This window comes from Vicia villosa, unplaced genomic scaffold (genome assembly GCF_029867415.1).
Source record: "Vicia villosa cultivar HV-30 ecotype Madison, WI unplaced genomic scaffold, Vvil1.0 ctg.002778F_1_1, whole genome shotgun sequence".
Lineage (NCBI taxonomy): Eukaryota > Viridiplantae > Streptophyta > Magnoliopsida > Fabales > Fabaceae > Vicia > Vicia villosa.
Window position 1 is genome coordinate 174,195 of NW_026706028.1, and position 72,089 is coordinate 246,283.

A 72,089-nucleotide genomic window follows, 5' to 3' on the forward strand; every position below is an offset into this window, starting at 1 on the left:
TGAGAAGATGACCGTTGGGTGCATTTAATGCTTTGCGTGTTCCGTACAGCATTGCATTTAATGTTTCACGCTTTTGTCAACTACCTCGAGCCTTGTTCACGCTGTGTATACTGACGTTGCCTTTAATAGCTTCCAACGTTCCTTTTGTCAGTCAGCGTAGCCTGCCACCTGTACTTTCTTCTGATCTGATGTTTGTGAATATAATATTTGAATGTCATCAGAGTCAAACAGCTTGGTGCATAGCATCTTCTTGTCTTCTGACCTTGAAGTGCTTCTAAGCGTGATACCATGAGAACTTCAGTGCTTCTGACCTCAAGTTCTTCTGATGCTTTCATAGACCCATGTTCTGATTCTGCCTTGACCATCTTCTGATGTCTTGCCAGACCATGTTCTGATGTTGCATGCTGAACCTTCTGAGACAAAGCTTCTGAGCGCTGATTTGTGCATACTCTTTATATATTTCCTGAAATGGAAATTGCAATGTATTAGAGTACCACATTATCTCACACAAAATTCATATCCTTGTTATCATCAAAACTAAGAATATTGATCAGAACAAATCTTGTTCTAACAATCTCCCCCTTTTTGATGATGACAAAAACATATATAAATGATATGAATTTGCGATCAGAAAGAGCAGACGGCTAAAGACAAATTACACAGCTATAGCATAAGCATGTGAATATGTCTCCCCCTGAGATTAACAATCTCCCCCTGAGATGAATAATCTCCCCCTGAAATAAATACTCGAAGAACTTTAATAATAAAAGACTTCCCTGATTATTTCGGTAGAGACGATCACATAAGCTTTTGTCTTCTTATAATTCATAGCTTCTGACTTCCGCTTCCATTGGACAGCTTCAGAACTTGAATTTCTTTAGATCCCTAGAACACTCACAGCTTCTGATTCCTGCTTCCATTTAGGACAGCTTCAGAACTTGAATTTCTTTGATCTTCAGAACATTCACAGCTTCTGATTCCTGCTTCCATTTAGGACAACTTCAGAACTTGATTTTCTTTGATCTTCAGAACATTCACAGCTTCTGATTCATGCTTCCATTTAGGACAGCTTCAGAACTTGAGTTTTCTGGATCTTTAGAACATTCACAGCTTCTGATTTCTGCTTCCCTCGGATAGCTTCAGAGCTTTGAATTTCTTCTTACATCACTTCATGCTAGATTGTATCAGAACATTGTTGAATGTACCAGAGCATCATCAGAGCATCTCTACATCCTGAAATGTTACAGAACAAAACTAAACGACAAAAGTCAGCATGAATGAGTTAGAACATAAAATGTGTATCAGAACACAAAATATGTATCAGAGCCATATAAGCCATATAGAATATATCAGATCCAATAGACAATGTATCAGAGCAAATATACAATGATTTGGATCATATTCTATTATCAGAATTTCTGATCATTCTTCCTTCTTGCTTTTGATTCTGAAGCTTCCTAGCACTCAGCTTGCTTCAAGAATCCAAGAGCTATTTTTGATCATTCTTCCTTCTTGCTTTTGATTCTGAAGCTTCCTAGCACTCAGCTTGCTTCAAGAATCCAAGAGCTTGATTCATTTTGTTGCTTCTTGTGTTGATCTTGAATCTTTAATTCCTGCAACAACACAACTTAAAAACATAGAACTTTGCAAGTTCTGTTAGTAAAGCAACTGATTAACTCAAATCATTTATCACATATTTCTCCCCCTTTTTGTCATATCATCAAAAACATAAAAGATTCAGATAAAAACAAAAAGAAACACACGGAAGAAAAAGATGATTTTCATTTAAGTTCAAACAGACAAGTACAGAAGTACATGAAAAGAAGGAAGACAAGATGCACAAAAACAGATGCAGCAAAAGCAAAAAAGCAAGAAACAACATAGACTCAATCTAAGACGGCCCTAGCCTTGACAGGATCTTAGCCAACATCTCTTGAACCACATTGTTGTATCCATCTTGCCTCTCCATGAAAGCTCTAAACTCAGCATTGACTGAGCTTTGCTCATCCTGTTTCTTCTGAATATCTTCCAGAGTCCTTGCAAGACGAGAAGATTCATCAGAAGAAGCTTCGCCGCTTCTAACCACAGGAATAGCATTGTGATCTGTAACTTCCATAGATAGATCATTTGCAGGGATTTCCTCAACAGGAACTGATTCAGCAACATGATCTTCTACATCTGCTTCTTGCATAGAAGCATCTTCATATTCTGCAGCTGGAATCTCAGAATCTCCATTCTCAAGTGCCTGAAGAATGGCAGTTAGATTCCTGGGGGCAGAAGGACCTTCAACTTCTGGTGGGTCAACAACTTCTGGAATGACCAAGCTTGGGTCTTCCTTAGAAGGGTTTTCCCTCAGAAAGTCAAAGAGGGTCTTGAAATCCCCGAGCAGAACTGGATATTGAGGTATCCAGACAACAATCTCCCTGCAAGGGTTAGCTTCCATTGCAGCAGCAAGTCTTGCTACATCCAATTCATCCAAAAAGGGCTTCTCTTCCAAAAGATGTCTTCCTCTAAGACGAACAAACCAGAAGTCTTCATAGCTTCTCAGAATTCCAAGAGGCCGTGGGGCAGCTTCTATACAGGCTTCCTGAAGTTCTAAAAACAGAGCATCTGATTCTCTGCGTAAGATCCTCCAGAAGTTCCGCATAGCAACATCATTCAAGCCAGAACTTTCAGCAATTCTGAGAGTATCAAAGATACTTCTGAGATTCCTCTTTACTTTTTCAAAAATTTCACCAATAGGGTAGATGGGTTGGGATTTTAATTGGATTTTTGAAAAGGAAGGGTTGGGGATGAAGTACGGTTGAGGTTCTCTATTCAACCTAAAAGAAGATTCTGCTTCAGTATCAGAATCTAACACTACCACTTCAGCTTCAGGACGAGGCTTGGGAGTGTAGTTGCAATCACGGAGCAGCTGTTCATGTGATGCAGAGGTTGGAAGAATAGAGTCACTATGGTTATTTAGAGAGGTAGAAGGAATAGGTTCAAAGGTGGCATGGGGAGGAGGTTGAGAGATGGAGATATTTGTGTGAGGTGGAAAGAGAGTTTGAAGGGGTGGTATATCCAGAACAGGATTGATGGTGGGTGGAGGAGAAGGAATGGTTACAGGAGAAGATGGAGGTGTAAGAACATGGACAGTTATAGGTGATTCTGATGTGTCTTTTTCTGGTTCAGGGATAGGGGCAACCGCTATTGGTGCAACTTCTGAAATACCAGCAGGAGTAGAATCAGGTTCAGAAATACATATACCTTTGGATGCTTTCTGAAGGGCTTTGACCACAGCCTCAGTCTTCTTCTGCTTCTTACTCTTCGGCTCTTCAACAATTTTTGTTTTGCCACTAGAGATTTCTTTCCTTCTGACGCTCGCCAGAACTTCCTGTTGATTCACAGCCTCTTGAACAACATTTTCTTCATCAGATTCTTGAAGAATCAACTTCCTTTTTCTGGTTTTCTTCTTCTCAACAACTTCAACAATCTCAGCATTGTTATTTGACTTCTTCTTCTTTTTCTCAGCTTCCTTCTTATTCTTCTCAAAGTCAACAGAAACAGCCTTAACAACCTTTGCAATGACTTCTTCAGGGACCACTTCTTTCTCAGTGGTAGCAGCAGGATGATCAAACTTTCTTTTGGTCCTTTCTTCCTTCTTGCGATTTACTATAATTGGAGCACCTTTCTCTTGATCTTTAAGACTTTTATCCTCTTTTTGTGACTTCAGATACCTAGTTCTGACTTCTGGTACCTCACTATTGAAGAAGGTTTCAAATTCAGTTAGAACTGGTTCTCTTCTGATTCTTGTTCCAGCAAGAGGTTGGGGAGTCTTAGTGATGGCCTTAATCACTTTCATCTTCTTTAGAGTGAAGGCATTCAGACAGGCCCCAGTTGTGACAGCAAGGTCTTTGATAATACCTTCAGATTCCAGGTTCTCAACAATCTTGGAATGAACCAGAAGATTTGAGATAATTCTACCAAACGGAATGATGGTACAACTATTTTCTCTGAAGGCATTTCTGGACTCCTTCACGGCCTTCCACCTATGGTTGAAGATAATGCAAATAGCATCAACCTTCTTCTTAGTGGCAATGCAATACAGAATGTATTTTTGCTCATTGTTGATGAAGTCAGAAGCATGTGTCCCTTTCCTGTGATACCCAAGAAGAATCTTGGTCCAGATTTTGTAGAGATCTCTCAAGTCCTTGACATTCTTCGTTTCATTTATGTCTGGGTAGAGAGTAGATAAAACATCTTTCCAATTTACCCTTTTATCGATTTCAAAAGCTCCCTCAGCGTTTCTCAGATCAAACATCATCCTTAGGATGTTCTCAGTCACTACCACAAACTTTCCATGGACGAAGGACAAGATTGATTTAGGGGCGACAACTGCATGTACCCAGAATTCCTTGACAAGATCTGGGTAGACTGGTCCACAGAACTCAGCAAACAACGAGGTCCATCCTTGAAAAATTATATCTTCTTTGAGATGAAATTCGTTTTCTTCAATGTTATCAAAATCAACCATGAGTTCACATAGAACTTCTAATTTATCCTTAGGAATGGAGCACGCAACAACTGGAGTGAGTTCCTGATTAACTTCATCTTGAATATAGAGAAGAGTAGATGAACCAACATTTTGAGAAGAAGAAGCAGCCATTGAAGCAGCCATTTTGGTTAGGGTTTTAGAAACGACTAAGAAGATTTCAAAAGAAAGTATGCAAGAAGAAAGAGCGACACGGAGCGAAAAAGATATATGAGATGGTTTGAAAAGAATATATAGAGACGGATTAAAAAAAATGCAATAAGATTAGAAAAAAAAACAGTTACGGAATCAAGAGAGATCAATTTTCATTAATTGATAAGTGACGTTAGGTGAGAGAACGTGGTAAATGAAATGATTTAACACAGTTACCTAGGTCGGTGTCTTTTCAACTGCACGCTTTGTACTAACCGTACATACACGTGTTCACCATCAGATAATAGATGACAGCTGTAATTTTCCTGAATGGACTGTACGCCTTCTGATTCTGATCACTGCTTCTGATTGTCTTTCTTTAGAAATGATCTGGTTCTGATAGGATCATCTTTCTTCCCAAGAATCACATCTTCTGAATGAGCTGAGGCAAGTCTAGGTGATCTTCTGATAGTTGGTTCTTCAGAAATCCTAAGATTCTCTAAAGATGCAGCAACTTGATCTTCTGATCCATTGCTTCTGAGACTGCCAGCTTCTGCAGCTTTGCTTCTTGGTTCTACTGCTTCTGATATATCAATATCAAAATCTGCAAAATTCTCAAACTGCTTTGGTTTTTCAAGACCAAGCTTATCATCAAACCTGATATTGATTGATTCTTCTACAATCAATGTTTCAGTATTGTATACTCTGTAGCCTTTAGAGCGTTCAGAATATCCAAGAAGGAAACATTTTTGTGCTTTGGAATCAAACTTACCAGGATGATCTTTAGTATTCAGAATAAAACATACACATCCAAAAGGATGGAAATATGAAATGTTGGGCTTTCCGTTCTTCCACAATTCATAAGGAGTCTTATTTAGAATAGGTCTGATAGAGATTCTATTCTGAATATAGCATGCAGTGTTAATTGCTTCTGCCCAGAAATGCTTAGCCATATTGGTTTCATTGATCATGGTTCTGGCCATTTCTTGTAGAGTCCTATTCTTTCGCTCTACAACTCCATTTTGCTGTGGAGTTCTAGGACAAGAGAAATCATGGCCAATACCATTTTCTTTGAAGAACTCCTCAAAGAATCTGTTCTCAAATTCGCCACCATGATCACTTCTGACCTTTATGATTTTGCACTCCTTCTCAGATTGGATCTGAGTGCAGAATTCAAAGAACACTGAATGAGACTCATCCTTGTGTTTCAAGAACTTTACCCATGTCCAGCGGCTATAATCATCAACGATGACTAATCCATATTTCTTCCCTCTGACAGATGCTGTTTTGACTGGGCCAAACAGATCAATGTGCAAGAGTTCTAACGACCTTGAGGTAGAAAAAACATTCTTAGACTTGAATGCAAGTCTGGAGAACTTGCCCTTCTGACATGCTTCACAAAGAGCATCTGATTTGTATTTCAGATATGGGAGTCCTCTGACTAGATTTAGTTTGTTAATCTGAGAAATCTTTCTCAAACTAACATGTCCTAATCTTCTGTGCCAAACCCATTGCTCTTCAGAAACAGACATAAGACTAGTCACCTTCTGCTTCTCAAGATCAGAAAGATCAATCTTATAAATGTTGTTCTTCCTCTTGCCTGTAAATAGGATTGAGCCATCCTTCTGACTTACAGCCTTGCAAGACTTTTGATTAAAGATTATGTCATAACCATTGTCACTTAATTGACTTATGGACAATAAGTTATACGTTAATCCTTCTACAAGAAGTACATTAGTTATGGAAGGAGAGTTACCAAGACTTATGGTTCCAGAGCCAATGATTTTGCCCTTCTGATCTCCTCCAAACTTGACTTCTCCACCTGGTTTAAGCACCAGGTCTTGGAATGTAGACCTTCTTCCCGTCATGTGTCGCGAGCACCCAGAGTCCAGGTACCATGACATTTTGCTTTCTGTCCTCTTTGCCGCCAAGGATATCTGCAACAGAAATTATCTTCTCCCTAGGTACCCACAATTTCTTGGGTCCTTTCTTGTTAGTTCTCCTCAAGTTCTTATTGAACTTGGGTTTAGCAAAATATTTAACAGGAGGAACAGCATGATACTTCTTATTCTGAGTTCCATGATATTTCTTAGGTTGTGTCACATGCTTCTTGGTGTGTGTTATGTGAAAACTTTGTGCATGTGATGTGTGCTTAATATCATGGGAGTGGCCAAATTTAAATTGGTTATACAGAGGCTTGTATGATATTTTCATATCATCCACAGATTCAAGCTTGTATGGGATTTCACCCTCATAACCAATGCCAACTCTCTTGTTCCCAGACACAGCATATATCATAGAAGCTAGCTGACTTCTGCCAATACTTCTAGATAAGAACTTCCTGAAACTTAAATCATATTCTTTCAGAATATGATTCAGACTGGGAGTGGATTTTTCTGAATCAGAAGGAGATCCAACATTATTGGATAATTTTAAAACTTTTTCTTTTAATTCAGAATTTTCCAACTCAAGCTTCTTAGTTTCAAATTCAAATTGCTTTTTCAGCTTTTTGTATTTGATACTAAGATGAGCTTTTAATTCAAGAAGCTCTGTTAGACTGGAAACTAACTCTTCTCTAGATAGTTCAGAAAATACCTCTTCAGAATCTGATTCTGATGTAGATTCTGATCCATCATCTTCTGTCGCTATCAACGCAAAGTTTGCCTGCTCTCCTTCAGAGTCTGATCCCGATTCTGATTCAGAATCATCCCATGTTGCCATAAGACCTTTCTTCTTATGAAACTTCTTCTTGGGACTCTCCTTCTGAAGTTTCGGACACTCATTCTTGTAATGTCCAGGCTCATTGCACTCATAGCAGACAGCCTTCTTATTGTCAGATCTTCTATCACCAGAAAATTCTCCTCGTTCAAATTTCTTTGAACTTCTGAAGCCTCTGAACTTCCTTTGCTTGCTCTTCCAGAGTTGGTTCACTCTTCTGGAGATCATGGACAGTTCATCTTCTTCTTCAGATTCTGATTCTTCAGGATCTTCTTCTCTAGCCTGAAACGCGTTAGTGCATTTTTTAATATTAGATTTTAATGCAATATACTTACCTTTCTTCTGAGGCTCGTTTGCGTCCAGCTCAATTTCATGGCTTCTCAAGTCACTGATCAGCTCTTCCAAAGAAACTTCATTCAGATTCTTCGCAATCTTGAATGCAGTCACCATTGGGCCCCATCTTCTGGGCAAACTTCTGATGATCTTCTTTACATGATCAGCCTTGGTGTAACCTTTGTCTAGAACTCTCAATCCAGCAGTCAGAGTTTGAAATCTTGAAAACATCTTTTCAATGTCTTCATCATCCTCCATCTTGAAGGCTTCATATTTCTGGATTAGAGCAAGAGCTTTAGTCTCCTTGACTTGAGCATTTCCCTCATGGGTCATTTTCAATGACTCATATATATCATGGGCAGTTTCCCTGTTAGATATCTTCTCATACTCATCATGAGAGATAGCATTCAGCAAAACAGTCCTACATTTATGATGATTCTTGAAATCTTTCTTTTGATCATCAGTCATTTCGCTTCTCGTGAGCCTTACACCAGTAGCTTTATCAGGATGTTTGTAACCATCCAACAGAAGATCCCATAGATCAGCATCTAGACCAAGAAAGTAACTTTCCAGTTTATCTTTCCAGTATTCAAAGTTTTCACCATCAAATACTGGTGGTCTAGTATAACCATTGTTACCATTGTATTGCTCAGCAGAGCCAGATGTAGATGCAGCTGGATTTGTTGGAATTTCACCAGCCATCTTTTACTGAAGCGTTTTTCTCTTCCTGAATCTTTTCTAAACACGGTTAAGTGCTTGCACCTTAGAACCGGCGCTCTGATACCAATTGAAGGATAGAAAAACACTTAGAAAGGGGGGGTTTGAATAAGTGTAGTCTTAAAAACTTGAACGATAAAAATAAATTGCACAGTTATTTTTATCCTGGTTCGTTGTTAACTAAACTACTCCAGTCCACCCCCGCGGAGTGATTTACCTCACCTGAGGATTTAATCCACTAATCGCAACAGATTACAATGGTTTTCCACTTAGTCCACGACTAAGTCTTCTAGAGTATCCTGATCACAACCTGATCACTCTAGGAACAAATGCTTAGACACAAGCTAAGACTTTCTTAGAGTATCCTGACCACCACGTGATCACTCTAATTACAACTGCTTAGACACAAGCTAAGACTTCCTAGAGTATCCTGATCAACACTTGATCACTCTAGTTACTTACAAATTAATGTAATCAAATAAGAGTTTTACAATGCTTCTTAAAAGCTATAATCACCACAGTGATATTTCTCTTAACGTTTACGCTTAATCTCACTAATATATTACAACAGCAATGTAGTGAGCTTTGATGAAGATGAAGTTTCTGAGCTTTGAATTGAACAGCGTTTCAGCAAGTTAATATTCACAGAATTTGGTTCAGAGTTGTTTCAGAGTTGGTTCTTTCAAAATCGTCAACCTTGCTTCTCATCAGAACTTCATATTTATAGGCGTTTGAGAAGATGACCGTTGGGTGCATTTAATGCTTTGCGTGTTCCGTACAGCATTGCATTTAATGTTTCACGCTTTTGTCAACTACCTCGAGCCTTGTTCACGCTGTGTCTACTGACGTTGCCTTTAATAGCTTCCAACGTTCCTTTTGTCAGTCAGCATAGCCTGCCACCTGTACTTTCTTCTGATCTGATGTTTGTGAATATAATATTTGAATGTCATCAGAGTCAAACACCTTGGTGCATAGCATCTTCTTGTCTTCTGACCTTGAAGTGCTTCTGAGCGTGATACCATGAGAACTTCAGTGCTTCTGACCTCAAGTTCTTCTGATGCTTTCATAGACCCATGTTCTGATTCTGCCTTGACCATCTTCTGATGTCTTGCCAGACCATGTTCTGATGTTGCATGCTGAACCTTCTGAGACAAAGCTTCTGAGCGCTGATTTGTGCATACTCTTTATATATTTCCTGAAATGGAAATTGCAATGTATTAGAGTACCACATTATCTCACACAAAATTCATATCCTTGTTATCATCAAAACTAAGAATATTGATCAGAACAAATCTTGTTCTAACACTAACGATTCAATTTTAATCTTTGGCATACACGCAGTTTTATATGTACTGGAATTTAAAATGCGGAAATGTAAATTGCGGAAAGTAAATCTACGCTATTACATCGATTTTGCGGGAAATGTAAACTACGCTATTTACATGAATTTGACATACTATACACTTGATCTATGAATTTAAATTGCAAGAAAATAAAAGAAATATTTTTGGATTTTTTGATGATTGATTTTAATTAGAATTAATGCATGATTAATTTAATTAAAATGAGAAAAAGATGGAAATAAAATTTAAACCTAAAAATTAAGTTTAAAATATGTTCAAAATGCTTATTAATTAATTTTAAAACAAAACTAATTTTTTTGGAATTTTTGAAATTGATTTTGAAATTATTAAGTTAAATAATCATATAATTATATAAATAATTACACTAATAATTAAAACTTAAAGAGAAAATTATTCTACATATGTACAAAATTAGCCTATAATATATAAACTATATTTAATATAAAGAACAATTTTTTTATGATTTTTTGATTGGTTAAAATAATTAAAAGATAAATATATACATATTATCTAATTAATTATACATAATATTTAAATTATGAAGAAAAATAAAATATTTTTATATCAGAAAATAAAGTATTATTTTATCAACTTAAAAATACTTTTTTGTGTATTTTTTGATTTTTAGAACTATTTTAAAATAATTTTATAAAGAAAATTAAATAAAAAAAAAATATATATAAACAATGATCTGGTGTGGTTATTAAATGAAGTCCATGATGGGGGTGCGCGTTTTGATGCGTTGGATTGATAGATGGATGGATCTGATGGTCACCAGCATGAGGGATCATAACACGTGACACACCTGCAAAACACTGAATCCAAGGTTAATTTAAAAAAACACGCGCGCGCCCTCCAGCCTATCAGAGGACGCCACGCATCATCTTCTTCATCAGGATGGATCTTTTACACCTTTCATTTGCAGGTGGTGTAAAAACTTCAACCTATTACACCTGTTGAGAATAGCGAATACAAGCAAACAACAATATAAATTTGGCGCGATGCCATGGTTCAGTTCGTTTTGTTCATACGAGTTTAATGGTACCATTTATAACTTGTAATTTTGCATGGATCGAAAAGCCCTAATTTTGAAAGCAAGAACCCTAAAATGGTGGTTCCTCGTATAGGTGTCCAAACTTCAATTAAGTTTCCAGAAATGATCAGAACCTCAAACTAAACTTAAATATGAGTCTACATCTTGCTAAACATGCATGTGTGATGAGATTTTTGTAAGTTTTAGTTCGAGCAAACCGTGAGGTATAGGTACGTGAGGGTCAGGGAACGTGTTTGAGTAATTAATTCGTATTGAAACAAGCTAGAAATTAAAATTCGAATTTTAAATTTCTTTGAAAAATTCAAGTTGATACAAGGTTGATACAAGCAAGACTTGGACTCTGAATTCGTGTCCCCTCTATTACTGAAGTGTGATACTTCATTTATAGGCAAAGATATGCTTAAAAACTAAGCTAGAAGCATTAAGTGCTTTTGTTGAATTTTGGAATTTTTTAATATATGTAGCTTTGAATTCAAGCCACCATAGCTTGATTTTTCCACACCTCTTCTGCTGTACTTCTCTTGGGGCAGAGTATTGAATGATTTTTGATGAGTCATGCTTAGAAACAAAGCTACATATTATCCTACCATTTTCCTTTTTTAATTTAATCTTATATGTGATAAAATTAAATCAAAAAAAGAACAAAAATGTTATGGGCTTTGTCTTGGTCGTGTGAGGCCCTTCACATTATGGGAAACATGTTTGGACCATGGAGATTGGGTCTCATTTGGAAAAAAAACATTTTCGATCAATGTTGATTTCATGCATTTTCCCAAAAAATGGTCAACTTCAACAAGGCATAAATCCCTCAATTTTTATCATATGAAGGAGATCTTGTACTTTTTGGAAACCTCAAAGAGTCCTCTAACCAATGTCTTTGGGTTCATATCAAAATTACTTTTCATGCTCCTTGTGTATCCTTTTGAAAAAAGTGACTTTTTGTTGATTTTGAAAATGACCTGTAATGTCTTTGTCCATATTTTTCAAATGGTGAATCTAATGACCATGGGACCAATTGCATTTGAAATATAATTTAATTTCCTTCAAAATGAGCTTTGGTTTGAATTTTTTTGATGAAGGATGAGAGAGTTATGACCAGTCAAAGTTCAGTTGACTTTTTAGGAGAAAACCCTAATTTTGAAACTTAGGGTTTTGTTGATTTTTGATCTTTCCTTGATGAATTATGATCAACCAATGATAAAATGATGAATCCTTTAACAAAATATGGATGTTGACAAAAAATTTCATTTTTGACTGTCTGTTGACTTTTTTGGTCAAACGGGTCGTCTGTTGACTGTTTGAGCTGCTGACTGTGCGTCTGAGCGAATTGAGGTTTGAAAATTTGTATGATGGTACTTTGAGATATATGGAGGTCCATGAAATCCATTTGAGGTCTCAAAAACTTGTTCTCCTGAAAAAACAAGAAACCCTAGTTAGGGACTGTTTGTGTAGGAGACAGTTAAGCGTACCTGATTTTTGTGCAGTGCTTAGTCTCTGCTAATCATGTGATATTTAGAAGACTTCTAGGACAAAAATCTTGGAATTTTGAAATGCAAAAGTTTGATTTGATTGATGGTACAAAACACGGAGAATTGCACTGTCAGCGGTTTGACTGTCAACTGACTGTTTAGGCATGTAGCAGTTAGAGTGAAAATTCAACAGTCAAAGTTAATATTTTTGTTTTTTTTTTATTATGTTAATGGTGAAAATTTATTTACATGACTTGTTATAAAAACACAGACGTAATAAATAAATAATGTGTACTGTATGCGAGCAAAATTACCGATAATAACCCTAAAAATCATTTAATGCACAGAAAAATAAATATTTAACTGGAAGAAAACACACAAAATATTATCTGGATAATTAAGCAACAATATGACAAATAGTACGACATTTAATACTGACAGTACAGACATTACATAATTTAATGAACAGTACAATGAGTAAACGGTACGTTATTAAGAAATAAAAGATACGACAAACTTTAAGAATGACGATTAATAACCCAAGCTACAAATAATAACATGTAGATGATTGGGAGTGTCAACATCCCAGGTCCACATTTTTCAGGACTATGCAGACAGAAGAAGAACATGATTACCACCACGACGGTGATGACCATAAGAAAACACGTTTCCATCCGCTTCGCCATTTTTGCCGGGGAAGAAGAGAGAATGAATATGAAGTAGAAATTTGAGAGATGAGTTAGAATTTGATGTGAGATTTTATGAAAAAAATGAGAGGTATTTATAGAATGAAAAGAAAGATAGAGACGTTGGGGAATGAAGTGATTCCGTACAAAAGGTAAATTTGAGTGGAAGTAGGATTTGAAAGAAAGTGTATGGTAGGGTTTGAAAAAAAGAGAGATGTATAGAATAAAGTTAGGATTTGATTTTTGAAAGAAAGAGATTTGAAAAGAAAGGAAAAGATTTTGAAAATAATGGAATATAGTACAAAAATTAGTGGGAAACAAAAGATAATAATAATTTACTTGTTACCAATACAGTCTGAATCCCCGAACTATGCGCCTGCAAAAGATTTAACTTTGTACCAATTGCGTCAGTACTATTTATCTATAAATAAATATCAAATAAATAGCGTGTGTGAAGTAATAAACAGTAATTGGCGTTTGCGTAAGAATAAATCCAACAGCGAGCCAAAATACCGTATAAGAAAAATTCTAAAAACCAAGTATTCATAAATCAGGATATGAAAATCCAAGATTATATGAAACTCTTAATTTTTAGATTGAAGTTTTCTTGAAAAAAGATGCGGGAAAATTTTGGGTATAACAGTTGCCCCTATTCAATCTTCTTAAACCTGAAGAGATTGTTTGAAATCTGAAGGTAGAAGATGATTGAATATTTTAGATGCCCTCAAAATTTGCACTTACCTCCACCGGACGTGATGTTGGAAATTGCATTTGAATGTTGTATGAGAAATGTTGTTGGCAGATTGAAACATTACCTGAGATGGGCCTTCAGATGCCATCTGGTAAATGTGTTGATGGTTTGTTCACCAGAATGAATCCATTGATTATATCTTGATGAAGGATTTGAAAACCTCTGCGTTGACTGTTTCGGAACCGTCCAAGGTTACCGCTTTAAGTCTAGGAGGATGATCGTTACGGAACTGTCCAAAGTTTTTCCGCTTTAGATTTTGAAAGTTGATCGTTGTGGAACCGTCTGAGGTATCAACTTTAGATCTTCGATGGTAGATCGTTCTGGAACCGTCTGAGGTATCAGCTTTAGATCTTCGATGGTAGATCGTTCTGGAACCGTCTGAGGTATCAGCTTTAGATCTTCGATGGTAGATCGTTCTGGAACCGTCTGAGGTATCAGCTTTAGATCTTCGATGGTAGATCGTTCTGGAACCGTCTGAGGTATCAGCTTTAGATCTTCGATGGTAGATCGTTCTGGAACCGTCTGAGGTATCAGCTTTAGATCTTCGATGGTAGATCGTTCTGGAACCTTCTGAGGTATCAGCTTTAGATCTTCGATGGTAGATTGTTCTGGAACTGTCTGAGGTATCAGCTTTAGATCTGTGTTGGTATGTTTTTGAGTTGATAGGTGATTCGTAAGGAGAGATCTCTTCAGAATGAATCTTCGGCTTGATTATATCTGCGAGGACTGCTTATCTGAATAGAGTTCAAGGGGAACACTGCATGTGATTGAGAACATTTTTGCTGAAGACATCCGTCTTCCTGGAAAAATCAAGTTAGTGATATGCAATGTTTATGATGTATGTAATGTATGAGATTCTCGAACTAAAGGAGAAATATGCATGTTATGTATGCGTTTGTTATGAAACATTATATGTTATGTATGAATATGTGTATGATGTATGATGTATGATGTACGATGTATGATGTATGATGATGTATGACTTATGCAGTCTTGAGCATATCAAGCTTCTGGTTGGGAAAATAAATGAAGGCATTGTGATCGTTGATGATTTTTTGTCGTCTTGTTTGAATACCCTCGGCTGGGGACCTTCTTTGATCTTTGACTACCGCTCGGGGATGAAAGGTAATTTGAAAATTTTGACTTTGATGCCCTTTTAAAATGGGAATGAGGAAGATGCATAATCCTCTGATGCACTATTTGACCAAGTCCTGGTGTGTAGATCACACCTTTTGGGGATAGCAATCTGGAATAACCCTGTTGGGGAATAATATTTCTCGAATCACTTTGTTGGAGAGAAAAATCTCATTGAGAAATTTGCTGAGAAATGCATCTCTGTTGGGGATTTTTCTTCTAATGCTGGTTTCGGGATGATGTCCAAATGATCGGGACATTACCTGAATGCTATTCCTGTTTTTCCTGGTAAACATCAATCATATTCAAATGCACATGTTCATTCAAAATTATCATTAGGACGTTTACGTATTCAAAACAGAAAAAGTGAAAATGTTGATTTTGAGCATAAGATGCATTGATTTTTGAAAAAGAGCCATGATAGGTTGATTAGTAAAAGGAGACAAAAATCCTAGTAGTAGGAAATTGTCATAAAGATTTGGAAAATATTTATAAAGTGAAATAGCTATGTGAAAACAATCCAGTCAAGTTTCAATTCTGCTATTGCCAATCTGTCTTCGAGCATCTCATCCCTCACTTGTTGGAAGAAAGTAATTGGACTGATCGATGTCTTTGATGTGTTGAATCTTGAAGGTGAGTAGGCCGCTGAGCGGAACATAGTTGTATGCTTTATTCCCTAACTTTTGCCTAGGCTTCCTTTTCAGGTTTTCAGCCAACCGGGATAGCATTATTTAGTCTCTAACTTTTGCCTGGATCGCCCTATCGGGTTTTCAATCCACCGAGACGCTCATTTTTTGCCTAAGTTTCCCTTTCAGGTTTTCAACTTAGCGAGCTTTTCTTTAAGCGAAGTACTTTTTGACTATGTCCGCATTCACAGGGTGTGGGAAATCCTCGCCATCCATGGTGGTAAGCAACATGGCTCCGCGGGAGAATATTTTCTTGATTATAAACGGTCCCTCATAAGTGGGAGTCCACTTGCCCCTGGGGTCACCTTGTGGTAGGATGATGCGTTTGACAACCAAACCACCGGTTTGGTATGCCTGACTCTTGACTTTCTTGTTGAAGGCTTTGATCATACGCTTTTGGTACAACTGACCATGACAAATAGCTGCGAGTCTCTTCTCATCAATCAAGTTTATCTGGTCCAATCGAGTCTGAATCCAATCGTCTTCATCTAGATCGGCTTCTTTCATAATCCTTAGGGAAGGGATCTGAATTTCAATTCGAAGAACTGCCTCCATACCGTAGACTAAGGAGAATGGAGTTGCCCCTGTTGAAGTACGCGCAGATGTGCGATAACCATGAAGAGCAAAAGGTAACATCTCATGCCAGTCTTTGTAGGTTACTGTCATCTTTTGTATGATTTTCTTGATGTTTTTATTGGCAGCTTCCACCGCGCCATTCATCTTTGGTCGATATGGAGAAGAATTATGATGTTTGATCTGGAACTGTGTGCAGAGTTCAGTAATCATTCTGTTGTTTAAATTTGTGCCATTGTCTGTGATGATCCTTTCAGGGATGCCGTACCGACAAATGAGATTGTGCTTGATAAATCGGGCCACAACATTTTTGGTGACTGAAGCAAACGAAGCTGCTTCTACCCATTTTGTGAAGTAATCGATAGCGACTAGGATAAAGCGATGTCCGTTGGAGGCAGTATGCTTGATTTCTCCAATCATATCAATACCCCACATTGCAAAAGGCCAAGGAGCCGTCAGGACGTTTAACGGGACTGGAGGTACATGTACTATGTCAGCATATATCTGGCATTTGTGACAGGTTCTGGAGTGATGATGGCAGTCTGTCTCCATGGTAGACCAGTAATAACCCGCGCTTAGGATCTTTTTAGCCATTGTATGTCCACTTGAATGAGTACCAAAGGCACCATCATGTATGTCTTCCATAATCTGTTCTGCTTCCTTCTTGTTTACACAACGAAGTAAAGTCGAGTCATGGTTGCGTTTGTATAGGGTTCCATTACTTAGGAAGAATTTGGCAGTAAATCTTCTTAGAAACTTTCTGTCGTTAATGGATGCCCCTTCAGGGTATTCCTGAGCTTCGAGATACCTTTTTACTTCATGGAACCATGGTTTTTCTTCCGTTCCTTTGGCATCGATCTTATTGCAATAGGCCGGTTCATCTTGTCTGTAAATGGTGATCATTGGCGCCTCGTTGTCCCACCTGACTTTGAACATGGATGACATAGTAGCTAAGGCATCAGCTAGTTGATTTTCTTCTCGTGGGATGTGTTCAAAAGTGATTTCTTCGAAATAAGGAATCAAACTTAGCACATATTCTTTGTAAGGAATTAGATTCAGGTGCTTTGTGTCCCATTCCTCTTTGACTTGATAAATCACAAGCGCCGAGTCTCCGTAGACCTCCAGGAATTTGATTCTTAGATCGATTGCAGCTTTGAGACCTAGAATACATGCTTCGTACTCAGCTATATTGTTAGTGCAGTTGAAACATAATCTGGCAGTGAATGGCGTATGACCTCCTGCAGGAGAAATGATCACAGCTCCAATGCCATTGCCAAGCACATTAGAGGCTCCATCAAACACCATAGTCCATCGGGATCCTGGCTCGGGTCCTTCTTCCGGTCCTGGTTGTTCGTAGTCAGTGACTAGCATAATATCTTCATCTGGGAAGTCAAAGTTCAATGTTTGATAATCATCCACTGCTTGATGAGCTAGATGATCAGCTACCACACTTCCTTTGATTGCTTTTTGTGAAGTGTACTGGATGTCATACTCTGTTAAGATCATTTGCCATCTTGCTATTCTTCCAGAGAGAGCAGGTTTTTCGAACACATACTTGATAGGATCCATTTTGGAGATTAGGAAAGTGGTATGATTTAGCATATACTGTCTTAGTCGGCGAGCCGCCCATGCTAAGGCACAACAAGTTTTCTCGAGCAGTGAGTATCTTGTTTCAAAATCGGTAAACTTTTTGCTAAGATAGTAGATTGCATGCTCCTTTCGGCCAGACTCGTCATGTTGCCCCAGTACACACCCCATTGAATCTTCTAACACTGTTAGGTACATTATCAGAGGTCTTCCTTCCACAGGTGGTAACAAGATTGGCGGTTTTTGGAGATATTCTTTGATCTTATCAAAGGCTAATTGGCATTTGTCATTCCACCTTTCCACTTGATCTTTTTTCAACAGTTTGAAGATCGGCACACAAGTAGTAGTCATATGGGCAATAAATCGGGCGATGTAATTCAGACGTCCCAAGAATCCTCTGACTTGTTTCTCGGTACGGGGTATAGGCATTTCTTGAATGGCTTTGACCTTGGCAGGATCAACCTCAATACCTTTGCTGTTGACGATGAAACCTAAAAGTTTACCGGATCTTACTCCAAAGGTACACTTGTTCGGACTTAGTCGCAACCTGTACTTCTTGAGTCTGTCAAACAGCTTGTGCAGATGACCCAGATGTTCTTCTTCGGTGTTGGACTTTGCAATCATATCATCGACATACACCTCTATCTCCTGATGAATCATATCATGGAACAGGGCTACCATTGCACGCTGATAGGTTGCTCCTGCATTCTTTAAACCAAAGGGCATTACTTTGTAACAAAAGGTTCCCCAGGGTGTTGTAAAGGTTGTTTTTTCCATGTCTTCGGGTGCCATCTTGATTTGATTGTACCCTGAGAATCCATCCATGAAGGAGAATACCTTGCATTGTGCGGTATTGTCAACCAGTACATCGATGTGAGGTAAAGGGAAATCATCTTTGGGGCTTGCCCGGTTCAGATCTCTGTAGTCTATACACATTCTGACTTTCCCGTCTTTTTTAGGCACAGGCACTATGTTAGCTATCCACGGAGGATAACTCACAACTTTCAGAAAGCCAGCATTGAATTGTTTCTCAACCTCGTCTTTGATCTTCTTTGACATATCGGGCCTATTCCTCCGCAATTTCTGCTTAACTGGAGTGCTACCTTCTTTGATTGGCAGGCGATGAACCACAATATCCGTGTCAAGGCCAGGCATATCTTCATAGGACCAAGCGAATATTTCAACGTAGTCTTGTAACATTTGAATCAGTCTTTGCTTGACACTGTTTTCTAGATCAGCCCCTATCTTGACTTCTTTCTTTTCTTCGTCGCTGCCCAAATTGATAACCTCAATTGGTTCTTCATGCGGCTGTATAGTCTTTTCTTCTTGTTCTAGCAGCCTTGCAAGCTCTCTTGGTACCTCACAATCTTCCTCACTTTCGTCCTCAGTTTGGTAGATCGTATTTTCAAAGTCATGACGTGCAATAGCAGAATCGTTATCGACTGGATCCAAAGTGAATGTGAATCTGCATTTATTTATGTGGGTGTGTGTAAGAAAACATAGCTATTTGAAAAAATGAATAAAGCAAAGAAAGAAAAAGGATCACAAAATTTGAATATGCAAACGTCCCATGATTTTATTGAATGAACATGATCATTATATGACAAACCCTTATAAAAAGGACCAGTGTGCTTCAGGCAAGGCACACGACTTTCAAGTTCATGGTTCGATAGTACAGGAACCATTTTTATCTTTGAACAGTATAAACAACGAAAACAAGAAATTGCATTTACTCCTGATCAAAGGAGATCACATCCTCAGCTTCCCAGTTGTTCAATCCATTGTTGTGAGCAGGGAATATCCAGCTGTTCCAGTTGCAGTTGTCTTCTTCATCTTTCACAACATTGATTTCATTGGTGGGGAAATGAGCTGGTGACCTTTCGGGATAAGTAATATACTCTGCTGGATACGAGAGCACAGGCTGAGGTATCTCTGTTGGCTGAGCGAGATGCTCGATAAGATCGTCCCATCCAGTTGGAATGATGTCTTTAAGGGAGACTTGTGCATTCTGGTGAGTTGTGTACTCTGACAGAAAATAACCCTCGTTATTTGGTATTTCCCTGGCTTTTTCAAGAGTGAAATTGTCGTCGTAATGTTCATCCCATCCAGTTGGGACAATGTCTTCAATGGCGACTTGTGAGCTCGGAGGAGCGGAATATTTCACCATAAAGTCATATTTGCCACTTGGCTCTCCTAGCGTATCCCAAACTTCTTTAGGTGGATTTTGATATTGCTCAGTGATGGAACTTGTGAAACTTTTGCCATTTTCAAATTGATCACCCCATCCAGTTGGGGTAATGTCTTCCATAACAATAAAAGAACTCTGAGGTGCGGTATATTGAAAATTATACCCGCCGCTTGGTTCTCCCAAAGTATCCCAAACTCCCATGGGAAGGGGTGGAACTTCATCTGGATATGGCTGAATGATATGGTTCAAGAACACTCCATCGTCTTCAATAGCATTTACTCCTTGGCTGATGAAGTGTGACATTAATCCTCCAGAACAAGGACTTTGATCGTTCTTTTGATTTCCATTAGCATAGCCCAGGCCTAACTTGTCGGACTTGTAAGGTACATCTAGGAGCTGTCCCCATACTGTGCAACCACCTTTTTCGATCACAGCTTTGGCATCTTTGAGAGAAGCCATAGTTGGAGTTATTTTTGTAGCAGGAGTAGTAGAAATGTGCTTGGCAGTAGAGACATCTGGAGAGACCACCTCAAAAGATTGGCAGGGAGTTTCGATGAATTCGTCATCCAACTCAACATACTTGGAATTGCTCACGTGACTAACCACATATTCCTCTTCGCCATAAACTGTGATAATCTTTCCTTTTACTGGATACTTCAACTTCTGATGTAGGGTAGAAGTTACAGCATTTGCCCCATGTATCCAAGGGCGTCCTAGTAAACAGGAATATGCTGGGTGAATTTCCATTACGTAAAAGGTAGAATCAAAGATCTGAGAGCCCACTCTGATTGGGAGATTCACCTTTCCGTACACTGTTCTTGTTGACCCGTCGAAGGCTCTTACCACAACATCGCTTGGTTGTAACACAATTCCTTCGAAGTCAAGCTTTTCCAGTACTGTTTTTGGTAACACGTTCAAAGAAGAAACATTATCTACCAGCACATGAGATAGAGTGGTGCCATTACATTCAATAGAGATGTGTAGGGCTTTATTGTGATTCTTTCCAGCAGGGGTTAGATCAACATTAGAGAAACCGAGGCCATTATTTACTGTTAGACTGGGAACACAATTTTCAAATTGATCGATTGAAATCTCTTGTGGTACATGTGCAGCTTTCAGGAACTTCATCAGGGCCTTGGCATGAGCTTCTGAATACTTTAGCAGAGACAACATTGAGATTTTTGAAGCAGTGTGCCCCAGTTGTTCGACAATATTGTAATCACTCTTGCAGATGATTTTCAATATTTCCTCCATTTCTTGCTTTGATGGATCCTCAACAGTGACTTCCACCGGTATTTGAACTGGTTCAACTTGTGGCTCTTTGCCTCGAGCGTTGACATCTTGATTAGGAACTGGGACCTGGACTGGATTAGTAGCAACATTTGGAGAAATTTCTGGTGAAAAGATCCTTCCACTTCTCGTAATCTTACTGGTACCCACAATATTATCAACAGTTGGAGTAGTAAAATTCAAGGCTTCTTCGGTCAAGGTATCCTGTTTAACTCCATGGACATAAACATTAGTGTCGTAACTCCACGGGACAGTTTTGTCTGAGGAGTATGGAAATGGAGTCGGACTGGTAATGATTACCAATGCCACTTTGGGTGTAGCGGATATTTTGAAAGGAGCTTTGGTAGGGATTTTCAATGGTATGTTGGAAACCACTGAGACATCCTCTATTCTCATGCCGTTTGAAAAGACTTCACATAAAACGTCCATGGAAGGTAGCCTCTCAAACATAATGATACGGCGATCCATCCACTTTTGAATTCCCATTCTCAGATTTTCACAACCATTGGGTAGGTGTGTGCAATAAAAGCAATCAGGGTCACAACCTGGAAAGTAACCAGATTGGATTAGCTTTCCTTTGACTTCAAGGAGCGGAGTTGACAATTCTCTCACATCATAGATGTATACAGTGTCTATGATAGCATTGATGGTCTTGTCGTGCTTCGGCATAGGTGTCGTGATGACATTTGGAGTCTCTGGAGGATCAAACTCAATTTCCCCAGCATCTATCATGTCTTGTATTTTATTTTTCAGGGCCCAACAGTGATCTGCGTCATGTCCTGGACAGTTGGAGTGATACGCACATGTTGCATCGGGGCGATAACTCGGAGAGGAAGTGTTGACATTCTTTGGAGGGTCTTTCAATGTGATCAGATCTGCTTTTAACAAATGCTGCAATGCTTGAGAGATTGGCATATTGATTCTGGTGAAATTTCTTCTTGGCGCATCTGGTCGACGCGTATATTTTGGCGGTTGGTCTTTTTGAGGCGCAGATGCGGAGATCAGAACTGCCCCTACAGATTGGTGATGCTCATTCTTGCAAACTTTCTGACTTTGCATTGTATTGACCTCATTCCTCCCACTGATGGGCCTTTTTGTAGTACCAGAGGAAAAGCCTATTTGAATTTTTCCACTTTGAATGCCGCTTTCGACACATTCTCCAGTCAATATCAGGTCAGTGAAACCTGATGATAAGCTTCCCAGCAAATGGCTATAGAAAGGGCCAGTTAAAGTGCCCATGAACATGTCGACCAGCTCGCGATCAGATAAGGGTGGTTAAACCCTTCCAGCCAGATCTCTCCACTTTTGTGCATATCCTTTGAAACTTTCTTTTGGTGCCATGGACATGCCCCTTAGTTGAGTACGGGTAGGTGCAAGGTCAGCATTGTATTGATACTGTTTGTAAAAAGCAGCAGCTAACTCTTCCCAGGTATGAACTTTTGTACTTTCCAGTTGGTAGTACCACTCGAGTTGTGTACCCGACAGACTTTCTCGAAAGAAGTGAATCCACAATTTGTTATCTGGTGTATGAGGTTGTATCTTCCTTACATAGGACCTCAGATGTAGTTTTGGACAAGAAACTCCATCATACTTTGCAAAGACAGGAACTTTGAACTTTGGAGGGATAACAACAACTGAGACGAGTCCCAGATCATCGAAATCTAAACCAGGTATTTTTTGTATCTCCATAGCTTTCATGCGTTCTTCCAACTGCTGGTATTTGTCATCATCCTGTTCGTCTCTAGAATGATAATCTTCTTCATTAGAAGAGAGGGAGGGTTTGGCAGAACCCTGGTTGCTGTGATTGTCTCCTTGTTCACCATCACCGACTATTTCAGGGATCGGTGGCTTTTTGGACTTTTTGACTGGGATTTTGATCTTCCATTTCAGGTGACTCAAGCCTACAGATCCTTTGGGCTTCTTTTTCTTCTTGATCATCAGGGCTTTCAGTTCTTGTTGCCCCTTTGCTAGTTCCAGAATTGCTACTTGAACTTGGGCGTTCTGTGCTTCGAGATTCTTGATGCTTGTCTCAGATTCCATCTCTTCTAACTGAAATAAACAGCGAGGAGATGAGAAATCCGTCATGTGAACCTGTTATGCAATGTTTATGAATGAAATGCATATGCAATGTTTTCAAGGATCTTAGAATTTAGATTTGTTAAAATAAAGGAGAAACAAACATTTATTAGTTAAACAATTTATTTCTTTTTTTTTCTTTTTCTTTTGCCTCATTCGGGCTTACAAAACAGAAATAAATAAAGAAAATGAAGGATCCCTCAAGTCTCCCATGGACGCTTTCTCTTTGCACCCAGGAATGTGTTGATCTGCTGTTCTTCTTGGAGTTGTCCGGTGAGCTCCAATAATCTCCTCTCATAGTCTTGACAGTGTGCTTTGAAGGTGTCTCTTTCCTCTTTTAGTTGAACCCAAGATTTCTGCAACTCTTCCAGGTCAGTTGGCATATCTGGATGTAGAATAACTTGAGGTTCATCTCCTTCGTCTTCTGGCTCGATAGTCACAGGTAGAATAGCGGGATATGGCATGATGAATTTCTGAGCATGAGTACGCACCCATCTGAGGTAAGGTTCCTTAGGAATAGAATTCCATTGCCCCAAAGTTTTGCTTTCTATTCTATAGACACTGCCCCACGCATGTATGAACCTTCGTCGATATCTATGGGAATCATCCTCGTAATCAAACACAATGCCACAGATAATTATGTCATGAGGACCGTTTCTCCGTGCATATCCGAATTGGCGTAAAGCTAAAGAGGGATTGTAAGTGATGCCTCCCTTGATGCCAAGGAGTGGCACATTAGGGTACTCTCCACAATGGTCAATGATAGTAATGTCTCTCTGAAAGAAGTTGTTCCACCGGATATCTGAATGAGACAGAGACATAATCCTGCGAGACCATTGCATTCTTTGTTCATTTCTCAACACTGATCGGGGAAGATGAAATGTAAACCATCTAGCCAGTAGTGGTATACAGCACATAAGAGTTCCTCGTTTCTTCATGGTACGAGTGTGTAGAGAATGTAGAATGTCTCCCAGCAAGGTCGGTACCCGGGTTACGGGTTAAGAAAAGGTTGATAATGTGCACACTTATGAACTGGTCGGGATTAGGGAATAAAACTAACCCATAGATCAAAAGAGCCATAACCTCCTCAAAAGATGGATAACTTTTGTTTTCTAGTAGTAATCGAGACTTTTCCATTAAGAACTTAGCAAGCAAACCCTGGATTCCACTCTTTGTTTCCCAATTGGACTCGATTTCTGACTTTCGCAAATGTAAGGCAGCAGCAATGATTTCAGGTTTTGGAATCCTTTCTAAACCAGTGAAAGGTAATTGATCTCGAACAGGTAATCCAATTAGTTCAGAAAACTCTTCCAAGGTGGGTACTAACTGGTAATCAGGAAAGGTAAAGCAATGATGTTCGGGATCAAAGAACTGGAACAGTACCCGTATCATGTCTTCTTCAAATTTTGAGGTAACCAAATGGAGTAGGTGACCGTGCTTTTCGGTGAATTGAGCATTCCTGGGAAACTCTGATATTAAGTCTTTTAGTTCAGATGGCACCGTTGAGATGTTGATTCGGATGTAATCTCTGGTGGCGGGAGCCATTATCTGCAATAACAAAACAAAGGTAAACTCTTTGATCCTTGAAATGATTAGTGAGAAAATGATATGCTTATGATGCTTATGATGTTATGATGTCAAACATGTGGCAAACACAAACAAATCATACAATAGCCTTAGGTTTAAAGGCTTGCATGAAGTTCATAGGTGATACCCTCCCCACTGAAGTTGAGTTGGTTAAAACCTGTCCTAGAATAGTATTCGGGTTCTATGATCCTTGGAGACAACATCTCAATACGGCGCTCGGACGGCCGATCAAAAATATTCCTCGAGGATAACTAACTTCGATCAATTTCAAAGCTAGCCACTTAATAGGCCACAAGTCAAGTTCAACTAAAAAGGTTCTAAGACAAATTAGTGTTTAATGACATTTCGGAAGCCTAATATACTCCTTGATCGTTTTTCAAGGGACATCAGTATAAACCAAAGTATCGTACTAACGGTGACTACCAGATTAACCGTATCGGTACATGCTGTACAGTTTCCTTGGTCTATTGTCACATACTTAAGGTATCTCGAGATTCGGGTTAGAATCTTTCACACAAGCAAATACCCAAACAAACCTTTGAAAAATAGAGCAATCAAATCAAGCAATTTAAAACATCGAAGTGATTTAAACTCTAAAGGTAACCCCTTTTGAAAACATTTTGTTTTTTAGAAAGTAAGCCCCCCAGCAGAGTCGCCAGTTCTGTTATGCCCTCGGTTTTTTACCATACCTCTCGCGGAGAGATACGCGAACTGACTCTTTTCTTTCTGCTTTTGTGTTTTTGAAAATCAGAGAGTCGCCACCGACTTTTATTTTATCCAATTAAGGAAAGATTTATAAAAGAAACAGAAAAAGACCTTTAAGAAATTCTGGGTAAGGGGGTAGGTTATACAAAGGGAAGGTATTAGCACCCTTTGTATCCATGGTTATCCATGGGCTCTTTAATTTGCTTAGCTCACTTCTTTTGAATCACTTTTCTATTGCCTTGAAATGCTTGTATGTGGTTTCAAATACCTTTGTAAATTGACTTTGTAATGATCCTTGTGCGGATGTATACAAAGTGTTTTTATCTTTCAAAAGATGTTTTTGAAAAAAGAACGTTAACTTCGTAATGATCCTCGTTTGGATATATACAAAGTATTGTCTTTTTGAAAGTTTTATTTTGAAAAACAATGATATATGAGAGATTTGTTTGTTTTGATCTGAGCAAGCAAATTAGGAGGTCTACCCTAAGTTATAAGGTCTTTTCCTATTTCCTTTAAAAAACTATCCTTTTACCGGATGTAAACGAAAGTTCGATTTTGCATTTGAAACAGTAGAATTTGACTTTGATCTTTGAAAAGAGTAAAAGAGGGATTACCCTAAGAGGTGCAAGTGTAATTTTGTTTTGATTCAGATATTTTATCTTTTGAAGTTAGTGATCTAACGATTCAATTTTAATCTTTGGCATACACGCAGTTTTATATGTACTGGAATTTAAAATGCGGAAATGTAAAATGCGGAAAGTAAATCTACTCTATTACATCGATTTTGCGGGAAATGTAAACTACGCTATTTACATGAATTTGACAACCTATACACTTGATCTATGAATTTAAATTGCAAGAAAATAAAAGAAATATTTTTGGATTTTTTGATGATTGATTTTAATTAGAATTAATGCATGATTAATTTAATTAAAATGAGAAAAAGATGGAAATAAAATTTAAACCTAAAAATTAAGTTTAAAATATGTTCAAAATGCTTATTAATTAATTTTAAAACAAAACTATTTTTTTTGGAATTTTTGAAATTGATTTTGAAATTATTAAGTTAAATAATCATATAATTATATAAATAATTACACTAATAATTAAAACGTAAAGAGAAAATTATTCTACATATGTACAAAATTAGCCTATAATATATAAACTATATTTAATATAAAGAACAATTTTTTTATGATTTTTTGATTGGTTAAAATAATTAAAAGATAAATATATACATATTATCTAATTAATTATACAAAATATTTAAATTATGAAGAAAAATAAAATATTTTTATATCAGAAAATAAAGTATTATTTTATCAACTTAAAAATATTTTTTTTGTGTATTTTTTGATTTTTAGAACTATTTTAAAATAATTTTATAAAGAAAATTAAATAAAAATAGAAAATATATAAACAATGATCTGGTGTGGTTATTAAATGAAGTCCATGATGGGGGTGCGCGTTTTGATGCGTTGGATTGATAGATGGATGGATCTGATGGTCACCAGCATGAGGGATCATAACAGGTGACACACCTGCAAAACACTGAATCCAAGGTTAATTTAAAAAAACACGTGCGCTCCCTCCAGCCAATCAGAGGACGCCACGCATCATCTTCTTCATCAGGATGGATCTTTTACACCTTTCATTTGCAGGTGGTGTAAAAACTCCAACCTATTACACCTGTTGAGAATAGCGAATACAAGCAAACAACAATATAAATTTGGCGCGATGCCATGGTTCAGTTCGTTTTGTTCATACGAGTTTAATGGTACCATTTATAACTTGTAATTTTGCATGGATCGTAAAGCCCTAATTTTGAAAGCAAGAACCCTAAAATGGTGGTTCCTCGTATAGGTGTCCAAACTTCAATTAAGTTTCCAGAAATGATCAGAACCTCAAACTAAACTTAAAAATGAGTCTACATCTTGCTAAACATGCATGTGTGATGAGATTTTTGTAAGTTTTAGTTCGAGCAAACCGTGAGGTATAGGTACGTGTTCTTGATGATTCAAGGCTTGAAATTGATCTGGTTATGTTTAGTGAGGGTCAGGGAACGTGTTTGAGTAATTAATTTGTATTGAAACAAGCTAGAAATTAAAATTCGAATTTTAAATTTCTTTGAAAAATTCAAGTTGATACAAGGTTGATACAAGCAAGACTTGGACTCTGAATTCGTGTCCCCTCTATTACTGAAGTGTGATACTTCATTTATAGGCAAAGATATGCTTAAAAACTAAGCTAGAAGCATTAAGTACTTTTGTTGAATTTTGGAATTTTTTAATATATGTAGCTTTGAATTCAAGCCACCATAGCTTGATTTTTCCACACCTCTTCTGCTGTACTTCTCTTGGGGCAGAGTATTGAATGATTTTTGATGAGTCATGCTTAGAAACAAAGCTACATATTATCCTTCCATTTTCCTTTTTTAATTTAATCTTATATGTGATAAAATTAAATCAAAAAAAGAACAAAAATGTTATGGGCTTTGTCTTGGTCGTGTGAGGCCCTTCACATTATGGGAAACATGTTTGGACCATGGAGATTGGGTCTCATTTGGAAAAAAAACATTTTCGATCAATGTTGATTTCATGCATTTTCCCAAAAAATGGTCAACTTCAACAAGGCATAAATCCCTCAATTTTTATCATATGAAGGAGATCTTGTACTTTTTGGAAACCTCAAAGAGTCCTCTAACCAATTTCTTTGGTATCATATAAGAATGATTTTTCATGCTCCTTGTGTATCCTTTTGAAAAAAGTGACTTTTTGTTGACTTTGAAAATGACCTGTAATGTCTTTGTCCATATTTTTCAAATGGTGAATCTAATGACCATGGGACCAATTGCATTTGAAAGATAGTTGAATTTCCTTCAAAATGAGCTTTGGTTTGAATTTTTTTGATGAAGGATGAGAGAGTTATGACCAGTCAAAGTTCAGTTAACTTTTTAGGAGAAAACCCTAATTTTGAAACTTAGGGTTTTGCTGATTTTTGATCTTTCCTTGATGAATTATGATCAACCAATGATCAAATGATGAATACTTTGACAAAATATGGATGTTTACAAAAAATTTCATTTTTGACTGTCTGTTGACTTTTTTGGTCAAACGGGTCGTCTGTTGACTGTTTGAGCTGCTGACTGTGCGTCTGAGCGAATTGAGGTTTGAAAATTTGTATGATGGTACTTTGAGATATATGGAGGTCCATGAAATCCATTTGAGGTCTCAAAAACTTGTTCTCCTGAAAAAAACAAGAAACCCTAGTTAGGGACTGTTTGTGTAGGAGACAATTAAGCGTACCTGATTTTTGTGCAGTGCTTAGTCTCTGCTAATCATGTGATATTCAGAAGACTTCTAGGAAAAAAATCTTGGAATTTTGAAATGCAAAAGTTTGATTTGATTGATGGTACAAAACACGGAGAATTGCACTGTCAGCGGTTTGACTGTCAACTGACTGTTTAGGCATGTAGCAGTTAGAGTGAAAATTCAACAGTCAAAGTTAATATTTTTGTTGTTTTTTGATTATGTCAATGGTGAAAATTTATATACATGACTTGTTAGAAAAACACAGACGTAATAAATAAATAATATGTACTGTATGCGAGCAAAATTACCGATAATAACCCTAAAAATCATTTAATGCACAGAAAAATAAATATTTAACTGGTAGAAAACACACAAAATATTATCTGGATAATTAAGCAACAATATGACAAATAGTACGACATTTAATACTGACAGTACAGACATTACATAATTTAATGAACAGTACAATGAGTAAACGGTACGTTATTAAGAAATAAAAGATACGACAAACTTTAAGAATGACGATTAATAACCCAAGCTACAAATAATAACATGTAGATGATTGGGAGTGTCAACATCCCAGGTCCACATTTTTCAGGACTATGCAGACAGAAGAAGAACATGATTACCACCACGACGGTGATGACCATAAGAAAACACGTTTCCATCCGCTTCGCCATTTTTGCCGGGGAAGAAGAGAGAATGAATATGAAGTAGAAATTTGAGAGATGAGTTAGAATTTGATGTGAGATTTTATGAAAAAAATGAGAGGTATTTATAGAATGAAAAGAAAGATAGAGACGTTGGGGAATGAAGTGATTCCGTACAAAAGGTAAATTTGAGTGGAAGTAGGATTTGAAAGAAAGTGTATGGTAGAGTTTGAAAAAAAGAGAGATGTATAGAATAAAGTTAGGATTTGATATTTGAAAGAAAGAGATTTGAAAAGAAAGGAAAAGATTTTGAAAATATTGGAATATAGTACAAAAATTAGTGGGAAACAAAAGATAATAATAATTTACTTGTTACCAGTACAGTCTGAATCCCCGAACTATGCGCCTGCAAAAGATTTAACTCTGTACCAATTGCGTCAGTACTATTTATCTGTAAATAAATATCAAATAAATAGCGTGTGTGATGTAATAAACAGTAATTGGCGTTTGCGTAAGAATAAATCCAACAGCGAGCCAAAATACCGTATAAGAAAAATTCTAAAAACCAAGTATTCATAAATCAGGATATGAAAATCCAAGATTATATGAAACTCTTAATTTTTAGATTGAAGTTTTCTTGAAAAAAGATGCGGGCAAATTTTGGGGTATAACACATACCTTTAGTGATTATCTCATGAGCAATTTTTGAAGCTCGTGACTTTGGGTTTCCACTGACCTTTCATCTACAATCTGATACTTCACGTAGCTTCTAAAATCATTCTTTTGTTCTCTAGCTTCTTCGATGTCATACTTGTTTTTCAAATTCTCTTAAACATATTTTGAAGTATCGCAATTACTATAATAGTCATACAGATCATTTGCAATTTCATTCAGAATGTTATAATCATTCTTTCTACAAGGTGATTTCTTTTCTAAGTTGTAAATTGTTCGCTTTAATCTGTGCAACAGATTCAACTTCAACACAATTACGTATTCCTTTTGAATCCTCAGATTTCTTACTGTTAGTTTGTTCGGTTGATCCAAAAGGAGCAACAAAATGTCCTCAGTCAAAATGTTAGCTATCCTTTTCAATATTAAGAAGAAAAATCATCATTTGTTGCCAACATTTGAAATGACATCTCTCAAACATGAACAATTTGTCAAAGAAAGTATCCGCAAAGGTACCAATAATTTCTTCAGTAGCCATGGCAATTCGAAATGTCTTAAAATTGTTGGATCACTGTTATAAAAATTTTGCCACCGAAGAAATTACCGGGTCGAGTCGCGGACTAGGTCGCTCTCTTTAAGAAGTTTCACGGTACTGCCCAAAATTATGCAAAGCAGTCGAACTACCGCGCCGCCTCCAGGATAAAATAGCCCAGTTCTATACTGTACGATTACTATTTGCACGATTGTGTACCATGGGGCTTCTGTATTCAGGTTGGCTATGCATAGTGTTGCATTGCATGTAAGAATTTCATGACACTTACCGCATAGGACCTGGATGTAGCATTTATATTTGACCTATAAATAAACATGGTAACATGGGATATTACTAAGTTGATCATGTATGTCAAATCTCAAACAAATTAATTAGTCAACACTAATAAGTAGTTCCCGTATTATGACTAAACTAAAGGAATGGTAAGAGTACACTTTTTCTTAGAATAAGTTAAAGTTCATTTTGATAAATTGATTTGAACTGTAGTCTTATTATTTGTGTATCTGCGCTATTAATCTATTGAACCTTTTCTTTTTACTTGGTTTGGCAGTGGAATCACACTTACAAAATTAGTTAGAGTTCTGGTTCTTTGCTTCTCAACATCAAAAAAATTTGAGGTTTGTGATATATCACCCTTGGCCTCAACACTTCATTGTCTATGCTAAGAATCCAAGCTGGTGAATCAGTTGATGCTAAGTATTGAATTGCACCAGTCTTCAATTTCTCGCATCCCAATGTCTTTTTCCGTGGTTTATTCAATGCTACAAATTGTAGTTTGAGACTTGACGTATGTTCAACAATTTGTCACATCAAATATAAATTGATGTTGAATACTTGTGTGATTTTTCTTGCATTGATTAGGTTAGGAACTTGGGACTATAACTCCCTTTTGTTAATGGGCTTTATTTTGATACAACTACTATTCTTGTACTTTAATGGTTTGTTGGTTTTGAGAAATTATTTTATGTTTTTGAAGGATAATGTACTTAAGCATGACCTGTTTATTTTACTTCGTTCTATTCACTGACATGGCATACTTGTAGAATTCAAAGAAACTATTGCAAGCATTAACAGTTACAAAGCTCACCATTTTCAACAAAACTTCAGTACTTGTATTGAATTTTGTTTTTCAAAGATCGGGTATTTTCATGTTGAATTAAACGTCTATGATTCTTGGCTCTTTTTGGGTGTATAAGTTTGTTGTAAATTAACTCTTTTTGGGTGTATAAGTTTAAAGTGGGAAAGCAAAAGCACGTGATATAGCATTTACTTGACAACTTTGAAATGCATTCAAATCATCTTAGATTTTCATTTACAGTCTTTGATGAGTATGAACTTAATGTATGTTTTATGTGCTTACATTTTAAGAAAATAAGTGAAATGCTTTTCCAAAATTAATCAATTATTTTTCAATTGTTAAACACATGTAACAAAGAATTAACCATATACAAATGTTATGTTTATTTTTACCTATTCTAAGGTATTGAAATAAGGTACACTTCATTTCTTTGCCTAATAATAAAGTGGAGTTGCAAAATTGATTTAATCTATCGTATGATGAATCAAATTTTTTTTAGTTTAACAATATGTTTTACTTTTACCTGATCTTCACTCATCTTGTGAAAGCCAAAAATTGAAGACTAAATCATTATATTGCATTATCAAGAAAAGTAGTGCGAATATGACGGGTATAATGACTTGTAACATGTATTGCAAACACGGAGAACTAATGAAAAACTATTGGTGTATTATTTGCTTTTGAATATTTAACACATTAACTGTTTGATAACTCTCTTAAATGATTAGTGGATATTACACACAAAATTAGCACATAATACAACATAATAAAATGTTTAATCTTACGGGTCACTATCAACACAATGCCTATTTTATTTTATTTTATTTTATTTTAATCAACAATGACTTTTATTTGAAAAGTAAAATCTTTATTTACAAACTAGTGTCTTACCCGTGCGTTCGCACGGGTACCCGTCGTTTCCGCGCATTTGAGTTTAAAAAAATCAGAAATGTTAGGAAAAAATTATAAATTAGATTAGAGGTTATCATAAAGAAAAATGGTGTGTGGAAAATAGAAGTTATTTTTAAAGTGTTGGGCCTAAATGTCTGTAAGAATATGTTGGGCCTAATTTGATAAGTCAATTTAATAATATTTTACGGCATCGCACGCGTACCCGTCGTTTTCGCGCATTTGGACTGAGGCAAATAAAAAGTATTAGTAAAAGATTATATTTTGGTTAAAATTGAAAAAGTTATAAATTAGTAGGGTATGAATAGGGTACTATAGTACCCGTTCCCATATATGCATTTTAAAAAATTCACGTACTGAAACCCATATCCGCGTGGACATCAACGTTTGAGCCTGGACACGTGTCCTATGGATTAAAATATATAGCTTCTATATCTGCTAAGTCAAACACGCATTTGGATTGAGGATAATAAAAGTTATTAGTAAAAGACTAAATTTTGGTTAAAATGGGTAAAGTTATGAAATTACTAATATTAAAAAAAATTGAATATTGAAAAATAAAATCATTAAGAAAAGAAAGATAATTAAACTATAATTAGACTGATAAATGATATATTTTAGAAAAATTAAAATACAATCAAAATTTGTCAATAACTCCGTGTTCCCGTCAACATTTATTATTTTGATCAGTAACTTCGTGTTCCCGTTAATATTCAAAATTTGTTCCCGTTAATTTTTAAAATTTGGATCATTAACTGAATGTTTTCGATAATATTCACAATTTTGATGATTAACTTTGTGCTCCCGTTAATATTTAATATTTTAATCAATAACTCCGTGCTCCCGTTAATATTCAATATTTGGATCAGTAACTCCGTGTTCCCAGTGATATTCAATGTTTTGATTAATAAACTTCATTTCTCGTTAATATTCAATATTTTAACCAATAACTTCATGTTCCCCTTGATATTTAATTTTTTGATCAGTAACTTCGTGTTCTCGTTGATATTTAATATTTTGTTCAGTAACTTCGTGTTCCAAAATTCCATATTTTGATCAGTAACTTCATGTTATCACTAATATTTATTATTTTGATCACTAACTTCGTGTTTCCGTTAATATTTCAAATTTGTTCCTGTTAATATTCAATAGTTTGATTAATAACGTCATGTTTTCGTTATTATTCAATATTTTTAGCAGTAACTCCATGTTCCCGTTAATATTATATATTTTGCTCTGTAATTTAATACTCACGTTAATATTCAATATTTTGATTACTAACTTCATGTTCTCGTTAATATTCAATATTTTGATTAATAACTTCATGCTCTCGTTAATATTCAATATAGTTTGATCAATATCCCGTTAATATTCAATATTTTGATAAATAACTTCGTGTTCTCGTTAATATTTCAAATTTGTTCTCGTTAATGTTCAAAAAAATTATCAGTAACTTAATGTTTATGTTAATATTCAAAAAATCATCAGTAACTTCGTGTTCCCTTTAATATTCAAATTTTGTTAACAGTTAGAATAATATATTCATTGTTATTATCTTTAAAATGCAACAAATATTTTTTCTATTATATTACTATTATTATTATAGATTTTTTATCATAAAATATTTTATTAATGCTTTTTGTTATTTTATAACTAAAATATAATTATTTCTTATCATACTACTAATATGGCTCTATATTTATTCCAAAAATTATTTTCGATTACTATATCTTCTTGTATTAAAAAAATAAAATATTTTTATATAAATTATAATCTTTATTATAATTATATAATAATCAAAATTTTAATATAACTATATAATAGTCACAATCCTTAATACAACTATATATTATTATTATATATTTATATTAATCATTTTAATTAATACGAAATTATATTAATTTATTTATTTTTTATTATTTTTAAAACAACCATATATGTTTGTAGCAAATATTTATCAAATAAGTATAACTATATTCACGGTATAAAGTAATATGGGTGTTAGGTCTAGAAAATAGTGGAGGAGATTTACATTAATAAATATTTATGACTCTTAATATAACATAAATAATATTTGTGACTCTTAATATAACATATTCAATTAAATAAATACTTAAAGAATATTAAAAGACATAAACAAAAATTTAAATTAATATTTATGATGATTAATTTAATTGATTGTAACTGATTTATATTTATTTTATTTTATGATTCAATTAATGGATAAGATTAATTTTCGTTCTAATGAATTTTCATTACCAATTAAAGAATTTTAATAGAGTTTTTTAACATAAAGTAATTTTATTGTTAGTGTTTTGTATTTTTTAATTAATTATTAATATACAAATTAAAGCCTATAAAAATATTTTTCGAATTACTAAATAACTATATTAATAGTTAACTAATATATACTCATGGTCATTATCTTTAAAATGAAACAAATATTTTTTCTATTATATTATTATTATTATATATTTTTTATCATAAAATATTTTATCAATGCTTTTTGTTAATATAATTATTTGTTATTATTGCAAAATAATTAACACCTTCGATAAAATTAATAGAATGGCTCTATATTTATTGAAAAAATATTTTCTACCACTATAAATATTTTAGAAAAGGATATTTTGAATATTAACTTTAGATAATTTTGTTTAAAATAACAACTTGCCATTTTAGAAATGGGGAAAGTTGTATTGTAATCCAATAGTGGCAACCCTTTTAACTCTATTTATTCATTTGTATTAATATTTCTTGTGATCGGTGATGCATTCATCTATTGTCTTATATATGTATCAGCATTTTTGTCATCCTAACTTATTGTTTTGTTGGATGACCGATTGAATTTGCAGCTGGTAACTAACATGGAACAATGGTTGACTTCACTTCAGAAAATTTGAAGCATAAAAACCACATCATGTGTGTTTGTGAACATCGATTTCAATCAATGGCTGCGCCAGGGAAGAATTTCTACTGCGTTTCAAAACACACACAGCTTCATCTTTTATAACTAAGGACCTTTCTGACCAACTTTTTTAAGTAAAGAAGGCAAAAATAATTCATTATGCATCCAATGTAATTTTTTGTACATAGATTTCACTTCTCTTATTGTAAAAGCCCAATTTGCACTGCAAATTTTGGAGCTAGAACATATAACCATATGGACACATACTACTACAATAAAAAGAATTTTATTAAATACTTAAAAGTTAATTTGCCTTTAAAAGTTTGATATTTAATCATAGTGCTGTCTGGATGGTAAATGAGATATACATGTTTTTCACCCATGTTCTCAATATCTCCATGGACAAATTTTGTTCTTCAACCTGCATGATGACAGTAAAACTCAATTAAACACTATAATAATAGATTTGTAAATAAGCAGTGCACAATTAAACTCAAACTATTAAACTAACACCAACTTTGAGAACATAAGGATGGACTATCAAGAACCTTCAAGGAAGAAGAGTGAAAGGGCAATAGTGATCCAAGCACCTTCAAGGAAGTTGATGAGTGAGGCAGAGAAATAGAGTACTGACATAAGACTATAACCAAATACATGAAATTTTTCCAAAATAGTGGAGTTACCTGCAGCATTTCTGAGGCGTTTGGTATCTCAAAAACCAATTGTAACAGCCAGCCAAAGAATACCGATGCAACAGGCTGCTGCAAAGCGTTCCATTCGCTCACCCATATCAAACCATATGTATCAAAGAAAGATAAAAATATAATTAGAACACATATAGAAGTTAAAATATATTAATAAAACTGGAATTTATGTAGTTAACATTACTATCAGTTCTGCTTGATGTAGCTGTTGGAGAATTTGGAAGAAGGCCGCACATTACAGCCTCGGCAGATTTCCGGTTAACATACCATGCTTGAATAACCTAATTGAGATGAATAATGAGGTAAGAGTAAGATTGAATGAGAAGTATATAATATATTGAAAAGTTAAAGTAAGCAAAAGAGTTACACTGCCAATTAGATTAACGTCGCGATCAGTGGGTGATCCTTACAATTCAAACCAGATAAACTAATCAAGTGGATTGAAGCTGCGAGCAAGACAAATGTATAATAATAATTAGTGGGGATGTTATGATGGTATGGAATATGAATTAGAATAAGAATAGTAGTATATACTCTCTAAAGGTAACTCCAGTAGGGTCATTTCATTGTGGTTGAATATAAATGGCAGCATAAACCAAAGTTGAAAGAGCTACACATTTCAAAGTTTCAAACCCCCCATTATGTGTATAAAACCTATGTTATAACTCTATCGGGAAGTGTTCCTGAAATAAAAGAAGACTTGAAGAGAGATTTTCTCCCTGCGTTGGTTTTGGAATGAGGCATATGGCCAGTTGTTCAGGTTGTGAATTTTTGTTATGTGTCGGTGAGGTATCAACTCCTTTTTGTATTTTATAAGTCTCAAACTCTACCATAGAGAATACATAAGATAGAATCATCACTACTAAAGCTATAATAAAAAATACTCTTGCTCCTTTGTACTCATCTATCTATATTGAAAACCAGTACTGAAGCTAAAGAATTCATTTAGAACTACAAAAAGAAACAGAACAATATATTGGTTGCTCCCCTAACTATCAAAACATAATCCATGACAAACTTTTAACCAACCTAATCAGTTCCCCATCCCTATAACTATCGTTCCCTCACATTCAGCTTTCAGCTCCCACTCCAACTAACTTCAAATTAACACATAACACAAATTCAAAACAGAATCTCCAGCTCAGCATAACCTCTCTAACAACCCTCAATCTCAATCATTTACGATTTGTACTAATCAAACACATAAACTTTCCTTTGTAACATCATTTGTAACCAAATCCTCTCTAACAGTTGATCTAGATCCATTACCTGGAGCTGATCCTACTATCCTATCACTCATGCTGACAATTGAACTGATATCATTGACAACAGCGGTTAATGTTTCAGCTTTTAAACGTATTGAGTAAACCACCAAATTAGTCCCAGTTTGTAGGACGCTCTCAAATCAGTCCCTGAGATTATGAATACTTTAAAAAGGTCTTTGAATCTATTATAGTGTCAAGTTTAAACAAACCTTACTCCATCGATTGAGACCTTCGTGTTTGGTTTGTTCTTCAAATCTCAATTTTGCCCAAACAAAACCACATAAACACAATTCATCAATGCAGTGTAGATACAATATAATTCAAATACGAAAAACGTTCACACAAAATTTATGTAGTCGTAGTCTCACATACCTCAGCAACTTTAAGAGCACATTCATTTTTGCGGATTTGCTTCTTCTGTTCCTCATTTATCTTTTGAATTTGTGGTGAATACAGTACTTAAGTTACATCATCCCTAAAACGATTATTGAACCTAAAATATTTGAAGCCGTCTTTTCAACGGTATCATTTCATCAAAATTTGAGCTAGAGGAAGAGGCAGCAGCATAAGCATGTTTTGCTGCTACTGATGCAACCATTGCAGGTTTGCGAACAACTACACTCAATCCGATCCCTTTCTTTGACATAACTGGAGAAGGTGGCTCTGAATCCAGCTGACTTTGATCTGAAATCATAAACCTACACAGTATTTCTACCCAGAATTCTTTTTAAATTTTAGTCCCATATCAAATTAAATTTTAGTCCCTAATCAAATCTACATAACAGAAGTGTGGTTAAATTAAAGTACAATCCTTTGTTGTTCCCATCCTTTGATCAGTTTCTGCTTCTGTTGTAACAAAAATCGATTGATTGCTTTAAGTAACTTGGATTCAACATCTGCAGGAAAAAAACAGATTAGCGGGCATTATTTAAAAGAGAATGAAAAGAAACATATATGTCACAGATGTGCCGAACATGTTACCTTCATCATCGAAGATTACTTGATTAATGATGATGTTGTGTGTGTCAATCTCAAACTTTGTGAGTTCTTGAACCAATATTTCGGTTTCATAAAGCGAGAGAAATTCGGAAATGCAAACACAGACAAAGGTTTTCAAGCATTTCCTCCTTCATTATTTGCATCTCATGTTGGTGGTTAGTTTCATTAGCTTTAAAGCATGCAACCCCGTCTTCTAACTCTCGGAACTGCTTTTCTCCTGAATCAAGCTGCCATTCCAATTTTGCCACATTTTCATGTGCCATTTCAAGATGCCCTTACAATTAATGAGTCTCAAATGACCTATTCTCAAGTTCATTTCTTAATCTTGCAATATCATCATTTGATATCTTGAGGTGTTCATTAGCTACCTCTAATTGTTCCTCCGAATTTGCAATCTTGGTGCAATAATCTGAAACATGAGTCTCCAACTCAGTTGTTTGATTTTGCAACTCCTGTACCTGTCCATTTTTATATTTAAGTTCATCCTTATTCAGTTCTAATTCTTTCATCACATTATCAAGTTGATTCACAATTTTCTCAATTTGATTCTTCAACTTGATAGTCTCTTCTTCAGACAGTTGAGGTTTTAAATTGGAAACTCTTAGCTCTTCATCATTTTTTATAAACTTCTTAAGCAACTCATCATAACTTCTATTTTCTCTGTCTCCAAGAAAATGGCTTTATCTTTCCATATCAGTAGTGTCTGCTTTCAGCTTACCTTTAGAGGGTTCCTCATCATCGGTATTCACCGGCGTGCCCTGGTTACGGATTACAGACTTGGTAAAAGATTCAGGTTCTGAATCCAAAGAGGGTAACGAAGGTGATCCAGATCCTTCCTTCCCAGAAACGTCAGAGCTAACCCCACCCGAGCTAGGAGAGAAATCCAAATTGACAGATTGAATACCAGAATCTGGCTTTACCTTCTTCAAATATGGTGTAAAATATGGAGTCAACACTGATCTCTCTTGGTAAAGACCTTCACCAAAATCGCCAGAGCCCTCCATCTGAGATTCCTAGGATAGAAAAAATCTATGATAAGCATTCGTTGGAGAAAAAATAAATAAAAAACTCTAAAATGAAATATTTTTCCATTCAAAACATCAAACAATCAACATAGGAAGATTCATTCAACTCAAATAAATAGAAGTAGCATGAACAAAAGATTGGCTCGCAAAACCATTCAGTGAGACAATGACTAACATGATCATGCTTTATCTCATCATTTACCAAGATATGAAGAGAATCTAAAATAGTTTCATAAAATAAAACAGTTAATACAAACATGAGGTGTGTCGCATAGTTAATACGAACAACATCGTGAGCAGAGAACCAAAACGAATTCCCCGATCGGTTATTATATAGTCAAATAGCTATTGATCATTTATGTTAAAGGCAAAAAGGAATATTCACAATATTAAATGCAACCAAAAAAGGCATGTACCTCTTCTTCTCTAAACAACTTATTTTCTGTCTCCAATTGCTTGACAACTCTCTCAAGCTCATTAGTATAAGCCTGTAAATTACACCACCCATCAAATTTATTAAAACCCTAAAAGTGAAGAAAAATCTTAACTTGAATCAAGTTTGTTCTCAATAACAACAAAACACCGAGACCCAAATTCCAAGATTCAAAGAAAAGAAACTAACCTGTTTGTGTTATGTGGATCTGGCTGCAGACTCACGGTTCTTGAAGAGCTTGAGTCGTTGACGGCGCGTGCTTCTTGTCCCTTGGAAAATCAACAGTCTTAACTTGGACGGCAAAACTATTACACATGTCAAATTGAAGGTTAGTTGTGTTGCACATAGTAAAGAATAGGTGGAAAATGAAAGATATAGAAGTCCATAGGAATACATCAAATTGCTTTTAAATATCAATTTTATTGCTTTCTAATTTCTACCTCATCCAAACAACAAACCTTATAGATGCCATCAGAAGGAATCCCAAATCCCAAATGCTCTCCATCAGATTGAATATAGATGCCACCGTTGCCCGAGATGTCCTCCACCTCAATAGAAAGTACACTACGATACAAACATCATTCCAAATGAAACAAATAATTGAATAGTAAATATAATATAACCCAAAATAACTGAGATTGCTATCACAGTAGCATAATAGTGAACAAAGGTGTGCTCTGCAAAATAGAAGAAAAAACCAAATCAATATTATAGATTCTCCAAGCAGAATACAGAAATCAAAATTAACAAAATATATTGTCATATGATATGTGAGTTTCTGTTTACCTCCTTGAGCTTGAACTATTATCTCATTGATCCAAAACAGAGGATAGATCATCCACATAAAAGGAGTGTGATTATGAAATTACCACACCAAAATTAAATAAGTTATTTGATTGTGTCAAATAAAATTGTAAAAACAATGCATGAATCACAGAAGTACATACCTTGAGGGTTTCACAATCCCACAAACATTTTTGAGAATCTAAATCTCCCTTTTCTTCGTCGATGCAAAGATGAAACAATCCCAAAATGCTCTACCATGCAAAGAAACAAATAAATAACCCTCTCAAATTTAACTAAAAATTTCATAAATCTAATGGTTTTGTTTGAAAAAAAAAAGAAGTACCTTGAAAGTATTGACGCTGACATTAAGAAGAGTAGGAAGCGCTTTACTTCCAACATACTCATCTCCTTCCACTGACAAATTCTCATAACGAACTTCAATTTTTGGAATTTCAATCCCCACTCTGTATATTGTATTGCATTAAAATCACAAATGTAAATCCAATCATCATGATGAATGCCTTTTTCCTATTAGGCAATTTATTTATTGGCTTTCCCTGTTCAGGGGGAAACGTCAAAATCTACTATTATAAAACAAAATTTATACACTCAAATGTATGTATTATAGGAGAAAATAGAAGGAACACAGTATCACAGATTTAGATAACTTACATTCACAGTTAATGCTTTCTGAGACCTGATGATTGGTCGGTGTTTCCCGATCAGAAAAATCAAAACCGACTGGAAGGTCTCTGGTATCATGATTTAACGCATTGACATATATTTCTCAGCAACAGCATAAGCCGATGTTGTCATTCCAGAAAGCTGATACCTTTAATTCACTACATTACCCGTGCGTTCGCAAATTAGTAACAAAAGAAAACAAACCCAAAATTGCTAAAAAAAACCTAAGCAAAATTATGGAGGGTGAGGGTTTGGAGAGAGGTGAGAAGAAATCGATACTGAGATAGGAGTTATCTGAAACAAAGCAGAAATGGCAGATCGAAAACAACAGGAAAGGAAATCACCTGAGATGCGTTAGGTCATGCAATGACGGTAGAAGATTAATCGAACAACCATGTGCCGTGAGTTATTGTTGTTGCAGTTCAGGTCATGATTCTTCTGTCTCGTGAAACAGATGAGCGACGACGACAAAATCATCAATTACATAACCCTTCAACCAACAATCGGCGCCCTTTCATCTGAGAAAGAGGTTGCACCACCGTTCACGATCGAGAGTGGATGAGAGTTTTGTATGAAGATTGAGAGGAAGAAGAAACAAATCGATATAAAGAGAGACCGCGTTTTGGAATTGGAATAGAAACAGTTCGGTAGAAAAAAGAGAACGTGTGAAACCGTTTTTGGAATTGGAATAGGGATAGATACGTGAATGAAACCGTTTTTGGAATTGGAATAACAATAGATACGTGAATCAAAGATTGAGAGAATAGAAAATTGACAGTGATGTTGTAGATTAACCATAGAAGAGTTGCTGACGTGGATAGCCTAAGAAAGTCCCAAATGGTAGACTTTTCTTATATGATAGATATCAAAATTTTCTTTTTTTTTCTCCATCTCATTGGCCCCTTTTTTTCTTTTCATTTTACATAGTTATTTTATACAGTTGAATTTTATGATAATTGTTCATTTTACAATTAAATATCTCAAACCTCTATTGTTGTTGGCCGTCAATTATTTAATTCAATACTTGACTCTATTTTGCTATTGTGTTTTTGACCTATCTTAAACATTTTTTATGGATATTATTTTAACTTAGAACCTAATTTTCATACTACTTATATCTAATTAGTAAAAAAAAAATTGAAAGGTTAATTTTCATTTTATATATACAATTTGGTCAAACTTCTTTACTTCACATTTTTTTGCATGTTCAAAAAATACTACACCACAATTAATGCACCCGGGCGACAGCACGGGTCTCTGACTAGTTCAAATATGATATAAATACCATCTTAGTATCTGGTTTGACCAGTCGTAGTAATTTCTCAAACCAAGAGAAATTTCAATATTTCTCCAAAGAGAATTTAATAATGGTCATTTGACCAATCACAATAATTTCTCAAACAAAGAGAAATTCAAATAATTCTCTAAAGAGAATCCAAGAAAAATTTATACTTGAAAATTTCTCAACTCAAACGAGGAGAAATTAACATTATTCTCTAAGGAGAATTCAAGAAAATACTCGGAAAATTCAACGAGTAGAAAGAAAGGAGGAAAAGTTGGTGCATCGACAATTCGAAAGACGCAGAGTTAAGAGAGTGAGGAAGAAGAAGCTCAAAATAAATTTTTGGTGTGTTTTGAAATGAAACAACTGACTTCCTTATATAATGAAGTAGATTAGCCAAAATTTCTAATCTTAAACTTTTTCAATTCATCTCTATATTTTAGAATAATGACATAATTTTCTAACAGTTCGCTTCACCCTATTTTCTGTTAGGGCAAATATATTTGACTATTATGCTTACGCACAACACTAGATACCGACTTACCGGCCTTTGGCCAACTAGCTTCGATGATCCTTTTCTACCGGAATTTAAGGGGAACAAAATGTAGATTTAGAACTATTAAAAGGTCGCTATTGCAACCAGGTTATCATAACACTTTAATTTATAATTTAATTTAATTTTATTGTTTTACTAGTTTTTATTATTATTTATATTTTATTTCTGGTGAGTTAGAGGGTCGGATGCCTTTTTAGTATGACCAATGGTAATTTTTGAACTATCAATAGTTAAAACGATACTTTATCCGGAGAGATGAGAGATAAAGTAGGGTATGTTAATAATAAGGTTTTTTCTTCACCCACCTCCTAACCTTCTTGCCCACCCCTGGTGAATTTACAACATTACCCCTTGTTTCGGAAGTTCATTTCCGAAACGGTACTTTTTTTGAAAAAAAGGTGTTTTCAGAAATGAACTTCCGAAAACGTGTTTTTTTTTTAATATAAAATATTGGTTTCGGAGATGCATCTCCGAAATAAAGTTACATTTTCAGAAAATGTGGTGTTTCGGAAGTTCATCTCCGAACGCACCCCCCTTGGAGAATTCGGAAATGAACCTCCGAAAATATGTCTGGACAGAATAAAATGAAAAACAACAACAATTCGCTTTATTTAATCGGGTGAAGATTACAACGATAATAATACATAAAATTAAAGTTACATATTGTTGAACACGGGTAGGTGGGGATGAGAGAGTGGTGGGGAGAAAAAAAGGCTTCCAAATTTCAAAAGGTGTACTACTGTAAGTAACAAATGACGGAGGAGGTGTAACCGGGGCCGGAACATATGACGGAGGAGGTGGATGTCCGGAGGAAGAAGAACCGGATGTACGTCCACCGCGAGACAAAGGAGCCAATCAATGTAAGCTATAATTTATCATTATCATCAGGGGACGTCATTACAAAAAATTGGGAAAAAAATCTTATTATTTTTAATCTTGATTTTTTAGAAATGACGTCCCCAGATGATAATGATAAACTATAGCTTACAATGATTGACTCCTTTGTCTCGCGGTGGACGTACCTCCGGTTCTTCTTCCTCCGGACATCCACCTCCTCCGTCATATGTTCCGCCCCCGGTTACACCTCCTCCGTCATTTGTTACTTACAGTAGTACGTATTTTTATTAACATGATAAATCCAATACAAAAACACTGTGCGATACAATCCGAAATCCGAACAAAACAAAACAAAACACGTCAAACAAAACAAAAACATGTTATTCTGCCCGACGAGCGTTACAAAATACACATCAAACAAAATAAAAACACGTTATTCTTCTCGACGAGCGAACTCCTCCGAATGAAGATAATTATACCAATCTGCATCCCACTCAGTATCAGAACCATCAGCGTTGATCACGCCTGAAGGCTGAGTCTGCGCGTCCGAGCCATGGACTCCCAGGGGACGAGAAGCAGAACCAGTCAAAAGCTTCTTCTTCTCCTTCACCACCTTCACCTCCTTCACCTCCTTCACCTCTTTCACCTCCTTCTTTGAAGAACCCTTTCTTCCCTTAGCGCCCTCTTTAGAAGACGCAGTCCTGCGTGCTTGTTGGTTGCCTGACATGTTCCTGTAAACAGTTGAAATCGATTAATACGCGAGACAAAATAAAAAACAAATAAATTTGAACTTCTGATACAATTCGGAAGTTCATTTCCGAAAACTGGGAGGGAGGTGTTTTCGGAAATGAACTTCCGAAACACCCCTGCGATGGACTTTTCTGCAACTTCCATGGCAGACCCCTAAACCAAATCAAAATGCTTCTAAACAACCTAAATACTACTAACAACCTAACCATATATCATTTATGCAATTAAAACCCTAAATAACATGCATTTGAATAATAGATCTAAAAATTTCAAAACTTACAAAGTGTTAGGATTGAGGACTTTTGAATGTTGTTTAGCAATGTGATTGGAGCCTTGATGCAGCTTTGGAATTCTGTTTGCACAAATTTTCGCCTTTGCCACTTTTTGTTTCGATTTAGGGTAAATGATTGGGGGAGGGGGAGTGTTTTGATAAATCTGCAGAAATCGCAGTATTTCGCAAGTTCACTTCCGAAACCCCTGCTTCGGAAATGAACTTCCGAAATAAGTCAATTTTTAAAAAAAAAAAATGCTTCGGAAGTTCATTTCTGAAGCAGAGGTATTTTGGTATTTTTCGCTGGGGGTGACCCTCATTGGGAGGTGGCCAAAGAAATTTTCAATAATAATGCTCTAGTTTTGTTAAATACTGTAGATCTTTTTCTTTTCTCAGTGTTTAGATATTCCAGCTCTGCGTAGATCTTTTTCTTTTCTTGGTGTTTAGAAATTCCAGAGAATAAATGGGATTGTGAGTAAAATAATATTCTCAAATCACGTGACTACTTGACAATTGATTTTTTCTATTTTAAGATTCATTATATGATATTAGTCAATGTTTATTAAAATATATGTCATTAACTCACCCAAATCCAGGATGTGAATGGTAGGTACAAGCAGCAAGCATCTTTGGTCTGCAAAACACAATCAATCAATAACAAGCACGAACAAATTCAAGAATGTAACCAAACACAAAGAACACATAAGAAAAAAACTTCAAAAGCAAAATACCGTCCAATTTTTTTAAGCATATCAAGCATAATAGTCTATAAAACATGATCAACAACTTTAACACTATGTGACATTGAAAATGTTGGAATTAAGTTCAAACCTTTGAGTAATTCTTTATTGCTACACAATGATAATGAAATAAGGAAGAAAGAAAATTTGGCGAGAAAGGTGAATTAGGGTTTGAACAAACTTAAAAGGAGGAAGAAGAATATTTTCTGAAGAATTTCTCTCTGCCCACAAACTGTGAAAATTCTTATTCACTTTGCAACTGCAAAATTCTGTGAATACAAGTATATTTTTAGAATAGGAGTTACTCCCTCTATTTATAGTTTTAGGTTGCTTTTCTCCCTAAGTCAAAATCCAAAACTACAAAAGCCCAAAATACCTATTTTAGTCTAAGTCACAATCCTGTGTGAAGCAACCTGCTTTGACACATTGACATCTAATACAACTCAACACAAGTTAAACTATTTCGACACACCCTTGTTCTGTCTACCAACATGCGGCTTTGACACAAAAGATTACAATTTCAACACATGACCTAATTCATTGTGTTTAAGATATCTACATTCATCATAACTCTTAAGCATCCATACAGAGATTTATGTAAGATGTATATCTTTCTCTCTTCGCCATGTGTCACAAACCCAACTGGTTGATCAACATAAACTTCTTCGTTTAAGGGTCCATTAGGGAATGCACATTTAACATCCATCTGACACATGTGCCAATTGTTCATGTTCTCCAAACCAACAAGCAACCTGATTATTTCGATGGATGAAAAAAATATTGCACACAAATTCGACTATTGTTGAAATCTGCAACTTAGTCGATAATACGCTTAACACAAAAAATTACATATTTATCTATTCTTTTCAACATTGTTAAATTTTTTACCATGGAAGTGGTATTACTATGATATCAAGATTTAATGGTTTTATCGTGCTTTTACTATGCTTTAATGAAGTAGTAATCAATACATGAAAGCTGATTTTTAGTGCTAGATAAGTTGTCATTATAATCATTATGACATCTAATAAAATAGTTATTAGCATGAGAAATAGGGGTAGTAGGTATTGAAACTGAGTAGTAGGTGATGAAATAGTTATACAATGAAGAATTAGGAGAGTCAATAAATATATGTGTATTTGAATAGATAGGAGTCGAGAGAAAAAATATAGAAGTGAGGTAAAAAATAAATGTATAAAGTTTTAGGTAAGATTGGTAAAATTAAGTTTTAGGTAAGATTGGTAAAATTAGAGTTGCTAGAGTCAGGAGAAGAAGCAATAGAAGAATAAAAAGGAAATTGTGACTCAAAGAAAACAACATTTTTTGATATCAAGAGTTGATGAGTTAGGAAGTCATAGAGGAAGAAATGTAACACCAACACTTTAGAAAAAAAAATGTGTAAATGTTGAACACATGCATTAATATTTGTGAATACTTTTAATTTATTTAATTTTTAAAATTATTATCAGTGTCGCCATGCCATTATTGATATCATGTTTGAGTGGTTGTGCTTCATAAGAAAAACTCTTCATGCCATCGTTAAATCCATGAATAACACTTTCACAAGCTCTATAAGTAATGTAAGTATATGTCTATGAGGATTGTAAGGAAATGCATAGGAAAGACATACAAAAGTTTTAAGATGGATAAGGAGAAGGGAATGTGGCTAATATTAACAAGGAAAGGTCATTAGTAAAATGGTTGGTGGTTCTAAGTTTTCTAAGTAATGTATATCAAATAGTTTTCTAAGCTTCTAACTAGCTGCTTTTTTTTTTCTTGAAAGTTTCCTTAATGAAAGGGGCTGAGAAATCTGAGAGGATTCAATATATTACATAGGTAAACATTTGTTTTTGTGTAATAATTAATTTTTTAAGCTGTTTAATCTCCAAAATAATAAATTACTTTGATGTGTATTTTATTTTAATTTTAGTTTTTACGTTTACATTGAATTGAATTGAATGATGACTATTAATAGAGAGTGTTCGATCATACATTTGCTTAAAATATATTTTATTTGTATAATATTTATCTAGTATTTATAATAAATCAATTTTAAAATAATATTTCTTATAAAAACCCTCAAATCAATATTAAAAAATGTTAAACTTTGACTATTTAATTTTGTTTAGGCTTTATATTAATTGTTAATAAATTAAAAATATTTGTAATATGTATATTTTTTATTTTTTGTTTTTGCAATTGTATTTTCTTTAATACAATGTTTATATTACTCCTCGGTAAGAATTAGAAAAAATTTAAATTATTTACAATACGTTTTTATATTTTTTGAGTGAAAAATAAGAGAAAAAAATACATAAGTTTTATTATATTGTCTATTTTAAATGTGTGAGTTAATATTTTAGTTTTTCTTTTTAATTTTTTAATCAAATGGCCTTTTTTTACTCATGGTGCATATATCTGCTCAAACACTAAAAAGAGAAAAATATATAACAATTAAATACTTTTACTATTAAAGTTAACTTTATAAATAATTTTGAACTGAATTTATTTTTTAAATTTTTATTACTTTTAAGTGGAGTGTTACACAAGTGATTGTTAGATATTTGAGATTTCGATATAGTTAGTATCTTAGTATCAATAATAAATTAACAATACATTTACACTTTCAATTTATTTTTCAATAACAACTAAATAATTTTTTGTCTCAATATTTTTATTTTTATTTAAATTAATTATTTGTATATAGTTTAATTATTTATTAAATATTACTTTTAAATTGAAATTAGAGTAAAATCTATTTATAATAAACTCACGAGTGTACGAAAAAAATGTAAATAACCAACTTTAAAAAAAATTACCCAAAAAACCAGGTTTTGGAAAAAATTACCTGGGTAACCAGGTTTAGGAGGTGCCCTACACATAGGAGCCACCTCCCATGGCGCCATAGTACAATCACTTGGTCATATGCGCCACTTGGGGTGGCGCCTAAAAATATCCTTTTTGGTCCCTTAACTATACCCCAAGGTACATTCTGATCCCTTATGTTTAAAAAGTGTCAAAGTGGTCCTTTAATTGTTCACAAAGGTCCACGTTAGTCCTTTCCGTCCAATTTTTACTAACGGCGTCAACTTTTGCATTCGAGCACAGTCACACTTGGTTGCTTGACAATATATCAAACCACTACACCACTTCCACTTGATTATATGTCTTGCACAATGAGTAAAATAAAATTGTGTCTTTTATCAAGATAGATTTACCCAGAATTTTCATAACCATTTCTTCCCAAATCCAACAAAAGCATTCATCTGATAACGTTAACCTTTCATAACAAAATCAAAACCCCTTTCATAACCCTTTGCCCAAAATCGTTCTTCCCTTTCCCAATTTAATTATTTTCTTCAACCCTTCCTCATTTAAACACCTCTCCAAACACAAATATGAGTTCAAAATAACCGAAAACCTTCTTACTTAGATTTGTGCCAACAGATGCAAATCAGATTTGTGCCAACAGATGCAAATCAGTTCTTAAACTACTTGACTCGGCTAAATGAGGATAAGCATGTTAAGGTGTTGGAATTGAAACAACTGTGTTCTAATTGCAAGGTCGTATATATAGGTTCGTAGATGTAATATCGCAGTGAATATTGATTGCAGAAAATGGAATTGAAACAACTGTGTTTTAATTGCAAGGTCGTATATATAGACTGGGTAGGGGCAGATTTCTTTTTTTGTGTGCCTAATTTGTGTTTCTAGTTTATACCCAATCAAATCATATGCAATGGTAACTAATTCTCAAAGTGATTATCTTTTGCAGGAAGTGGAGGCTATTCGTACCTGTGTGAACCACTTTGGTGGGTGGGCATGATAACAAGTGAGTCATTCACGATTCTGTTTACTTTATTTTTGCTTTCATATGTTTTCTCAATGAGTATTTCTACATTCCAATCCATGGATACCAACAAAATATCTGCATACAATTTATTGACATGATTTGCTTACAACTGATGATACTGAAAATGGATTAAAATGTTTGTTCTAACAATGTTTATTTCAACAGTGATTTAAACTTGATAATTTAAACTTGATAATAAATATGAATGAAATAGTTAACATCAATTGTAAAGTGGTGTGGTGGTAAGTTGAGATAGTTTGCAAGCAAGGTGGCCTGGGTTCGATTCCAGACTTAATAAAAAATATTGGAATCTTCTTTTCAGAATTTTAAAGACCTTGAAGATCAATATGTGCCAAATCACCTGCCACACGTATGACCAGGAGTAAAAATTGGACGGAAAGGACCAACGTGGACCTTTGTGAACAATTAAAGGATCACTTTGACACTTTTTAAAGATAAGGGACCAGAATGTACCTTGGGGTATAGTTAAGGGACCAAAAAGGGTATTTTGCCGTGATTTTTATAAGCCACCTCGGGTGGCGCCAATGTTGCTGTGATTTTTTTTTTGTTTTTTTTTTCATATTTAAAAAAAAACCTACTAAATAAATAATTAGAATTGTGGGAATATATATTAATGATATAAGACGATGTATTACAACTGGAAATACGGGAAAAACATTACAAATACGGGAAATACGGGAATATATTTTTAAAAAACATTAAAATTATTCTAATCGTGACCTTTATGACCGTTAGTTCCGCAAGAAGGCGTTGTCCGGATCCGTTGGGAAGGTGGTCGACACCCACCCCTAGTCCTTGGATGTTCTCGTTGTGTTTGGGTAGGTGGGCCTCGATTAGCCCCTCCATGCGCTCGTTGGACATGTAGTCTTCTATTCTATTGTCAAAGAGTCGGGTCCCCATGCCTTTAAAGTTTTGTGGTGGTGGTGGTGGGGTCGCCTCGTATGGTTGGTAAAACCCATCACTTGAGTTGCCTTGGAAAAAAGGCATTGTTTGTTGGGGTGTGGTGTAGCCATATTATTGTTGTTGTGATTGTTGGAAGCTATGGTAAAGTGATGATTGCGGGATCATTGGCTCGTTTGGGTCGTATTCGTCATCTGGGCCCATGTCAGGGCTGGGTTTCCTAGTGGCGAGAAAGGTGAATTAGGGTTTGAACAAAATTAAAAGGAGGAAGAAGAATATTTTCTGAAGAATTTCTCTCTGCCCACAAACTGTGAAAATTATTATTCACTTTGCAACTGCAAAATTCTGTGAATACAAGTATATTTTTAGAATAGGAGTTAGTCCCTCTATTTATAGTTTTAGGTTGCTTTTCTCCCTAAGCCAAAGTCCAAAACTACAAAAGCCCAAAATACCTATTTTAGTCTAAGTCAAAATCATGTGTGAAGCAACCTGCTTTGACACATTGACATCTAATACAACTCAACACAAATTAAACTATTTCGACACACCCTTGTTCTGTCTACCAACATGCGGCTTTGACACAAAAGATTACAATTTCAACACATGACCTAATTCATTGTGTTTAAGATATCTACATTCATCATAACTCTTAAGCCTTCTGAATACTTCAACCTACACACTCTTTCTCATGATATCTGCAATATAATTTTCAGTTCTGCAGTGTTCCAGATTCATGTGAGATATTGGATTGAACTCTAGTATGGTCGAAGGGTAGCTTCTTGGTTCGACAGGATTAAGCATGAAGTCGAAGGTTGTTCACATGCTTGTGTCGAAGATGCTAGGGTTGTTAGGATGTTAAATTAGGTTTTAGTGTTTAAACCCTAATTTGTTAAGTTAGCTTGTTTATTAAGTTGGCTTGTGTAATGGGCCTTGTGGAAAAAGCCCATTAGTTAGTATGTTAGGTTTTATTATAAATAGCATACTAGTCTCTCATCATTGCTAAGCTGCAAATCCTAATTTAGGGTGAGAGAGGTTATTTGTTATTCTTGTAAACTTGTAATCTTGTTTTAAGAGAAAGTAAAAGAATAGCAGTTATAACCAATTCTTGTGTTCTTCTTCTTATTTGTTCTTTATTCTTCCCTTGCATTATACTTTGTTCTTGGCATCGAATTCACAACAAATTGGTGCGGTGAGCGTGGAGAAGATGCCTTCAACAAAGTATGAGATTGAAAAGTTCACCGGAGTGAATGATTTCGGTATGTGGCGCTTGAAGATGAAAGCCCTACTGTAGCAACCTGCCTAAAAAATTAATGTTTAGAGTCGCCACCTATTCTACCAAGGCGAATAGAAAACCTATGCAATCAAGAGATCAGGGTAAGATACTATATTCAGGTCGAGGGAAGGTGTTAGGAACCCTCAACCCTTTCCTAAAGGCTAACATTCAAAGATAAAGGTTTATGGCAAGGTTTATAAAGAAATGTGACAGAGAGTAATTATAAAGCTAATTATATTGATAGGATTAGAATTTAGAGGAAGGGGACTCGCCTTGTTGCCAAGTGCCTACGTACCACCTTAGGGAGGATCAGAGTCTACGTAGTTCGGGGCACAGGGTTGTACGCCTTTGAATTGATTAGGAAGTTGTTTTGAATTTGATATGATATGGTTTTAAGGCTTTTTGAATGACCTGTCGTAGTTTTGAAATGCAAATGTTCGCAAGGTGTTTTGAATTACCTTATCGTAGTTTGAACATCGCAGTATTTAAGAGATGAAAATCTGTAGTGTCGTGGTTTAGTGTGTTTTGAAAGTTTTGGGCGTACAACCCTGGTTTAATTTAGCACTATTAACCGCAACGATCAATAGATTCAATCGCCATAGTTAAAAGATTTGAAGTTGCATCGTTACCAATTTTAATCAATTGATTTGATTATTACTAATAAGGAATTAGGATATTTTTTAATAATTTTAATAATTAGTTTGCATCGTTACCCCTCGTAATCGATTGATTCGATTAAAAAGAATAACGAATTAGAAATTAGAAAGAGAAAAGATTAATCATCACAACTAATAAAATAGTTGCAACCATTTAACCAAATATGATTTAATTGCATTTTAATTAAATAAACATTTTAATTAAAATTATTATTGCCCATCACGATTAATGGATTTAATCGGAACAAATCAATAAATTAACAAATTAATATTCATGTCATATATTAATTTATTTAAAAAAATAAATCATTATTATACAAATAAATATTAAAAGCATTTAACCAAAATATTTAAATTAATTAAAATAAGTAAATTAATTAGGGTTTTGGATCCAGTGTGGCAGATTTGAAGACTCATGGTATAGGCCTGGATCTGGAGCACTAGATCTGGCTGGGTGATGAATTCTATGGCTGGATCTGAGGGTATATGATGAACACTACAGGAGGCGCAACATGTGATCAACGATAGAATTTCAGAGAAAAAATATGTGGGAACGGGGTATCAAACCCACGTCCCCAGACTTACCCCACGCCCTAGCCACCTCAACCATGATGCATATGCGTTAAAGAAACGCCCTCAACATAAAATATATAAAAATCAAAAAGACTAATGGAAACGCGCGCGAAATTTAAAAACAGCCAATACGATGATGCCACGCCATCATCTTCTTCACCTGACCTGAAATTTTCAGAACCCAAATAGCTACGAAATAGCTATGATTTTTGGTTCGTGGCGTGGCAACCTGCAGAATAGCGAATAGCACATACTTTTACAAAAATAAATCGCGACCCCTCCATTTTTCTTGTCTGAATCACACAAATCTAACCACACACTCAATTGATCCCAATTTTACCTTTAACTAAAAGCCCCAAAATGAAACCCTAAAACTCAAGACGGCATCCAATGGCAAAACTCGATTAAAGGACGCAAGCTTAAAATAACCAACTCAGAAACATTCATGGCATTGAAACAAACAAGAATATGCAATTATATTTCAATGATGATGCATATATTGTCCAGATCGAAGAGGTTTTCAGAGTGACTTACCTTGACGAATATGAGATGATTCTGGGGGTGCTGAAGTAGAGTACCAATCCAAACACGTTCCAAATCCCTTGAGGAAGCTTTTGAAACCCTTAGATCTTGTTGAAAACCACGAATTCTTTGAAAACGAATTTGAGATTTTGGATGAATTTTGGAGTTCTTGCAAGTATGCCTCTGGCCAGAATTCGTAACCCCTATTCGTGTGCCCTCTCTCCTCTACTTATAGGAATTGGATTAGGTCAGGAAAATAGTCCAAAAAGTCTTTGAATCCCATCTTGCCAATCTTAGGAAATTTGATTTTATTCTCCATTCAAAACCTTCTATTTTTGCTTTATCTTATGCCAATCTTCTCCAATCAATTTGTCACGAAAATTGTATTATATTTTGCCATTAATATTGATTGGAATCAATTAAAATATCTCCCTTACCAAATATTTGATTTTTTATCTTGATTAAAACATTAAAAATGAAATAAAAATCATATTAAATCAAATAATAAGTTAAATTTCGTGGAAAATGATTTTGGGCATGCTAATGACTTGTGTACCAAGATTGCATCAAAATACCATAGGCCCATTTGCAAAGTTTCTCAATTTGAACCTTCTTTTTCACATTTTGCCTCCAAAAATCACCCAACTTCGATCAATCATATCTCACTCAATTTTTAAGCTATGAGGGAGTTCTAAGACTTTTTGGAAACCTCAAGAGGTCCTCTATAAGCCACTTTGGAATATATTTTTCATTTGGAGCTTTTATCTTGATCATATCCTCTTTGACAAAAACTGCTTTTGGAGGATGCCTGAAAATGACCTGTAATCTTTTGCATTGTATCTCTCAAATGAATCATTTCTAGCCCTGGCTTGTGAGAGACAAAGTTGTGGGGAATCCAATTTCCTTCAAAATAGTCTTTGAGTGGGGAATTTTTGATGTTCCATGTGAAAGTTATGCCCGGTCAAAGTTGGGTTGACTTTCTCCTATGAAACCCTAATTTGAACCTTTTTTGTATTTGTTCATATCTGAGTTTCTATTAGTGGAATCATGGCCATTCTTTGATCAAATGATGGTTATGCACCTCTATACTTGATGTTTGACCAATGAGCATAGGTTTGAATCATGCTTTGATTGTAGTTGACCTTTAGGTTTGGATCAGTTGACTGTGGATCTTGGGATTGCTTGAGCAGGTAATCTTTGGAGTTGTGCCTTGACTTTTGCCATGGGACTGCATTAGATCACTATGAACCATATGCCCTTGATTAAGAACCCTATCTTCTTGATTTCCCCTAAGAGAATCTCAAACCCTAGCCTTAGGAGGCTCTTGGCTAGGAGTGTTGTTTGGGTAGAACCCTGATCTTCTGAATCTTTGTATATGAAATGATTGGGGCAAATTTTGGGGTATGACAGCTGCCCCTATTCAATATTCTTAAACCTGAAGAGGCGGACAGGCCTACTTGCCTGTTGCGGTCTGAAGATGGAAGATTATTGAACACTGAGAATGCCCTGAAATTTGCTAATATTGGGACGTGGAGTAGATGCGTTGCTGGCCACGGGATTGACGTGGTAGGACATGTTTGGGGTTGAAATCGGAATTGAAATTGAAATGAGTTTTGGCTATTGCCAATGAGCTCGGTGCCATTATCACTGCTGTGATAAGATGTAACGCGAGGGTTACGATTTGGTTTGAAATAGGAGGTGCCATTATCACTGCCGTGATAAGACGTAACGCGAGGGTTACGATTTGGATTGAAATAGGAGGTGCCATTATCACTACCGTGATAAGACGTAACACGAGGGTTACGATTTGGATTGAAATAGGAGGTGCCATTATCACTGCCGTGATAAGACGTAACGCGAAGGTCACGATTTGGATTGAAATAAGAGGTGCCATTATCACTGCCGTGATAAGACGTAACGCGAGGGTTACGATTTGGATTGAAATAGGAGGTGCCATTATCACTGCCGTGATAAGACGTAATGCGAGGGTTACGATTTGGATTGAAATAGAAGTTGGAATGGGAACGGGATCTAAAAGGGTTTGGAATAGGATTGAGATAGGATTGGAATAGGATTTGAAATAGGATTTGGAAAATAGGAGTTGGGAAATTAGTTTGGAATTGGAATGGGATTTGAAATAGGATTTGGATTTTGAGGTAACGGGCAGTCTGGAACTGGCTACCAGGTGGGAACTGGGTTATGATGTAATATCCAAACGGGAACTGACTACCAATTGGATTCGATGGTTTTCCAAGACGAGAACTGGACTTTGCAAGGATTTTCCAGGACGAGAACTGGACTTTGTAAGGATTTAGATTTGCAAATGAAAATTGGGCTTTTATAGTATATGAATGTACCAGATGATATGCATGGTTTGATGTTGGAGTGAAGCGACATGATTAATGATTTATGATGACTTGGATGTTTTGATATATGGGATAAGGCTTATGCTCATGCATATGTTGATTGATGTAATGAGTGGAATGAAACAATGTCTTTTATAAGGCTACCTAAAAAAGGTTTCTAGAATGGATGTGAACAGAAGATTACCTAGAAAGGTTTTCAACAAAGGATGAGGAATGTCTGAAGGCAGACTAACTGAGAAGGCTAAAAAAAAAGTCTTAAAAGACTACCTAAAAGGTTCTTGGAAATTATGATGGATGTCTTAGAGAAGACTACTTAGGAAGGTTCGTAGAATGTCTTAAAGAAGTGTACTTGAAGAGATTCCTGAAAAGGATGCCAAATTGTTTTAAAGAAGACTACCTGAAAAGGTACTTTGAACAAGAATGTCTCGAAGAAGACTACCTGAAGATGTAATTAGAAAAGAATGTCTTGAAGAAGACTACCTGAAAAGGTACTTAGAAAAAGCATGTCTTGAAGAAGACTACCTGAAGATGTAATTAGAAAAAGAATGTCTTGAAGAAGACTACCTGAAAAGGTACTTAGAAAAAGCATGTCTTGAAGAAGACTACCTGAAAAGGTACTTAGAATAAGAATGTCTTGAAGAAGACTACCTCAAAAGGTACTTAGAGAAGGAATGTCTTGAAGAAGACTACCTGAAAAGGTACTTAGAATAAGAATGTCTTGAAGAAGACTACCTAAAAAGGTTCTTGGAAATGACGATGATTGTCTTGAAGAAGACCACCTAGAAAGGTATGGTGTCTTGTATCAACCAAAATATGTAATGCATGAATGTTTTTGCATGATGCTCTAATGATGGGTTGTTGATAACCAGAGCGTATATAGTTTGCTAATGTTGTAAGGTTGTTGGATGCTAGCGCGATTTCCCAATGCTTGTTTTTTTGAACTTTGAAGATCGTAGTTAGGAGAAAGATTGATTCGAGGTTGTAAAGTGTGAAGACGCCTTTTCCTTTTGTTGTGCATCTTATGGATTTGATATCCATTGCCCCAATATTTTCGTGGGAAAAGACGCTTATGAGGGAAGTGCCATAGGAAATAACTTTGTCATATGCTTTGGCGTTTAGATTGAAGGGTGTGCCCCTGACTTGCCAGAGATGGAGGGTTATCCATGGTTTTCCATCCATTTTGAATTTATCCCATGCTTGACATGCCCCTGATTGAGATTGCTTCGAGATGTGACCCAAGTCAATTGAACCTTAGGAAGAATGCCTCTAGTTAATAGGATGTTTGTTTGTATGCCCCTGTTTAGGAAAACCCTCTGGACGTGGTCTCCCCATTCAAGAGTCTTTATCAGAAATGATCGCCTTTGTGCTAAGTGTATATTTGTAGATGATGTTGTACCCTTTGAGAAGTAACTCCAATACAATGCGTATGCAAGTTTTGAAATCGAAGGAGTGGATGATTAGAAATGAATGCTTGAAGAAGCGCAGTGGTTAGAAATAGTTTTAACAAACCTAGGAGTCGGTATAACAGAATCCTGCTTAATATGCTTTCGTAGTTAACCTTGCCTCAATTAGGACTTTTGAATGTTGTAACTTGGCTTGGTTCACGGTTTTAAGAAACAACTGATATAAGGCTCGAAAATTTAGTTAACCCACCCATTTCTCCTTGATGTTCTCCAAGTCCTAAAAATTCGCCTAATCCAATGGATGTGCTTTGTTTGTAAGAGAATCGTTTCAGTTCCGATGTTCAGCAGAAGCCTTATTAGAGATTCAAGCATTAATGAAGACGTTGTAGTGATCCAAGCGTTTATGAGAAGCTTCGATGATTTAGAAGTCACAAGATTGTACTTTGTATTTTGCTTTTGCTTTGTTTTTATCCCTTATTTTTGCATGAACCAATTTCTTAGAATTTGATCCATCGGGATGCCCTAAATTTTGCCTAAGTCATTTGGTTTTGTTTTCATGGAATTTTCCGTTTTGACTTAGCGGGCGCTTTCTTCTTCTTTTTTTTTGAATACTCCTTTGGAAATATTGATCCTTGGGTATTGAATATTGTGACTGCCATGTTGACTCTGATTTGTAAGCTTCGATTTTGATACATCCTCGATCTTGGATGATATGTTAAGGAAGAAGATGTTGTGAATGTTACCTCCATTGCTTCCTCATTTTTGATAAATGCGAGGGGGAGGATATGCTTGAACCTTATGCTTGAACCTTACTTGTATTGACTGATTCTCTTGACAACCAAAATACGCCATTGGATTAATTGAAATCTACCCTACCCCTGGTTAAAATCAAGGTTTATTTGAAAAGTAGAAGCAAACTCCAACTCCTGGCTCGAGGGGGTGACGAGGGATTAACATCCTTATACCTCCACTGTTTAGGGATTTGAAACAATGTCTGTACATCGTCGGTTCGGTCTTACCTTGAAAGCATATATTTAGCCGGACTTAGTTATTTGTATTCGTCATTCTCCCTCAAGTTTGTTAATGATTGGGAGTGATAATTTGAAAGATAATTTGAAATGGAAAGCCGTAGTAATGCAAAAGCGGAGCGAAAGAATTGATTTCAAAACATGCATGATTATTTTATTGAATTACTATTCGAAAGGTACAACGTTTTACATCAAATAGCATTTTGTGATCGTGGGAATTACAACTAGAAAGATAAACCTATTAATCCTAAGGGCAATCTCCCTTGTGAGTCCGTTGACCTTGCTTTACTCCTTAGTTCCTAAACTTGTAGAAGTAAAAGGGTAATCTCGAATTCTCCTTGGGCACGTCAAACCTGTCGAAAAAAATTGTAAGCGGTGGGTTTTCGTCGTATCGGAACTTCATGAGTTTCCTTTGACTGAACCTCTTTTGCCCTTTTTTTTTCTAAGGATAACACCACACCATTTGCAGCCTTCAAAGTTTGTAGATTGATAGAAAAACCTATGGCTTTTTGCCCCTTGGTATGGAGTTAGCATATGTCGCATTCCCTCCATCGTAGTTACGCATTTTTGTTCAGGGTATTGCCCTAGTTGGATTAACCCTTGCCCCCAGGTTATCATAGAGCGTCCTTGTAACTTTGATATGTTCTAAGATGAACCCCTTTATGACTAGATACCTCTTAAGTGTATCTATGAGGGAACTCCTTTGTTGAACTAATCCTTGCTCGATGATAACCTTTGATGTATTTATGATCCTGTTACGACAAGGCATGGACATGCGGCTGGCACGGTGATAGCTTATCTTCCTTTCTCCATAGTTTATGATCCTTTTATTTTTCTCCATGAGTTTCAGGAAACTGGCTAGCACGGTGAGTATGGATGCGGGTGAAGATGGAAATGCAAATGTGTATGTAAATGTATGAATGCCTGAAAATGCGAATGCGTGCGTATGCAAAGGACTCCTTTATTATTTGTATATTATGACTCCTTGTATGTAATGCAATGCGGACGTGCGATAGATATAATCCTAAGGATAGCCTATGCGGGTTTAGGGATGACATTAGACTCTAATGAAACATTTGCGAGCTAGATATTATGACACGTTAATGGGAATAGATTAGGAAGTGCGTGGGAAGTAGCAGCTGATGACCGTTCAAGACGGTCACCAAGTCTCATGACCTTCGAGAGGTCGTTCGACGTGTACTTATGAAACTGTCCCTCGTGGGAAGGTTCTCTATGTGGAACGCATCCTATCTAAGGACGATATCGGGTGAAGAGAAATCCCTACAGGCTAGGGATGAAAGATGTATAAACGGAAATCCAAACCCTACAAGTTAGGGGTATACGGGAATAAGCACGGGATGGCCGTTCTAGACAGTCACTAGATCTCATGGCCATCGAGAGTCCAATCGACATGCGTTAATGAAGATGTCCTTCGTGGGAAGGACACGTGGTTGTAAAAATACAGAGATGTAAAAGGAAAATCCCTACGGGCTAGGGAGTGCGTAGGAGTAAGCATGGGGTGACCGTTCGAGACAGTCACTAGATCTCATGGCCATCGAGAGGCCAATCGACGTATGCTAACAAAGGTGTCCTTCGTACGAAGGACACGATTTTAAGAATAGGATCCCTATAGGCTAGGGAATACGTAGGGGTACCTGCAAAATTGAAACGCATAGATACTCGAAGCATATAAATTGCAAACATATAATAAGTACATAAGCCCAAAAGTCCTAGGTTCATAGGTTCGACGTAGCGGCTCTTGGGAGCCAACCTTTTTATAGGGGGGTTCTAGAAGGTCTCATGGGGTCGTTCGTAGCCTCCGAGACTTTTTGTCTCTTCGGATTTTAGAACAACTCATTTTATCCATGAGGTTCGAATTTTTGGGGTAGGTTTTCGGAGAGATCAGCCAAGTATCCAGTCCTGCCCTCAACAAAGTCAAGCCTCGTTTTGGACATTTCCGAATACTCAACCCACTCCGAGTGGAGTTATCAATAAGTCTCGTAGGCGATTCATGTCCCCTATTGATCTCAAAGTTAACTCCCACACTTAGGGTTTTAACATTACATAATATGCCAGTAGTGTATATAAAAATATAACAATTAGGCAATTAAATATAAATATATTAACATAAACAATTAAATATAAACACATTATAAACAATTAAATATTTTTTTTTAGATAAAAAACAAATAAACAAAATTTTTTTTAAAAAAATAAAAAAATAATTACAAACCCAAAAAAGGCGAATTAGCCGAACCCTAAAAAGTTGTCAAACCTAAACCCTGCCAAAACCTAAAACTATAGGAGCATAGTATTCACCATTTAAGTTATCCCCAGCAGAGTGGCCAGCTGTAGCAACCTGCCTAAAAAATTAATGTTTAGAGTCGCCACCTATTCTACCAAGGCGAATAGGAAACCTATGCAATCAAGAGATCAGGGTAAGATACTATATTCAGGTCGAGGGAAGGTGTTAGGCACCCTCAACCCTTTCCTAAAGGCTAACACTCAAAGATAAAGGTTTATGGCAAGGTTTATAAAGAAAGGTGACAGAGAGTAATTATAAAGCTAATTATATTGACAGGATTAGAATTTAGAGGAAGGGGACTCGCCTTGTTGCCAAGTGCCTACGTACCACCTTAGGGAGGATCAGAGTCTACGTAGTTCGGGGCACAGGGTTGTACGCCTTTGAATTGATTAGGAAGTTGTTTTGAATTTGATATGATATGGTTTTAAGGCTTTTTGAATGGCCTGTCGTAGTTTTGAAATGCAAATGTTTGCAAGGTGTTTTGAATTACCTTATCGTAGTTTGAACATCGCAGTATTTAAGAGATGAAAATCTGTAGTGTCGTGGTTTAGTGTGTTTTGAAGGTTTTGGGCGTACAACCCTGGTTTAATTTAGCACTATTAACCGCAACGATCAATAGATTCAATCGCCATAGTTAAAAGATTTGAAGTTGCATCATTACCAATTTTAATCAATTGATTTGATTATTACTAATAACGAATTAGGATATTTTTTAATAATTTTAATAATTAGTTTGCATCGTTACCCCTCGTAATCGATTGATTCGATTAAAAAGAATAACGAATTTGAAATTAGAAAGAGAAAAGATTAATCATCACAACTAATAAGATAGTTGCAACCATTTAACCAAATATGATTTAATTGCATTTTAATTAAATAAACATTTTAATTAAAATTATTATTGCCCATCACGATTAATGGATTTAATCGGAACAAATCAATAAATTAACAAATTAATATTCATGTCATATATTAATTTATTTAAAAAAATAAATCATTATTATACAAATAAATATTAAAAGGATTTAACCAAAATATTTAAATTAATTAAAATAAGTAAATTAATTAGGGTTTTGGATCCAGTGTGGCAGATTTGAAGACTCATGGTATAGGCCTGGATCTGGAGCACTAGATCTGGCTGGGTGATGAATTCTATGGCTGGATCTGAGGGTATATGATGAACACTACAGGAGGCGCAACATGTGATCAAGGATAGAATTTCAGAGAAAAAAATATGTGGGAACGGGGTATCGAACCCACGTCCCCAGACTTACCCCACGCCCTAGCCACCTCAACCATGATGCATATGCGTTAAAGAAACGCCCTCAACATAAAATATATAAAAATCAAAAAGACTAATGGAAACGCGCGCGAAATTTAAAAACAGCCAATATGATGATGCCACGCCATCATCTTCTTCACCTGACCTGAAATTTTCAGAACCCAAATCGCTACGAAATAGCTATGATTTTCTGTTCGTGGCGTGGCAACCTGCAGAATAGCGAATAGCACATACTTTTACAAAAATAAATCGCGACCCCTCCATTTTTCTTGTCTGAATCACACAAATCTAACCACACACTCAATTGATCCCAATTTTACCTTTAACTAAAAGCCCCAAATTGAAACCCTAAATCTCAAGACGGCATCCAATGGCAAAACTCGATTAAAGGACGCAAGCTTAAAATAACCAACTCAGAAACATTCATGGCATTGAAACAAACAAGAATATGCAATTATATTTCAATGATGATGCATATATTGTCCAGATCGAAGAGGTTTTCAGAGTGACTTACCTTGACGAATATGAGATGATTCTGGGGGTGCTGAAGTAGAGTACCAATCCAAACACGTTCCAAATCCCTTGAGGAAGCTTTTGAAACCCTTAGATCTTGTTGAAAACCACGAATTCTTTGAAAACGAATTTGAGATTTTGGATGAATTTTGGAGTTCTTGCAAGTATGCCTCTGGCCAGAATTCGTAACCCCTATTCGTGTGCCCTCTCTCCTCTACTTATAGGAATTGGATTAGGTCAGGAAAATAGTCCAAAAAGTCTTTGAATCCCATCTTGCCAATCTTAGGAAATTTGATTTTATTCTCCATTCAAAACCTTCTATTTTTGCTTTATCTTATGCCAATCTTCTCCAATCAATTTGTCACGAAAATTGTATTATATTTTGCCATTAATATTGATTGGAATCAATTAAAATATCTCCCTTACCAAATATTTGATTTTTTATCTTGATTAAAACATTAAAAATGAAATAAAAATCATATTAAATCAAATAATAAGTTAAATTTCGTGGAAAATGATTTTGGGCATGCTAATGACTTGTGGACCAAGATTGCATCAAAATACCATAGGCCCATTTGCAAAGTTTCTCAATTTGAACCTTCTTTTTCACATTTTGCCTCCAAAAATACCCAACTTTGATCAATCATATCTCACTCAATTTTTAAGCTATGAGGGAGTTCTAAGACTTTTTCGAAACCTCAAGAGGTCCTCTATAAGCCACTTTGGAATATATTTTTCATTTGTAGCTTTTATCTTGATCATATCCTCTTTGACAAAAACTGCTTTTGGAGGATGCCGGAAAATGACCTGTAATCTTTTGCATTGTATCTCTCAAATGAATCATTTCTAGCCCTGGCTTGTGAGAGACAAAGTTGTGGGGAATCCAATTTCCTTCAAAATAGTCTTTGAGTGGAGAATTTTTGATGTTCCATGTGAAAGTTATGCCCGGTCAAAGTTGGGTTGACTTTCTCCTAAGAAACCCTAATTTGAACCTTTTTTGTATTTGTTCATCTCTGAGTTTCTATTAGTGGAATCATGATCATTCTTTGATCAAATGATGGTTATGCGCCTCTATACTTGATGTTTGACCAATGAGCATAGGTTTGAATCATGCTTTGATTGTAGTTGACCTTTAGGTTTGGATCAGTTGACTGTGGATCTTGGGATTGCTTGAGCAAGTAATCTTTGGAGTTGTGCCTTGACTTTTGCAATTCTGTTGAGCCTTGGTGATAAGGTTCTACGACAGGTATCAAAGGAGACGACGACATCAGGGTTATGGGCGAAACTTGAAAGTTTGTATATGACCAAATCGCTGGTAAATCGACTCTACCTAAAGCAGGATTTGTATTCATTCAAGATGATTGAAGACAAAGTGTTGGCTGAGCAGTTGGATATGTTCAACAAGCTGATTCTTGATCTTGAAAATATTGATGTGAAGATCGATGATGAAGATCAAGCGCTGTTACTATTGTGCGCTTTGCCTCGATCACATGCTCAATTCAAAGAAACTCTCTTGTATGGAAGGGAGTCCCTAACCTTTGAAGAAGTTCAATCAGTCCTATATTCAAAGGACCTGAACGAACGAAAGGAGCATAAACCTTTGACTGTTGGTGAAGGTTTGGCTGTTAAAAGAAAACTCTTACGAAAGGATGGTAAGTTTGACAAGAAGAAGGGTAAAAGACAGTCGAAGTCCTACAGTGGCGAAGCATCTGGCATTCGATGCTATCATTGTAAGAAGGAAGGTCACACAAGAAAGGTGTGCCCTGAACGCCTGAAATATCATGGAGGTAAGGATAATGGCAACGCTTCCATTGTTCAAGATGATTTCGAATCATCCGATGTTCTTGTGGTTTCAAGCAGTGACTCTAGGAAGGAGTGGATTATGGATTCAGGTTTCACTTGGCACATGACTCCAAACAAAGACTTGTTCGAGGAATTATGTGATCAAAATGGTGGATCAGTATTGCTGGGAAACAACAAGGCTTGCAAGATTGCAGGTGTTGGATATGTGAGGTTCAAGCTCCATGATGAGTCAATAAGGTTGTTGACTGAAGTCAGGTATGTTCCTGATTTGAAGAGAAATCTGCTTTCTCTTGGTGAACTCGACAAGAAAGGATATGTTTTCCAAGGAGAGAAAAGTATCTTAAAAGTCATGAAGGGGTCGAAGGAAGTCTTGAGAGGCGTGAAGAAACAAGACTTGTATACCCTTTAGGCTGAAGTTGTAAGTGGTTCGACAAATGTTGCATCCACGAAACCATTATCGAAGATAGAAATTTGGCACATAAGATTGGGCCATGTCAGTGAAAGGGGTCTGGTCGAATTAGGGAAACAAAATTTGCTTGGTGGAGACAAAGTCGAAAAGCTGAAGTTTTATGAACCCTGTGTACTTGGAAAATCTTGTAGAGTGAAGTTCAACAAAGGCAAACAAAGAACACATGGACCCCTTGACTACATCCATGTTGATCTTTGGGGACCTGCAAGGTGTGCATCACATTATGGGGCGAGGTATTTCCTATCCATAGTAGATGATTATTCCAGAAAATTATGGGTATTCATCCAGAAGACTAAGGATGAAACTTTTGAGAATTTCAAAAGTTGGAAGACTCTGGTCGAAAATCAGACTTGCAGGAAGGTCAAGAGGTTGAGAACCGATAATGGCCTTGAATTTTGCAATGAAGCGTTCGACAGTTTTTGTGCGGAATCTGGTATTGCAAGGCACAGAACTACTGCAGGTACTCCACAGCAAAATGGTTTGGCTGAAAGGTTTAATCGAACTATATTGGAGAGAGTCAGATGCATGTTGACTAGTGCGGGGTTAAAGAAGGTGTTATGGGATGAGGCTGTTTCGACAGCAACATATCTGATAAACAGATGTCCTTCAACAGCGTTAGATATGAAGACACCTGAAGAAGTTTGGTCGGGACATCCACCAGATCTCGACAAACTAGGAGTATTTGGCTGCGTAGCCTATGCTCACATTAAGCAAGACAAGGTCGAACCTAGAGCTCTGAAATGCATGTTCATGGGATACCCTGAAGGAGTCAAAACTTATAGGCTATGGTGCCTAGAGCCAGGTCACAGGAGGTGTATCACCAGTCGAGATGTAGTTTTCAATGAAGCTGAAATGGCTTTCAAGAAAACTGATGATGATGGTCGAAGTGCAGAAGAGCTGGAACAGGTAGAGATTCCTATTGAGGTGGAGCATGTTGATACTGAATTGCATATCCCTGATGAAGTCGAAGAAGAAGCAGAAGATGCTGAGGAAATTGAGGAAACTTTCGATGACTACCTATTGTCAAGAGATAGGTCGAGAAGAGCCATCAAGCCACCCCAGAGACTTGGATATGCAGAGCTTATAACTTATGCCTTAATCTCTGCAAGTGAGGTTCTAGACGAAGAACCTAGAGACTACAAGGAAGTTATGAGGAGTCGAAATAAAACTGAATGGCTGAAGGCCATGGATGATGAGATGAAATCTCTTCATGATAATCATACTTGGGAACTTATCAAGAAACCTGTTGGGGCAAGGTTAATCAGCTGTAAATGGATTTTCAAAGTTAAGGAAGGAATCAAAGGAGTGACGTCGAAAAGATACAAGGCAAGGTTAGTTGCAAGGGGTTTCACTCAGAAAGAAGGTGTCGGCTTTAATGATGTGTTTTCTCCTGTTGTGAAGCATAGGTCCATTCGAATGTTGCTTTCCATGGTGGCACAGTTCGACCTTGAACTGGAACAGATGGATGTGAAGACTGCGTTCTTGTATGGTGATCTAGATGAAACAATCCTGATGAGGCAACGTGAAGGGTATGTCGAAAAGGGGAAGGAAGAATATGTGTGCAAACTGAAGAGATCTTTATATGGGCCGAAACAATCTCCTCGACAGTGGAATAGGAGATTCGACAAGTTCATGGCACGCATAAGTTTCATTAGAAGTCAGTTCGACCACTGTGTTTACTTTCGATTTCGACCTGGTAATTCATTTGTTATTTTGTTGCTTTATATGGATGATATTCTTATAGCAAGCAACAATGTCGAAGATGTGGTGAGGGTGAAGGCTGAACTCAATAAGGAGTTCGATAAGAAGGATCTGGGAGCTGCTTCCAGGAATTGACATTCGAAGAGATAGAAAGAAGTCGAAGTTATGCTTATCTCAAGAGGCATATCTATGGAAGATTCTCGAAAAGTTTGGAATGTCGAATTCGAAGCCAGTTGTGACTCCAACAAACCCTCAATTCAAGTTGAGTATTGATCAGTGTCCCAGTACTGATGTCGAAAGAGCCTATATGAATAGCATCCCCGTGGTGTCGTTTTCTTTACCTCCCCGTTTCACTTGGGAGGACAGCACGCTAGACCCTTCACGCGAAATTTGGAAGGAGAATGCGCCCGTGGCGGGATGAATTTTGTTTCAGTTATTCCTACGATATCACACGAACTTTTTAATTATCCTAACGAGTAGGAGATGGGAAAAAGATCTCAAATTAACCCTAGGAGTTTGCTAAGTGTGGGGATTCACCTAGACAAGAAATTCTGGAGTCCGGGGGGTCGGTTATACATAGGGAAGAGTTTAAGCACCCTACATATCCGTAGTACTCTACGGGAACTTTCTATGTGTCATTGTGATTGTGTTTACTGCTAATGATTGGGAAAGTTTCTCCTTTGTGTTAGGAGAAGGAATTAAATTGATTTAAAATGAAGACAGACAGACAGACTATTTTTGGTATTTTATTAGCTTGTTGAGATTCCTTGTGAACCTCATGCCTACATATCCCTAATGGAAGTCAGAGCTTAATGTAGTTCGGGGAACTAATTAGGGAAATTAAAAATATTTTTTGGTGCCTTGCTTGAAGCTCAAGGTTGAAGCTTTGAATTAAATCTCTGTTTACAGTAAAGAGACATGAAGTCATCTTTATAGAGAGGTATTTCTACTATTCCACCACAAACATTTTAAAGTGACGAAAAAGCTGAATTCATTTCATTAAGATAGGGACCTTACTTGTATGTTTGCAAGTATGTTAGTCGTGTTCTCTTAAATGAAAGAAGGATTCTCATCCAAATTAGGGAAAGTGTACAAGTCTGGGTTTGTTTGCCTCAGAGCATGCCTTTCAGAGTCCTAAATGGAAGAATGTTTGAAATTGAAATTGAAATTGAAATATTGAAATGTTTGTTTGAATGTGGTGAGATAGGAGAAAGATCTCTTTATAGAGATAAGCTATGTCTATCTATTGTTTGAAAGATTTGATTTTTTAGCTGGCTTGTATGAGGCCCAAGCTTGAGGCTTTTTGATTATTTTTATTGACTCTGGGAGATAACTCCACTGGGGATTAACTACAGGGAATTTGTGTTCTGTACAAAGCCCAGAATTGAGGCTGACTCTAGTTGGAGAGTATTTATTTGGTGGATTTTATTTGGTGTTCTGTACAAAGCCCAGAATTGTGGCTGACTCTACTTAGGGAGACTCTATTTTTGTGCCTTGTATGAAGCCCAAGGTTGTGGCTAACTGCTGAGGGAACTGGATTTTTGAAGACTATGGATGACTCTATTTTGTGCCTTGTACAAAGCCCAAGGTTGTGGCTGACTCTTAACTGAGGAAATCATTAATTTATGCCTTGTATGAAGCCTAAGGTTGTGCTACTCTGGCTAGGGAAAACATTATTTTCTGCCTTGTACAAAGCCCAAGGTTGTGGCGGAATCTTAAAGAAACTGAGTATGGAGGACTCTATGGGGAAAAGATCCTTGAGATTAGGAATCTTTGACACAGGAAATGTGGTTTTATCTGCCTTGTACAAAGCCCAAGGTTGTGGCTACTTAATGATGAAGGACTCATTGGGGGAGTTTTACTCTATTGGAGAATTTATCTATTGAAGGACTGATTTTTTGGAAGCTAACCCTTTCCAGGGATTTTTGGCTTAGGTGGGGAAATTATCTTTTGAAAGAATGAATTTTTGGAGGCTGACCCTTTCCAGGGATTTCTGTTAAAATGAAGGAATGTGTGGAGGCTAACCCTTTCCAGGGGTTTTTATTAATGGCAGAAAGATTATCTAATTGAGACTTCTTGTTTAAAGCCCAAGATTAAGGCTGACTCTTGCTGAGGATAAGCAAATATGGATCCTAGACTCTGCAAAGGAAGATTGATGAAGATAAGGGTGACAGAGACTGTCCATGTCTCTCATTCCAAAATGTGTGCTCAATATGAGATTGAGACATTCTTAGCTTGTTTAAAGTCTGGTTTAAAGTGGAAGAAACTCACCAGGATAGGCTAAAAGGTAACTAAAGACCTGTTCCTATGTTTATAAGAAACCTGATGGGTCATTGTATACAAGCTCAAGAGGAAGCTGTGAATGCTTTTAAGAAGCCTGTGGGTCCTTGTACAAAGCCCAAGAGGAGGCTAATCGAGGGTCATCGAGGGTCCTTGCTTTAGCACAAGAGGAAGCTATGTGGTTTTGAACTTATTTTGGCTCTAAGCAAATGGGTAAGAGGTTTCACCGGGAATAATTCCTCTTTGGGTGGATGTGTCCTATTTTGGGTTCTAAGGCTTTTTTCAAGATGTTTCATCGGGAATAATTCATCTTGATGGTTTGAACTACAGATTTCTAATTAGGAAAGAGCCTTCATCGGGAAGACATTCTCAATCCTAGGCCATATTCCTATAATATATATATATATATATAGTTTAACTGTCCTAGGGTTTACACTCAGACGTAGTTTTAATATATAAATAGTTCTATATTTGACAGTAATTTAAATAAAGACTCTAAATGGAAAGCTTGTAAAGCCTAACCTGGATGGAGTGGATGCCTTTGAAGATGTATGTACAAAGCCTTACCAGCAATTTTATTGATAACAGTTGAATATTTATAATAAACAGTTAAAGGTTTTTGAAAACAGAAGAAGTGAAGATGGACAAAGATCACATAGGTATCTGAAGAGTTTCACCGGGAATAATGCCCTTCAAATACCAGAAGAATGTTTTGAAAACAGAAAGAGGATTTTGTAAATACAGTTTTTGAAAACAAACTAAGAAAAGAAAAAGGTGCTGGGACTTACACTCTATTAGAGGCCCATTGAAAATGATTTACTGTTTATAAAAAAAATAATTGAAAATGAAATGATACAGGGTTTTGTTGTCTGAAAGCGTTGATCGTCTGTTTAATCGGAGATTTGAAAAACAATTTTGGAAATTGACAAAAGTCAACCTAATTAAGGTAAAGACAAAATCCATACCTAATTAAGACCTAAATGATTAGGGTTTTATCATAAAATTATTCACAAAAATGATTAGGTTTAAAATCAAATGAAAATGTTTATTTAAAAGTATTTAGAAATACTTAAAAATATACCATTTTAAACCTAATAAAAATACATGAAATAAATAATATTTTTGTGATTTTTTTTATTATTCATAAAATAGACATATTAAATGATAAGTGTATGAAAAATGAAGAAAAAATAATTTAATTTGATAGGTGAAATAATTATGTGAAGTTGTAAATAAAATAGAAGAAAAATAGTAGTAAAAAATATGGTTTGGTCTCACCAAGGGTTGAACTCACGCCCTCTTGGTTATCCAACAAAATAATTACCAACTGAGCCACGCGCGTGGACTGATTATCAGAGGTGCCCATGTGATTATATGTGAAAGCAAAGCATAAAAATGATTTGAAAAAAAATAAAATGGACAAAAGGTCTGAGGGGGGGATCGAACCCCAGACCTAAGGCATGGCAAGAGTTTGGACGCGCGCTATAACCATTGGGACACTATGATGAATTCGTAGGTTAAACACAAACCATTCAAAATATAATAAACTAAAACCTAGGAAATTTGAAAAATGGCGCCACCATCTTCATCTTCAACCTCGAGCTTTTGAATTTCTGGAAGTCGTATCTCTCTCAATTCTCAACCAAATCCAAAGATGTAAAGATGGATTTTGCTCGTTTTTGGACGAGGATCATGATGGTATCCTTTAATTTCATTTATTCTGAGTGTAACTTAAAATTCGCAAGCATGAACACTAAGAACCCTAAAACTGAAATTAAACATGAAATACTCTATATGCATGATTTGATGCAAATGATTGAGGGTTAATGATCTATGAAGGTGCAGAAACCAACTGGTAACTTCATTTTAGATTTATCATGCGTAAATTATAGAGTTTGAAGCTTTTGAAACTTACCTTAAAATGGAGATCTGGCTCTGATCAAAGTGTGTTGCAGAGTTGTTGCAACGATTTAGATAGCTTCAGTGATCCTCCTGGAAGGTGTTGAGATGCTTAACTTGGATTGAAAGTGCCCAGAACCTCTTGCTCAACCCCAACTGCAACAGCTCCAAATGATAGGTGAAGATGATGATTCTCCATGTACATAAGTGTTTCAGAGGTTTTGATCACCTCTAAATACCTCCCTTAATGTGTTTGAATACTTAATTCCAAAGGAAGAGCTTTGGTTTGAAGAATCCGAGTCTTCTTGTCAAAGAACCTTTGAAAAACTTAAGTATGAACAAAGAAGAGAGAAAGCAAGAATTTTGTTGCTTTGGTGTGTTTAATTACTGAGGTATGCTCTCTTATTTATAGGCAAAGAGTCTAGCATGTTTGCAGAGAGTGAGCTTGCTTAGTAAGGTTGATTTGGTTTCTTGGCTATGAAGGAATTCAAAGAAATATCCAAAATGCAATGATGACAATTTGATTCCTCTTGATCCCAAGCCCTAGACCTCGATTTAATCTGATCTTTAGGGACTATTTCTGATGCAGAGAAGCCTCCAATTGGCTTAGGAGAAGATTCCTTGATGATTCACCAATATTCCATTTTGTAATGATTACTTAATCACATGGCATTGAATTCTTGCAACTTGGCCAAAAATGATGCAATAATGTATTTGATTCCTCTAAATCCCTTCTGATATATCATGTACAAGAATGCATCAATTGGTATAGGCATTGGTACAAAGTTTGCAAAGTTCAAATTTGGTCATGACCCATAATTTCACTTCAAATGCCCTAACTTTGATCAACCATATCTCTTAGCTCATAATGAATTTGAAGATGGTTGAATACAATTTGAAAATCCCTTGATATGTACTTCAATTCATTAGTTTGGTGTTTGCCCAAAATCCTTAGGGAAATTAGTGAAAAAGTCCCATAAAGTTTGAAGAAAAACTAGGGTTTTCTTGCAAGTTTTGTGAAGGCAGTCACTTTGAAGCTCCATATCTCTTCAATGGTTGATTTTTAGCCAAAAGATTATATGTGACAAAGTTGTTGATTGGATCAAAATCTACAACTTTCATGCTGGAAGTTTTTTTCAGTTTGTAGGTGAAATTTTGAGATATTCCCTTCCAAAGATTGGTAAAAACCACTTGAAAACACTTAGAAAATTTTCTAAGTATGAAAAGTCAAACTTTGACTTTTTGATT

At 35.9% G+C, this 72,089-nt stretch overlaps 2 long non-coding RNA genes across 9 annotated transcripts; both read right to left on the reverse strand.

The window, feature by feature from the left end:
- Positions 1–35,801: 35,801 nt before the first annotated feature.
- LOC131639778 (uncharacterized) lies at positions 35,802–40,147 on the reverse strand. Of its 7 annotated transcripts, none has more exons than XR_009295043.1 (8): positions 40,072–40,147; positions 39,349–39,643; positions 38,613–39,088; positions 37,841–38,527; positions 36,734–36,812; positions 36,346–36,647; positions 36,180–36,252; positions 35,802–36,083 (listed from the first exon to the last, which is right to left on the reverse strand). It is a non-coding gene; the product is annotated as an uncharacterized LOC131639778 (long non-coding RNA). The 7 variants fall into 7 exon arrangements; XR_009295045.1 differs by having other exon boundaries at positions 37,841–37,878; positions 38,004–38,527; positions 38,613–39,643; XR_009295041.1 differs by having other exon boundaries at positions 37,841–37,886; positions 38,004–38,527; positions 38,613–39,643.
- Positions 40,148–40,361: 214 nt separating this feature from the next.
- Positions 40,362–42,279, reverse strand: LOC131639780 (uncharacterized). Of its 2 annotated transcripts, none has more exons than XR_009295047.1 (6): positions 41,903–42,279; positions 41,547–41,716; positions 41,218–41,338; positions 41,036–41,125; positions 40,547–40,652; positions 40,362–40,393 (listed from the first exon to the last, which is right to left on the reverse strand). It is a non-coding gene; the product is annotated as an uncharacterized LOC131639780 (long non-coding RNA). The 2 variants fall into 2 exon arrangements; XR_009295048.1 differs by having other exon boundaries at positions 41,218–41,431.
- Positions 42,280–72,089: the final 29,810 nt, after the last annotated feature.